Source organism: Equus caballus, chromosome 1, assembly GCF_041296265.1.
Source record: "Equus caballus isolate H_3958 breed thoroughbred chromosome 1, TB-T2T, whole genome shotgun sequence".
NCBI lineage: Eukaryota > Metazoa > Chordata > Mammalia > Perissodactyla > Equidae > Equus > Equus caballus.
This window is the reverse complement of record NC_091684.1, coordinates 172646125-172718213: the sequence shown is the minus strand read 5'-3', so window position 1 is coordinate 172718213 and position 72089 is coordinate 172646125.

Sequence of the window (72089 nt, the reverse complement as noted above, 5' to 3'; positions counted from 1 at the left end):
AGCCATGTGGGAGTGAGCTTAAAGGGCACCCTGAAGTTAACCAACTCAGGGAAAAAACGTATATTAACTTAACTCTAAAATCTTTAAGAAAAGTTTTTGGGAAGACCTAGGAGAAATCAAGAATAATAATTTGCTTTTCCCATCTCTCTTCTTTGTTCTCTCTTTCTGTGATAAACACACGCCTTCAGTAACTGGTTGCTCACATTAACAACATCTTTTGTAAGATCTTTCCCCCTTTCTAAGAGCAGATGGCTCTTCCTTGGTGATAAAAGCTCTGTGATTCCTAAGTTCCCAGGTCTGTACTCGAATACCTGGCCCAGGAAGCCATAATAATGAGAGAAATATAATATTTAAAATGTAATTTTCACTGCTGTTCAATTTTCCTCAACTCCAAATGACTATATGGTAAACAAAGCTCAAGAGCTTGAATCCATCGTATCAAACATGTGATCTAATAATTGAAATTCCGAAGGGAAGTCTTTCTCTCCATGCTGCCAGGCAACCAGAAACTTTTTCCTGTTTTTGGGTGATTTTACAACTATTCAGAATAGTCTAGAATCTTGCTGGAAAGTCATTGAACTCTAGATTTTTATTTTCTTTTCATAAGTATCAGAGCAATCTGAAAATGAGCCAAGGCTCATTTTTCCATCTTCTGACATTTGTCAACTGTCCTATGGCTCTTTTCTTTGCATTTCTAGAACTCTTCAAATTCATCGTTTGAAGCCAAGCCATAGAGTCTCAAAGGAAAATTCCAGGAGCTTTTTCCTTTTATTTTTTTTTGGCGGGGGGCGGGGGGCGGGGGGGAATTAGCCCTGAGCTAACATCCACTGCCAATCCTTCTCTTTTTGCTGAGGAAGTTTGGCCCTGAGCTAACATCTGTGCCCATCTTCCTCTATTTTATACATGGGAGGCCTCCCACAGTATGGCTTGATAAGCGGTGCTAGGTCCATGCCCAGGATCCAAACTGGTGAACCCTGGGCCGCCAAAGTGGAAAGTGCAAATTTAACCACTCCACCACCAGGCTGGCCCCTCAGGAGTCTTCTTAAGACCCTTTGCACCCACGTTTGGTGAGATTTTTCTTTAAGATTATAGTCCCAATGAATTTTTTTCTCTTTCCCTGCCATATTGTACTCCATCAAGTACCATTGAGTTTTAAATACTGTATCACCTTTGTTTCATGAGCTACATAATTCACAATATCTGACAGAATTAAGTCACACTATTTAGCTCTTCATATTCTGAGGTTAAATGGCATCACTATTAACTTTGGTGAATTGTTGAAGAAATGTTTCTCTCGTAAATGTACCCATTATAAAAGGATCTGTTTGTAGTCATATACAGTCATGTGTTGCATAATGACGTTTCAGTCAAGGAGGGACCACAGATACAATGGTGGTATCAGATTAGTACCATACAGCCTAGGGGTGGAGTAGGCCATATCATCTAGATTTGTGTAAGTATACTCTATAATGTTCACACAAGGACAAAATTGCCTAATGACACATTTATCAGGACATATCCTCATTGTCAAGGGATGCATAACTGTATTAAAAAGAAAATAAAATCCAATTATGCTCAAACAGCACAATTATCTCCCTCAGTATAGAATTAGAAGTGTGGCTCCATAGGAATATAGGTTAAAAAGCACTACTTTCATTCTTAGTTGAATGAGCAAGCCCTTTCTCCACTTTCCAACTCATTATTCATTCAATAAACAAAGCTTCAGGCACCGTACTACGTTTGGGGGATATAAATGTGATAGGACACAGTCCCTGCCTATCTTCCAGGTCCTCACAATCCTAAGAAGCTATTATCAAAAACAATTTGTAAAGGTAATGTGTGAGAAGAGATCTACACTAACATTCCAGGAAAACACAGGAGATGTAATAACTATGCTAAAAATTGGTCTTTTGAGAAAGACTATATTCAAGCCTTAGAGAGGCAGCATGAAAAGTTTCCCTTGTGGGGAAGCTGTCCACTTGCCTTTACACACAGATGTAGAGCTACACAAGAAGCAAGAGAAATGGAATAGCCCTTTGGAGGCTGGGCTACACAGGAAAGGGCTGGGGTCAACTGTCGATCCCTGGGATATTTCCCCCATTTCTCAGAACTTAAATGGAACCACCAACCACAGCACTGAGTCCCTCATGAACATGCAGTGCTAGAGCCTTGGCCATATGAACAATTCTCCTTTCACTCTGAGTCCTCCCCTGGAGCCACGAGTGCTGATGAGGGGTGGTGTAGAGAAACTGGGTTCAAGGTGCCAGCTCTGTGTAAGCCTCTTCTCAGTGTCACAAAACTCCTCAAAGACACTCAGGACTCATCAAAACAGATAGAATATTGAACAAAAAAATTAACAAAATCTTTTGTTGGAGGGTTGATAAATTCTAACTAAATGATTTGGTGTTGGAGTCAGATATACTTAGGTTAAAACCACATCATTACCACTTATCAGCTTGGTCACATCAAAGCATTTGTTTATTCCACTCACGTTTCCTATTCAGTAGAACAGGGCTTACATTACCTATTCCATGGGCATGTCTTGAGGATACATTGAGATTATGTATATAAGCCAGATTGTGTCTCAATCAACCTATTTAGATGATTCCCTCTTTAGGTGATGCATCTCTACTCCACCCATTCCTCCTCAACAGATACTTAGTAGAAAGCCCAGCCAGGTCCTTATCCAGAAAAATCCAAAAACACGTCACTATCATCAGTCACATTTGTCCTAAGGGAAAAACACTTAGACTGTGAGTGTCCTGCCCTGTGACAAAGGTTCTGTGAAGAAGTGGGACAAGTACATAAAATTCAATTAGTCACCTTTTCCACCTCTGATATAAAAGAATCCAATTAGGTCAAAACATTGGTATTTTTGATTTGATAAACTTGATAAACTCTATAGACAACTGGCAGTGATATTGACTCTTCAAAACACTTTATATAAATCAACTCATTTAATCCTCCCAACAACACTGGGAGGTAGCCAATATTATTCTGATTTTTTTCAGATGAGGAAATTGAGGCACAGAGAGGTTAATTAACCTTCCCAAGATCACATAGCTATTAAGTTGCAGAGCCAGGCACAAAATCCAGACAGTGCAGCTAAAGAATGCACAAACTTAACCACCTTAGAATACAGCCTCTCAGATGCTGTAAACCTTGCTGTGAGAGGTTGGAGTCCAGCATCAATATCAGCTGGGAGCTTGTTAAAAACGCAGACTTTCAGGCCTTACTGAATCATAATCTGTATCTTAACAAGATCCCCATGTGATCCACATCAAACTGTGAGAAACTGTGAAGAAAAAGTGGTATAGGAACAGCCCCAGATCACTGTGTTAATTGTGAGGAATACATATGAATTCAAGCTCAGTGGTGGATCCAGGAGAAGAAAATACATACTGAACTATTATAGCTCTCTGCAGTTTTATAGATATTTTAACACGTACTTCCCCTTCAAGCTGCTGTGCATACTCTTTCCTTGACCCACTTCCTCAACTCAACCACTGAGATATTTTTATCCCCTCACATCTGTATTATGGATGCTGGGGACATCTTGTGTTTTTATCTCCCCATCTTCTGCCTTGGGGAATTTGTTCTATCCCCTTCTACCCAAGGCTGATTTTGCATCTTTTCATTCCAAGGGAAACACCTTTGATTTTACTCAATTTCTTCAAATCAACAAGTAGCTTTATATAATCCTAAAATTTTTAAGATGACTTCAGTGCAAAGAGCTAGAGCTTAACGTTGAAATCTAGGGTTTAATGTCCTTGGTAATGTCCTTGGATGTTCACAGCTGCTAAAAATTAATGAACTCATCTGTCTTCCTGGTTAGCTCATCAAAGCAACTCCAAGTCTGTTTTGTATGAGTAGCTGTACATCTTTAGCAACCCCTGACTCTATTGCAAGTTAATATACAATCCATTTCTGAAATAGTCTACATTCTACTTCACTCATACAATAAGGCTCATTCCATTATTTATATAATTCTTTGTTTGTTTCATATTATTTTATAAATGGAATATACTTTGACCAACCCTGTGAGAAGCAGAGTAGGTGAAATTGTCCCCACATGATAGAGGTGGAACCCTTAGCCACTATGTCTAAGATTGTACAGTAGGTATAGACACATCAGAGTTAGCCTGCCCATTTGGGGGCACCACAGAGAGTCAGAAAAGGGAAATGGCGAGATAGGACAAAGAAAGAAATGTTCAAGTTGAAATGGAAGAAACTAGAACAGAAGTAACCATAAATTAAAGAGATCAGTACTGCATTTACTGGTAAGATTTATTAAGATTTAAGCTAACTGTTTATGTGTGTGTGTGTGCCTGTCTGTGTGTGTCCATTTGTGTAAGTGGGAAAAACTCACATTGCAGGCCCCATTCATGCAAGGGCAAGAAATAAGGTAAAATTACTACATTTAGGGGATAGAAAACAATACAAAGCCGCTATTACAACTCAGTGTATAGGCTCGAGTGACCAAGAGCGTCATAGTACATAATGTCAAAAAATGAGAGGATAGACTGAGCTACCAAATGGCTGATGCACAGCAAGAGAAGTCGATAACGGTCCATATTAAGGCACAGCTATACTATTGAATGCTATGTATTTGCATTTTGAGATCATTTTTTCTGAATATTAAAGTATTTGATTCACTGAGGTTGCTCTTCCAAAAACACCTGAAGGACAAGTTTGCTGCTGGGATGCTGGATGCCACAACCCCAGCAGCAGGATTGGTGACAGGCTACATGTGGGGAATGAACACAGAACACAGAGGTGGGTGATTGAGCCTCAGGCTGGAAGATTGAAATGTGGAGGAACCTCTGAACCTCCTTATTAGTAAGGGCAGCTCTTAGGTTCTCTCTTGCTTTTCACCCCAATTTAGACAAACAGGATATTGGCAGTCCTTTCCAGGATTCTGTTTGTACCTGTTAAGGCATAAGAAGAAACAGGAATAGGACATTTCATTTCCTTCCCAACTTGGCATGCAGAGATCAAGAAGTCTGCTTCCTGTTGATGGGCAAGTTCAATCTCACTACAGAATTTACATCTTTTTAACATCCTTGCAGGGAACTCTGGATAACCCCAGAGGAGCATGACCGTGCTACATCCATTAGCCTGTTGGGAAAACACTTTGACAACTTCTGTGCTCACATCCAAAGTGAAGCCACAAGATCTGAGCTGTGGACCCCACGGTCTTCTCCATTTGTCCTGGACAAGTAGCTGAATCTAAGATCCTCCAAAGTTCTGAACTATTGAGATCTTATACTTCAAGAAAAAGAATTTTGTGTGTGGTTGTGAAGACAATCAGAGACAAGCTCCACTCTTTGCCCAACAATCATTCACACAAATCAATTTAACTATAAATGGTGTCACTGAGGTCTGTGGGTGGAAACACAAACATGACCATCTTGGGGGATTCATAAATATTGAGAATTATGTCCAATGTACTGAAAACTATTTCTGTTAGGGGGATAGTCCAAGTAGAAGTCTTCTGTTTTTCAGGTTTATGGGGCCACAAGAATCTTTTTCAAAGATGGGAACTCTTCCTAAACTCACCAAATAGTCTTCCCATACTGGGTCTCCCTAATTCTTAGAAAATTGTCAAGAAACAACAACCTGACACTCACTGCTCTATGACCCTCTGACCCCACTCTTCTTTCCAGACAAAGCCACTTTCTCCCCTTGTTTCTTACCACAAACCCTCTTCGTACTCTACCACTTTCCTAAATCCTATACATTCCTTAATGAATTTAGATTTTTCAAAATGAGTCAGAAGGCTCTCTAGGCAAACATAGCTTTCTTCCCAGACATCATCATTTACATGTTGAAGCACAGAGGCACCACCTGCTTGAAAGAAGGAAGGAGAAACACTCAAGGAGAAATAATCCATAAATTAATATAGCAAAATAACAGCGAACTATGCTTATAAATATAAAAATATATAAGCACAGTCTTATATATGCTTTTCAATCATATCAAGGTTTTAAAATTGATTTAAAAGTTAAAACTTATGTTTTATGAAAAATTATTTTTTCTCCCACATCTTTGATTATCTATCATTTTTTTATTTTAAGTTGTGTTTATTTGTGTCTTCTCTTTTTTTGACTTATCTACTTTTTTCAGAATTCAATTTTTAAAAAGTTACTCATCAATTCTCTTTTTTTCTCAAGTTATGCCTACACATTTATTAATACCATTTCTGTGTTTTCCTTAGATTTGTTTGGTTTTTCTTCTAACTTCTTGAATTTCATTTTTCCTTAACCTGTTTTGTTCTTTCTTTATTGATAATGAAAGTGATGTTAAAGGATAGATTTTAATACCATCACCGTTATCATCATTACCCAGTCACTTGACCAAGGAAGCATGTCCCAGATGGACTTCCTTGTCAAAGAGAGAGTAATCATTCTGACCTCGGGAAAGAGTTTTGTGTGTATTTTCCTCAACTGCTTTCCAGGCTGCATCTTCTCTTTGTCATGGAGCTATTGAACGGGAGCAGCCTCACCTGTCACTCTGTGTGTCTCTCAGAGTACAGTCATCTCTCTGGTTCACCCTGGGCAGGCTCAGGTTGCTGGACTTTCTGTCTGCAATAATTGACATAGAAGCCACATCATTTGTCACAGATTCTTGTATCCTTGAGTCAGAAAATCCAGTCTTTGGACAGGAAACCATCGGTCTGGACTATGCTTTTATTAGTTGCTGAGCTGTGGCTGTATGTAGACCCTGGGTGATGGTAGTGAGAGGCTTGGATGTGTGTGCTCCTCCAGGACCAGAGAACAGCCATGTCACAGAGTTACTGCAGAGCCCCAGTCAATGCTCATGCCCAGCAGAGGAGCAAAGCTGGGGCCTGGCTTCACACTCAGCCATACTGGAATCTGCAGTCGGTACTAGGACTTATCCAGATGGAATCTGTGATCTCAGATGACACACACCATAAAAGCTGGCACTGATTATGGAAGAGCTAAGGAGAGAAAGACTCACTCCTTCAGGGAAATCTTCATTCAACTCATAGGTGCTTCAGGTGCTTCACGTAGTGAGGAAGGGACATTTGGAAGAAACTTAGGAAGTTCTGATGGCACCTGTAGGTCTCCAATGCCCAATTCAGACCTTCTACCCTTAGGACCTCTTGTGTTCTCTGTTGTGCCTACAGTCACAGAGGCTGAGCACAGAAGGCCATATCTGGGCATTCAGGCTCCATTAGCCTTTCCTGTTTAATCTCACCTGGTTCAGCTGTACATCTCAGTCTGATTTTTGCCTCTGCTGCTGAGTTTTTCTACAGAATTCTTTCTGGCTTAACCCCATGAATCAGCTTGTGATAATATGGGGGCACACACCAGTCCCTTTCTAATTCCTTTACTAAGGTCTGCCAAGAAAGAGCCTGTTGCTATTGAAGGTGACAGTGGGGGAGATAAAAGTCCCAAGGAGCTATTGTAGCCTAAGTTTGAAAGAACTGAAGCTCACACAATGCAGGAGATATAGGCAAGTAAACAGCCAGTGTCCCATTTCACTTATATAGAATCACACCCATTGAATAATGGAAATAAATTACCTTCATCTCCTCCCTTACCAGTTGGCTTCCACATAGTCTTGAGAAGAGAAAACTTTGCACGTAGTTGCTGCTGTAGCAGAAGAACGGATATTATGACCCCAGTTAATAATCATAGCTGTGCCAGGACAGAGAGAAAGGACTTTCCAGTTCATCAATACAATGAGGAGCAGCTGTAAAGAACATGATGTTTACATGACGTTTACCTTCATGTAAAGAATATGACGTTTATAATTTAACAACAGAGCTTCAAAATACTTGAAGATAAAACTGCTAAAACTTAAAGGAAAAATAGAAAATCTGAAATTATGCTTGGAGACCTTAACCCTTTGTTCTCAATACGAAATAGAATAAGTAGTTAGAAGTCAGCAAGAATACAGCAGACATGCACAACACTATCAACAAATTTGAACTTATTGATATTTAAAGAACACTCCACTAAACCACAGAAAGCAATGCTTAGAAGGAAATTTTTGAGTTAATTTTTATATTAGAAAAAGAAAATGTTTCTAATCAATCTCCTCCTTGGGTTTGTCTCAGATGATGATGTCCTACATAGAAAAGAAAAATCTCAGCAATCCAGGAAACCCTAGTCTGTATTGCATTCAGGAAAACCAGAGAATTTTCTGCTGCTACTGCACCAGGTACCTAGCTACAAAATGCTGTGCCTTTTACCACTTACATTACCCTCCTGTGTTCACAGGTTAAACTGAGATCACTTGTATTCACATCAGATGCCACAATTCTGGAGCAGGTCATGAGCCTTCCTGTTACAGTAATGATCTCAGAGAGGGTACAGGAAAACTTCATTCCTTTATCTTTTACAAAGTTACCTGTTATGAAAATGACCTGCCACAAAAATGAATGCTGTTATACACAAGATGAATTACAATGGAACATTACAGGGTACCTTACAATACATCTACATATTTTCACACAAGGTGAGACATCAGTAACTGTTACCTGGAGCTGTGCAACCTTTGAAGGGACAGGCACAAGAATGTCCCAGTCATGAAATGGGTCAAGCCTAGAGAGAAGTAAGGATGAGAGGGGAAACCATGACTCAGACTAGGTCACGGATTCGCTGGGACCAGCATCCCAGCAGCCCATAAGTACAGAATGGAGTGGATGTTAGGCGTACATTGCCCTACTCCGTTGCTATGTGCCTACTCTTCTCTTTACTTTATGCTGAATGAATCCCAGTATAACCATATAACAACATGCTGACAGCTCATTTAACTGTCAGAAGCATTATAGAACATGAGAGAACAGCAGGTTTTCTGTATTCTATTTGATATGTAAGAATGTGAAAATCAATTTATTTTCCTGTGGGCGAGTGTAGTGGGGTATACAGGAACTCTCTGTACTTTCTGCTCAATGTTTCTGTAAATGTAAAACTGCTCTAAAAAATAAAATCTGTTAGCTTTCAAAGTATTGATTTTCATTTAGAAGCTAAAAAGAAAAAACAAAAGTAAATTCAATGAGCTCCATCTCATGAAAAATATGTACTATAGGCAGCTCAAGTCATTTCCTACTTTCCTGCCCTGCCTACACTCTTCTACCTTTTTTTTCTTCCTGAGGAAGATTTGCCCTGAGCTAACATATGTGCCAATCTTCCTCTATTTTGTCTTTCCTCTATTTGGGTCGCCACCACAGCATGGTGCCCAAAGAGTGATGCAGGTCTGCAGCCAGGAATTGAACTTGGGCCCCTGAAGTGGAGGGCATCGAACTTAACCACTTGGCAATGGGGCCAGCCCCTCTTCAACCTTTTTTCTTCGTGCTTCTCTAGTTGTGTATTTGCTAAGCAGCACGCATTATGCAAGACTATTGGCATATATATGTAATTCAATTCTAACCAAACATGGAAAGCAGAAATTATCCCTGTTAATTAGAGCAATATAATAAGTTATCCAAAGGGTAAGTTTATGTATTGAATGGACATGTGTCCACGCAACTCTCAACTCTATCATCAATTGAATTAGAGTAAAAAAGGTAATAAACATTTTAACCTCAGTTTCATCATCTGTGTACTGGGATGATAATAATACTAATAATACTTTCAGAAGTTGTTCTATTGATCAAACAAAAAATATCTTCAAGAGCGTAACTCACATTCTAGCACAGTACAAACATAATAAATTTTTATAGGTAAAAAAGGAGGCCCAGAAAAGACAAATGATTTTGTTCATGATCACAGATCTAGTACATTATAGAGAGTGAACTGAGTCCTGAATATTTCTGTCTTTAAATTTAAGCCAAGTATGTTCAGTTTATGGTACCACTGGCACATCATCTTGCACACATATATCAGGAGCAAAGGACGGGCAGGGCGGAAGAAGGTGGAGAAGCGGGGAGAAAAACTTTGAAACAACAGAACACGTGTCGTCTGTACAGATGTCCAGTCCCACAGGCAGATATTCTCCCTGATCCTGTTGAATACTGGGCCACAGACTTGTTGCAAAGAACCTGGCACGACCTTCTCTAACCTTGATTGCTTTGTTGCCCTAGATCTGGTCCACATCTCTGGAAGGTAAACGTCATGTACACGTCATGTAAACGTCATGTTCTTTGTAAAGAACATGCAAACAGACAGCCAGTTATTTATCCAGCAAAAGCGGATTTATTCAGGATTAGCAAGGAATTGCAATTTGGATGAGCACCCACAGCGAGTCAGCTGCAAGTCCCTTAGCAGCAAGGGAGAAGACATTCTTTTATAGAGAGGAAGAGGAAGTTGGGAGGGCTATTGTAACAAAGGGTCCATTGGAGGAATTGAGAGTTCAATGTCTAGTGGCTTTTCCTTGTCTGAGTTGTGGCAGTATCTCATTGAATGAGCTTCTGGCTGGTCAAGAAGAGGAAGTCTTTCTTCTTCCTGTTGGGTTCTGCTATGAACGTGGGGCATGAGAGCTCCCCTTTGTGGCCTCCCAACTCCAATTTAATAAGATTTCTGTTTATTAATCTCACAGATGTAAGCAGTGAGAGAAAAACAAGAGTCAAAAATAGCTTTGAAGTTATGACCAGAGACACTGAAAGAATGGAGGTGCTATCAATTGAAAAGCAAAAGGTAGTTGGGGGAGCATGTTGGAGGTGAGATCTGAAGGTGAAACATCAGAAGTCAGTATTGGTTACATTAAATTAGAATCCTGAGCCTCTAGAATGCAGTATCTCCAAGTAGAAGGAGAATAAGCATACAAATTTCTCTGTTCTAGGACTTGTTTAACACGACCCAGTAGTAAAAGAAGGAAGACGTTGAAGTTCCTGTTTATCCTCAGGAGCCATGCGCTCCCCAGGGCTCTGTTCCCCCAGTCTGCTCACTTTCATCAAATGAGAGATGTTGATAAAACAAGGTCAGTCTGTGTCCTTAAATCTCTGAAAACTCCAGTGTCTCTTGAGGTTTGTGTTCAGCTCCCCCTGCAGTCTCAGTCACTGTGTCACTCACAGCACAGAAGTACACAGCTGAGTCACCCAAATGGGCCGATGGTTTCCTCAGGTGGAAGGAGGTTTCGCTCTTATTAAATTCAGCCTCAAAACCTTTGATGCCTTCAACCAGAGTGTCCCTTGTTATGTCCTTGAGGAGAAGCTGGAGGCCTTGGCTGGGGTACTGGACGTACCAGAAGAGGTAAGGAGTTCCACTATAGGAAAAATTGCACCTCAGCTCCAAAGAGTTTCCTTCAGAGACAGTGATGTGGTCGTCAGGCTGGGTCACTGACTGGGCTCTGGTTCCTCCTGAAACATCAATGTGAGTGAGTCATATCAGGACAGACAGACCTACCTATAAGGAGACACTGTCTCTATTCAAATTTCATTTGGAACAATGTTCCTTCTATGGAGGCAGGAGCATGGAATACAATGTTACTTACTCACTGTGAAGAGCATTCCAAGCAGCAGAATGGTCACTGAGGACATGGCCAGGCAGTGAGGAAGCTGAGAGCTATATCCTGGAAGATCTTCCCTGAGGAGCTGGAAGGAATGTGCCAGAGTATGCTGAGTCCCTGTAACTGGGAAAGTCTGAGATTCAAGAGATCTCTTTTTAGACAAGTTCTACAGGCTATTAATAAGAGATGCTTCCTTGGCGGTGACTGCTCCTGGTGTTGATCCTACTCAGAATGTGACCCTCAGTGATCTGTGAGGTAAAGATGCTCACAGGAGTTAGGAAGAAGAAATTTCCAGTTTATGCAACATCGCCCTCTGGAGGTCAAAAATAGAAACAAATTGAGTCAGGTTTTTTTTTTTTTTTTTTAGATTGGCACCTGGGCTAACAACTGTTGCTAATCTTTTTTTTTTCTTTCCTTTCTGCCTCATCTCCCCAAACCCCTCCTGTACACAGCTGTATAGCCTAGTTGCAGGTCCTTCTAGTTGTGGGATGTGGGACGCCGCCTCAATGTGGCCTGATGAGCGGTGCCATGTCTGCGCCCAGAATCCGAATCCTGGGCCACCCCAGAGGAGCACACAAACTTAACCACTCGGTCACGGAGCCAGCCCCAAGTCAGGGTTTTTGTGCCCAGTTTCCTTCCTGCTCCTATCTAGGCTTGAATTTTTTAGCATTATAATCTGATGAGATTGTTTTCAGGTGTCTACTTATTAAGAGTATCTTTTAATCTTATGAATTAAGATTATTTAATCCAAGAAGTAAATCATATTATCATCCTCATTTTATAAGTGAGGGAACTGAAGCATGAAAGAAGGATGTAAATTGTTCAAGGTCACAGTAAGTGACAACTGGAATTTGTCCCATTAGCATGATTCAAGAATCCACCTTATTAACCACTGATCACTTACCAGTATAGCCCTTTAGAGTGGATATAATCCTCACTCAATAGAAAGGAAAGCAAGTCTTTATGAAGTTAAACAATTTGTCCAAGGACATGCAAGGACTACATCTAATTCTATTGAACTCCAAGCCCTGCTCCTCGCCACTCTGTTGTTTATGATACAGTGCCACCCTTTAAGAGTAGATGTGATTTCACCAAGACAAACACTCAGAGCAAAACTCAGAGGAGAATAGAAATTATAGATAATCCCCAAGGAACCCAAAGATTGAATGGATGTACAGTGGGAAAAATATCAAAGAAACTTCAAAGAGTAGTCCAGAGTGGTAAGTGGCAAATCAGAAATGACTGGTGTTCTGAAAGAGAAGGGAAAAGGAATTTTAAGAAAGAAAAAATGTCCAAAAGAGCAAATGCTGAAGAAATATCTATCTAGTATTGTGATAACTAAAAGGTTTCCATTGATTTTTGACAGCACAAAGATCATGATTTGAGTCTCCTTGGCAGAAGCTAAACTGCAGTGGATGAGGCATGGAGGTGAGACGAGGAAAAAGAGAATCTGAATACAGAAATCTCTTTCCAGAGGTTGACCTCTGAGGGGAGGAACAAGAAATGGTGTCAACTAGACAAGGATGTTGAAATGGTAATAGTAGGGTTTTTAGAGATTGGGATATATTTACATGCTTTTGGACAGATCTGTAAGCAATGGACCAAAGTTCTGAGGAGACAGATAATATTTGAATAGTGACCAGAGGTAGAAGGGCCAGGTTTTGGCACAAGGAGGAACAGTTATTTCCGATTTTATTGGGATGAAGGACGAAAAGATTGGTTTCAATTTCAGTAATTTGTCAGGGTTTGAAGACAGAAAGTTGAAACATCTATTAGTTTGTAATGGAATCTTTTTTGGTCTTATGATTAGAAATTAAGTGCCTCCCAAGAGAGTGAATGGAGGAGGTTCTGGGTTGGGGAGTCTGAGGAGTGTGAGAACTTTTGAAATAGTCCCTATAGAAAATGACAATGGGAGATTTTATAGAGAAAAAGAATCCTTTCCTGGCAACGCTATGGGCCTAGTTAGGGTTGAAGAAGACAACAGGGTTAAATGACACCAGTCTGCACTCCTGTATGATTATCTTGAACTCTGCTTAACAGACAAAGTGTCCATTTTAAGAAGGCGGATATTGATCTGTCATTGAGAATTAATAAAATCACCAATAGGACACAGAACTGAGACAAGAACAATGAGACTAATGACTAAAGATTGATTGAAGTAGGACCACGGAGTTTAGGTGTTTAGCTAAGAAAACAAAAGATGCGAAGCCTCTGAGAAATACAATGACAGTAAAGGGATCAGGAACTAAATGATCATATATCATCAAAGAACAAGTGCTGTGGAAGGAACTGAGCGTAAGAATCTGAGGATGCAAGGTTTCAGACAGGATGTAAGATTTCAGAGGTGGAGCAGCATCTAACTAGAGAATTATCATCAGATCTGTCTAGAGTGTGGCCATGGCAGTTAATGGCTAAAGGGGATTCTAATCAACCGTCATTAAAGTTGATGAGTTCTGGCTTCTTTCTGAATTGTCCATGTGGACATTTAAGTCATGTGGTATTTCAGGCTACAATGGAATCTTCTGTGCTGTGTTGTCTTCAATATATAAGGAAGAAGGCGTGGAGTTTATAAAGATGGTAGTGAAAAATAGATGGGGAAAACTAAGGGTGAAAGATTTGAGCCTAAAAGTTACACAGACATTAGCTGGATCTTTTAGGAGGTGGTGAGGAGAATGCTGTTCTTATCTCTAAATCTGAGATGTTGTAGATGAGAGAGAATAAGGAGCAATGAGAAGGAAAGAAACTGTGTTCCCAACAGAGTCAGGTTTCAGTGAAGGCACGTGGAAGGAATTTTCACAGGGGCTGTAGAATGTTTGTTTGCAACAGAATGGAGACGTAGAGGCCAAAGGGGAAAGATTTCCATGGGAACTTAAGAGACAGGTCAGTTTAGAAAATAAAACAGAGTCAAATTTCTTGGTGAATCCATCCTCTCTGGAAGGAGTCAACCACAGGTAGGACTAAATGTACTTCCAAGGAGACCTAGTACAGAGGAACATGGCCAGCGTAAGATTAGCTGGCACTCAAGTCTCTCAGCAGGTGTCATAAATTAGTAGAGTCTGGCTGTCTAGACGGATTCAGCTCTCATCTACTATATTACCTTATATTACACTATATTACATCACGCTACAAAATCTGCATGTGCTTCTATTTATAGACAGGAACACAAGAGAAAAGTAGCTCTACCTCACATTCAAAGCCCACGTGACAGAGGGCACACTTGGAGCACAATCCCTGGGGCCCCGTGATCACTGCACTCGCTGCTTATACATGACTGCCTGGGTCTCTGCAATGGAGGCTGTCATGTGCTGGAAGACTTTGGGATGTTGATTCAGGTTGATTGTGAATCTTCTTTCTTGCTTCCCTATCTATTGGTAATTTAAGTATCTGACCCCTCTACTTTCTTTCTGAACATCGTCCTCTCTTACCTTTTCTTGCTTCCTTATCTCATAAGGAGTCTGAAGACAATCATTCCAAAACTCTTTTATAAATGCCACCAATCGTCACATTCCTCTCTCTTCCATTTCACCAGCCTACCAAATACAAAGACCAGAGGAACTCCTTTACCCACTATTACAGCAAACTGGAACCATGCACTAAATTCTGCGTAATGTTAATTGTGGCAAAGATGTTGGCTAACAAATCTTATTGACCACATAACGTACCACAGTGCTATGGGAACCCTTTAATGTTTAAGGCCATGGCAGGTACTGCTTGTCACCTACAAATAGTGGATTTATTTCTTCATCTTTACTAACAGAATCCTGATGTTTTTTAGGCAGTAATGCTCCTAGATAAAAATACACACCTTCCCCAGACTTTTGCAGCTTAGTGTCACCATGTACTCTGTTTGGCCAATAAGATGTATGCATCCTGAGAGATTTACCATCTTTTCCTATTCAATAGACTTCTCCACTTTTCCTAATGATCTAGAATGTCAACAGGTAGGATCCTTGGACCACATTTCAGAGGTTGAAAGTCCTACATTTGTATCCCAGATATCTGGAAAAGACCATTATCACATTTCTCATCTATGATCTTTTAATAGAGGGCCAGAGCTTACTTATGGTCTCAAGTCACACTTAACAAATGTGTTTGTGCTCAAATATTTCAGGCACAAAAAGGGAAAACTAGAATAAAAACATCTGAAATTTTAGTTTTAGTTCATATATCGCCTTATGATTAATATGAGGTCATTGTATCATTTTAGTTTTTATTGGAATTTCAAATACATATAGGAAATTGTAAAAATATTGTAAGTGTTCAGCTTGATAAATTTTCTGAAAATTGACACACCCTTAAAACCAGCATGCAGATCAAGAAACAGAACCTTACCAACACATCAGAGATCCGTTTATGACCTTGACGATACTGTCCCATGGGTAACACCATCCTGACTTCTAACAGTATAAATAGTTTTGTCTGCTTTGGTACTTTAAATAAATAGCATGTTTATTGGCCATTCTTTTGAGAAATGCCTGCTTAAGACTTTTGCCTTTTCTATCAGTTCGCTTGTATTCTTGTTGATTTCAAGATCTTTTGTAATCAAAATGAGCCCCTTGACAATAATATTTGTTGCAAATTCTTCTATTCACAGGCCATCCTTTTAACACTTGAAATAATTTTAATGGAAATTTTAGTATAGTCCATTTTGATGCTTAAACATTTTTGTAATCTGTTTAAGAAATATTTATCTAAAATGAAGTAGCCAGAAAGTTCTGTATTTTCTTCTAAAAGTCTTATATTTTATTTTTACTTTCATATCTGGATTCTATCTGAAAGTCTATTTACATATAATATAAAGGCGAAGATATATTTTTTCAATATGACAAATTATTGAATATCATTTATTGAAAAGATTATCCTATACTCATGGCAAATAGTGCAAATGCTTTTTTCAATTTTTACTGTAATACTGTTTCAGTATAAGTTTTATCACAAAATTTTATTTTATCACCTATCTCCACTGCTCATCTCATTCTTCTCTTTTATTTCAGTTTTTTCCCTATTTTTAGATTTTTGCTTTATGTTCTATAGTTACCACTCGCTTATTATATTGATGATATAGTTTTCTAAACTTTTGTTCTAATTACTAAAATAAATTTTTGGAAGTTTTCTCCCCCTCTTTGAGCCCAGGATATTTCCTTTTCCATGTGCCATATGTGTATACAGTTGTTATCTTGTTTCTTACAAAATTCTTATCTCTCATATACTACTGGTGACAAGTTACTTTGAAAACTAGTTAGTGTGTTAGGCATTTCATGCAATTCTGGTGGAACAAATCAGATATTCCCCTAACTTAGAGTAAATCTCTGAGATATGCTTAGCAGGTGGAGTTTGTGGAATATTAGATGCTCAGTGTGCACGGCTAACAGCCTCTTCCTGATTCAATCTATATTTTTTTATAGCAGGTAAAAGTCAAAAGACACAATGTGCCAACAGAGCCCAGAGTTCTTAACTCTTGTGATCATCTTGTGATATTATCTATCAATGTTAAATCTCTAGTGTTCTAACTAGTGGTGGAACTAATGATAGTTCTTTTAAAAACTACTCATTAATTTTGTAATTTATAAAGATAAATTTAACAACATATTTTAAAGCAGAAACCATTCAGTGTAAGGACAGATACATGATTTTTTGCTAGGTAGAGGATTATTGCTGAACAGGGTTGAAAAAGACAGGAATATAAGAAAAGTGTGTTTCAAATCTGTTTACCACTTTAGCATCGGCAGGCACTGACGATGCTGAATCATTATGTGTACCTTTGACACCTTCATTGGCTTGTAGTTACAACAATGGGTTGATTGTAAGCAGATTTATGTCTAAATGTCCTTCTGGTTTTTTTCTGTTTCCTTTTTTGTAAAGTTAGGAGAATTCTCTGTCCATTTCCAGGAGATTCTAGCTAAATGCCATCTTAAAATTTCAAAATATCTGATGTCAGCCATGTTAGGACAAACACAATACACTAATGATTTTAGCGGAAAAAGGAAAAGTTTATATCATTTGGCATGATCTATGAAGAATGTCCCAAATAAAGAGAATTTTGAATTGGAATGAATTGAAGTTTCATGGGGACAGCTTAACAAAATACTTGAGGGACCTATTTTACCAATAATGATTGGATAAAGGGATAAGGAAGGAAAAGAACGAGGGAGGGAGGAAAGAAGAAAAGAAAATAGGAAGAAAAGCATTAATGAGTACATGAATAACAATAGATTTTGGAACATAACCCTGTCTTCATTATGACATGCAAGTGATATTCTTGAGCTCTTTCTTATGTTTCTGTAGAAGATCTAATTCATGCCCCCAGTATTTTATGGTATCTCTAGCATTTTTCAGTAAAATTTTCAGTCATGAATATTTATTTATTCGGTAAATATTTATTGAGCACGTACTATTTGTCAGGAACTGTGCTAGTTACTTAGGATATGTCAGTGAACAAAATAGACAAAAAAATATGCTTCAGACCTTTGTTTTCAAATATAAGGATGAGAGGATAGCCTTAGAAGAAAAAGAAAGTGAGATCAAAGACTGTGAAGAAGAGGAAATGAGTGTGAAAACGTAACTGGAGGGATCTTGTAAAGATATGCTCATCTTTGGAAACTGCTCCTAGCACCTCCCACTGCACTTTCTAAGACTTGAGTACAAAGTATGGTAAGCATAGCAAATTACACTTCCATACACATCCTATGTACCAGAACAAATTTCTAGATCTTTGTGAAGATCCAAGAACATCTTGAATTCCACTCACATCAAGGATTGGAGCTGCTCTCTCCTGTTTTATCTGCCTTGTGCACTAATTTCTTCTTATCCTTTCTGCTTGGGAAAAGGTGTGGCTAATACAGAGCTAAAGATGCTTCAGAATCTATCTAAATGAAAAACACGTATTTTTGTTGCCTTTTGAATATTTAGGGGTTAGCTCTATCTCTTCATAGGATTAGAGAGCATTGCTTTTCTCAACTCCTAACTCAGGATTCCTACTTTATCATTTTGACATTTTGCTTTAAAATGTGTATCATCTTCTGGGATGGTACTGTGACACATTCCACTGACATTATATTTGATTCATTATTTGGGGGTTTCTTTTTTATCATTGCTTCAAGTAAGGCAAGATTGAACAACAAATGCTTAGATTTTTGAGCTTGACAATCTGAGGTTTATAAATAAATTAAAAAGTTGGTGCTAACACTTATCAAGACTGGAATATTGGCAAGTTTTAAACCTCTTTGAGACTTAGTCTCCTAATATGTAATGTCTCAGAATAATTCTTCACCAAACACTTACAATGATTAAAAGATATAATATAATTAGACTTTACTAAAAAGATACTGACCTTTGAAGCCACAAATAAATAAATTCTTGAAAGATTTGACAATGTAAAAATTAAAAACAGCCTCATTAAAAAATAAAATAAGGGGCTGGTGCCGTGGCCGAGTGGTTAAGTTCACGAGCTCTGCTGCAGGCGGCCCAGTGTTTCATTGGTTCGGGTCCTGGGCGCAGACATGGCACTGCTCGTCAGGCTGTGCTGGGGCAGCATCCCACATGCCACAACTAGAAGGACCCACAATGAAGAATATACAACTATGTACCGGGGGGCTTTGGGGAGAAAAAGGAAAAAATTAAAAATCTTAAAATAAAATAAAATAAAAGGTAGTATATTAGAATAAAATATTCAAACAAATATAAAAGCAAATAACTATCTAAGATATAGAAATAATTCCCACAAATAAATGGAAAAATAATCTAGTAGAAAAATGGTCAAAAGATATCAATAATCATATGACCAAGTTTGGATGATAGGTACCAATATACAGAGAAAAAGTGTCTTGAAAGCACTAGGAGTCAAGAAGATGCATATAGACAATGTATATTTGGATTGCTAAAATAAAAAATACTGGTAATTCCCAAATTGTGCCAGGATATAAAACAAGCCTTCCCATTTACTGATGGTTAGAGTATAATTGTTTAACACCATATGGAGGGTAAACTGTCATTTTCTCCAAAAATTTTGAATGCGCCTTTCCTTTGACATGGCAATTCCAATTTCAGAAATCTCATTAAAATAGACACTTCCAGGGGCCGGTGCCAGGATGTAGTGGTTAAGTTTGCACATTCACTTGAGCAGTCTGGGTTCATGAGTTCAGATCCTGGGGGGGGGGCTACATCACCCATCAGCCAAGCTGTGGTGGCAACCCACATACTAAATAGAGGACAATTGGCACAGATGTTAACTCATCTGTGGCTAATCTTCCTCAAGCAAAAAAAAAAAACAAAAAGGGAGGAAGACAGGCAGTGGATGTTAGCTCAGAGCAAGTCTTCCATAGCAAAAAAAGAAAAGACACTTCCACACATATACAAAAGTGAATCTACAAAAGTGTGTAAGACAACATCCCTTATGACAGCAAATAAATAGAAAGAAATTTGCATCAATAGAAAAGTAATTAATTATATGATGGAATGTTTCAAAGTACTAAATAGGAATCAGAAAGAACGAAGTGGACTTCTTTACTTTTTTTCTATGGTAGAAAGATCTGCAGGAAACTTTATTGAATGAAAATCAAAAGGCAAGTTAAAAAAAATAAAATAAATCCAATTTACATGGCAAATTGCATGTGTGTATATGTGTGTGTAAACGTGTATGTAGTTGCTTCAAATTGTATACAAAGACATATATACATATAATTGAAAGAAAACAGGCTGACATGATACAACTTAAGCTATCAGCACTGGCTTTCTCTGAGAGGACAGTGGGACCTGGGGTGGAATCAAGGAGACTCAGCTGTGGGCTTTCACTTTTGCTCTGTCTGAGCCTTTTATGATGAGATATATCTGTGTGTTGCTGAGGGAATATCAAAAAATGACGAAAACTCTTTAGAGTTTCAACACTTAGATGCAACACTTCTAAACAAATAAAAACAAGTTAATATTCACTTAATTTTTGTTTCTTTCCAAAAAAATAATTCCTCTTCACAAATATTCATGCTGTGGCTAGCAACCAAAAATAGTTCAGATTTTTCTCAGAGAAAAAGTAATTTGTTTCTGGTAAGTGTAACAACTATAAATAGTATGCATTTCAGACTTTGGACTTGTTCCTGGGTCCAAATGAAAGAAGCTTTGGGGACAAGTAGAATTCTTCTTATTTTCCTCACCTTTCATATTGAGACTAACACACTGGAACCAACATTTTATAGACATGAGGAGGAGCCATGAGAAGTTATTAATACCTCTCCCCTTTCTGCTATGTTATAAATCTGATTCTTAGTCTCCTCATAATTCTTCTCAGCCACATCAAGAAATGAAGGGTTTACTTCTTTCCTCTCTCCCTTCATCCTGTCTTTCTTCTTTTCCTTATCCATCTTCTATATTTTTCCTTCCCTTCACTTTCATCCTTTCTTACTGCTCTCTGACTCTCCTGCTAGATGGCTTTAGATTTGCTCTGATGGCTGCTGCCTCCCATCACCCCATCTCCAGAGAGATATTGCACAGGTGCAGCCCCATCTGTCCCAACGTGCCTCTCTCAGCATGCAGTAGTACACAGCAGTGTCTCTCAGAGTGACCTGGGGCAGGATCAAAGTGCTGGACCTTCTGTCTGTTGCGATGGTCAGAGAGGCGATGTTGTTGGTCACATTGTCTCGTAAGCTGTGAATTATATACTGTGGACTCTTGTTGGAATTTTGCCGATACCAATGTATATAATCATATCCACTGATGGTAGAATGGTTACAAGGTAAGTTTGCATCTTCTCCTTCAGCACAATCCATGGAGTTGGGCTGAATGGTCTTAGCATCAGTCACAGTCCCTAAGGGGTCAAGAAAATCAAATTAGCTCCAGACCACAAATCAATGGAATTCTATGCATCAAGGGCACAACACTCCCATTACTCTCTGCCCTTACCCCTACTCCAGTGTTTTTATTTACATCCTGCTAAAATACAAAAACATCATTGGTGTTCATTATGGAGATCAAAGATATGTACCAAGAATTACAGACTCCACAGGCTCTGTTCCATGGGTCCTTGGCTCAATAAACCCAGAGATTTCTTACAACCTGGATACTGCTAAGGGCTCTTTTGAGATCATGGCTATGTTTTAACCTGTCATCTAGAAATCTGTGCTCCTAGACAAATGCATAGATAAGTTCTTAGTTCCATCCCTAGCATACTGGATAAAGCACAGGGAGAGGTGTCAGGAGCAATCAAGCCTTCAAGCTCCTTTGGCCTCAAAGCCATCCCTTGGTACACACAGAACACTTACCCAAGGTAAGAAAAACAGTTACTCCAGTCACCAGCCTCATACTTCAAAGAGAAACTAGGATCATGGGCCCAGAGCTCAGTCTTTGTGTCTGATCCTAGGCTCAAAGATGTTCCAGAGAACAGAAGCAACAGACGCTAGTAGGGACTTGCAAGGAGTGCAGCTACCACTGTGTTGCCACCAGGACCTTGTCAGCCAATGAGAGAGCAGTTCCTTGTCTAGATCTGCCTCCTTTGCTTTAGTCATGTCCTAAGAAGAAGGTAAGAATATCAACCAGACATCCCCAACTCATGGGGTGCCCACTGGAACCGTTTCTGAGGTTTACAGTTTGGATAAGGAAAATCAGTCACAAGGAAGTGTCTATCCAGAACCTTTCTTCCATCATTTCTTCCTCAATGTAGCAGAGAAATTGGCTGGACTTGTGGAAAGCATTATTTAATCCAGAAAACAATACTGAGCTCTATGCTGGAAGGAGATGAAAATTCCCATCCACATTCCAAAAAATGCATGTGAGATTCAGAAGTAGGCAGTGACATGCTCATGGGGACAGGAAAGATTAATAACATTGAGACTAAAAGCTAAACCTCTTGGAGCTCAGGTTTCCTATAAAGGTCCCTGGAATCATGTATCTACTGACATCCACGGAGACATTTCTCTATGCATCTGTTCTCAAGAGAGTAACTGATGACATGCATGGTGCTCACCCTCATCCTCCTTGAATAAACCTCCTTTATACTCATCTCCTCTACACCCATGCTTATGGGTGCTGGATGCCAGGGATACTGAGGCAGAAAGAAAAGAGAGAAGGGAAAGAAAACAAGGGGAGGAGGTGGGGGTGGTAGGAAAGGTCAGAGGAGGGAAGAAAAAAAGAGTATAAGGAAGGGAGAAGGTAAGGGATCATCAGGGAGGGGAAACAGAGAGAAAGTCCTTAGGGAGGTACAGGAAACGGCTCAGGCTATTGGGCTAAGAGCTCTGAATCCTTGACCACATACACTCAGAGAGAGATTATAAAGTACAAGTCATCTAAAGACGACGAAATATGTCATTTTTCCCTTTTTCTGTGGAACGTCAATGGAAAGCATGAGCTTACCTTCCCTTCTGCCGGAAAGGAACTGTTTGCATGTGAAACTGCTCCCTCTCGTGGCTGAATCGATGAACTGCAAAACCAGGCCAAAGGTCAGCCAGCCGTCTCCTGAAAGATGCTCTCCTCAGGTCTGAAGGTGGACATCTTAGTTGTAACACCTCTGTACTCATCTTTGTTTTCCCCAAACACTCTAAAAATTCCAAGAAATGTTTTGATTACTATTTCAGTAACATCCCCATTATGATTCTCAGTTGTTGGCTGCTCTTTAATTTTCCTTTTCTCTCTAACCTCATATTTAAAGGTTGGTTCTAAAGTCCATATTATTCAATGTTTATAAGAGAGATTGGCACAGCCTAGACACTCAAGAATTACCTGCTTCCTGAATGAGTAAATGAGTCATTATTCATGAATTTAGTGGGAGAAGTTATGCTGAAGAACTCCTTATATTATTCTAAATACAATCTTCCAACTTATGGAAAACATTTTGAACAAAAGACTCCAACAGGATAAATATAGGGCGAGATTTGTGGACAAAATTCATTAATAGACAACAAATTTCCCAAACCTAGGGTGTGTAAAATCAGACTATGAAGATACAGGAGTAAATGTCATATTAATCATACTCCATTTATTTAACAAATATTCATCGAGAGCCTATTCTATGCCAGATCTCACACACACACACAGGCACACACACAGATAAGTCAATAACACACTGTGGCTGAAAATATAAAAACAAAAACTGAAATTATCTGAAGACAGAAGAAAAGTAACTAACAATAACTTTTTTGTTTGTTGATGTACTTTTATTTTTTTTATTTTTTTTTTAAAGATTTTATTTTTTCCTTTTTCTCCCCAAAGTCCCCCAGTACATAGTTGTCTATTCTTCATTGTGGGTCCTTCTGGTTGTGGCATGTGGGACGCTGCCTCAGCGTGGTCTGAAGAGCAGTGCCATGTCCGCACCCAGGATTCGAACCAACGAAACACTGGGCCGCCTGCAGCGGAGCGCGCGAACTTAACCACTTGGCCACGGGGCCAGCCCCTGATGTACTTTTATTTTTTAGAAGATGATAGAGGCCTCTAACAAGTGGTGTTTAAAATAATATAAAAACACAAAAAATACTCTATGACTCTGGAGAATTTAAAAATATGTTTGTCTAGTGTATTGCCTTTTTACAGAATCTTGAATTTTAGCAGATTGTATTATCTCCAGGACGCTATGAAGTGAAGTTATCTTCCTTTGCTTGATGAAAAACAGAATAATGTACTTAATTTACTTTCAAAAAAGAAAGAGGATTTGGTAAAAGGCTAACACCTTTGCCTGACAAACACTGTCAACAATCCAGAAATAGAAGGGAAATTCCTGAATCTGAGAAAGGGTATCCATGAAAATGTCCAAAGTCAGTATTATCCTCACTAAGGTCAGGAACAAGACAAAGAGACACTATCAGTGCTTCTGTTCACTCTCATACAGCCTGGCATCAAGTCACGAAAAGGAAATAAAACATAAAAGTTTGGAAGGGGACAAGTAAAATCATTTTTATTCTTCGATGATACATTTGTATACATAGAAAATATAGAGGAATCTATAAACAAACTACAAGAACTGGAACACATAGGTGGATTAGAGCTGCTGAAGAAACAAATCAATGTTATTTCTAGACTCCACCTAAAAGCGTCGGAAAATAAAATTAAAATACTGTTTATCAAATATCTGGGTATTAATTTAACGAGGGTTTACAAATCCTCTAGAATAAAAACTACAACACATTGATAGAAGGAATTAGAGAGGACCTACGTCAATGAAGAGGATAGCATACGAATCTGCGGATCCCGTATGTTATAATGTCAATTGTCCCACGTTAACCCTTAAATTCAAGATAATCCAAACCAAATCACTAGCAATCTTTTGTGGTAGAAGTTGAGAAGCTAATTCTATAACTTATGTGGAAGTACAAAGATCTAGAGTAAGCCCTGAAAAAGAAGGAGAAAGTTTGACTTACATTTCCAGATTTTAAAACCTAAATGGAGTCCCAGTAATTAAGACAGAAAGGTCTATAAGTATGAGGACAAAAAAAAGTCAACAAACAAGATCAAATCCAAAGATAAACCCACACACATACACTGCTAACTGATTTTCTCCAAAGTTTCCTAAATAATTCAGTTGGTGAAAAGATGGTTTTCTTGGATAAGTGGGGGAGCAATCATCTATTCTTGTTTTTAAAAATACCTTGACCCCTCCCTCATACCATACAAAAAATTGATTCTAGATGGGAAAGAGCTCTAGATGTGATAGGTGAATCTGTAATGTTTCTGAAAGAAGGCAAGAGAATTTCTTTATGACCTTGAGAGTGGGCAGAGATGTCTCTAAAAGCACATACGAAACACTACCTATGAAAGAAATGATAATACATGGCACTACTTAAAAATTAAACACATATTCCCCAAATACACCATTGAGAGAGTGAAAAAGCAAGTCATAGATGAGGCTAAAATATTTATGCTGAACATATCTGGCAAAGAGCTTCAATGCAGAATACATAAACTTGCCTATAAATTTAAAAATAGTAGAAGTAAAATAATTTACAACCCAAAGAAACATGGACACATGATGTGAAGTGACACTTCTCAAAATACATTATCCAGGGGCAGCCTGGTGGTGCAGTGGTTATGTTCTCGCACTCCGCTTCGGCAGCCAAGGGTTCGCAGGTTCAGATCCCAGGCACAGACCTACACACCACTCATCAAGCCATGCTGGGGTGGCATCATACATAAAAAATAGAGGAAGATCGGCACAGATGTTAGCTCAGCAACAATCCTCCTCAAGCAAAAAGAGGAAGATTGGCAACGGATCTTAGCTCAGGGCCAATCTCCCTCACCAAAAAAGTAAAGAAAGAAAGAAATTACCCAAATGGCCAAAAAGCTTAGGAAAATGTGATCAACATCATTACTCATCAACAAAATATAAACTAAATTCATAATGTGATACGACTACATAAACAGTAAAATTTTTAAAAGAATAAGAACTTCTGCTTCTGGAAGGATGGAGTTGTCACTAATTTTAATTAAGCCATTCTGATGTGTGTGTGTAGTGATCTCAATGTGGTTTTAATTTACATTTCTCTAATGGCTAATAATGTTGAATATATTTTCATGTGCTCATTTGCCATCTGTACATCTTTTTTAGCGAAATAGTTCTTTGCCTGTATTCCAATCGGATTGTTTGCTTTATTTACTGTTGAGCTTTGAGAGTTCTTTATATATTCTAGATACTGGTCCTTTGTGGGATTTATGATTTGCAAATCGTTTTTCTCAGTCTACAGCTTGTCTTTTCATACTCTAGGAGGGTCTTTTGCACGGCAAAAGACCTTAATTTTTAAGTCCAACTTATCATTTTTTTAGACTTTTATGGACTGTGTTTTGGTGTTGAGTCTAAGAACTCTTGGCCTAGACTTACACACCAAAAATTTTTTCCCATACTTTTTTCTAAAAGCTTTATGGTTTAGCATGTTACATTTAAGTCTATGATCCATTTTAAGCTAACTTTTGTATAAAGTGTGAGGCTTCAATCAACGTTCATTTCTCTTGCCTCCAGTTGTCCACTTACTCCAAAACCAGAAGTTGAAGATTTCTTTCCTCCATTGAATTTCTCTGGCACATTTTTGTTGTGTTTTTTTTTTTTCTTTGCTGAGGAAGACTGGCCCTGAGGTAACATCCATGCCAATCTTCCTCTACTTTATATGTGGGACACCTGCTACAGCGTGGCTTGTTAAGCGGTGTGTAGGTCTGCACCAGGATACAAATTGGTGAACCCTGGGCTCCCAAAGTGGAGTATGTGGACTTAACACCTATGCCACAGGGCCAGCCCTTCTTTGGCACTTTTACTAAAAAAATATGAATTGGATATGTTTGTGTAGATGTGCTTATGGGTTCTCTATTCTTTTCCATTGATCTATGTGTCTATCCCTGTACCAATAGCACATAATCTTGATTACTGTCATGATAGCTTAAAATCGGGTAGACAGATTGTTCTCATTTTCTTGTTCTTTTTTCAGGATTGTTTGAGCTATGTTAGTATCTCTGCCTTTTCACATAAATTTTAGAACAATCTCGCTTATAGCTACAAAAATTCTGCATGGACTTTAATAAGAACTATGTAAAATGTGTAGTCACTTTAGGGAGAACTGACATATTTACTCTCTTGAGTCTTCCAATTTACAAACACAGATGTCTCTTCATTGTCTTCTTTGATTTCTTTTCATCAGCACCTTGTAGTTTTCAGCAAAAAGTTCAGAATAGGTTTTATTAGATTTACACCTAATGATCTGAGACCATTTTTGAGTCATTGTAAATGGTATTGCATTTTTATTTTTTTTTTATTTTGATTTATTTATTTATTTATTTTCAAGGAAGATTAGCCCTGAGCTAACTACTTCCAGTCCTCCTCTTTTTTGCTGAGGAAGCCTGGCCCTGAGCTAACATCGTGCCCATCTTCCTCTACTTTATATGTGGAACGCCTACCACAGCATGGTGTGCCAAGCATTGCCATGTCTGCACCCAGGATCTGAACTGGCGAACCCCGGGCCGCTGAGAAGTGGAACATGTGAACTTAACCGCTGCGCCACCAGGCCGGCCCCTGGTATTGCGTTTTTAAATTAGGTGTTCACATGTTTATTGCTAGTATATGCATTTGATTTCTGTATGTTTATCTTATATCCTGTGACCTTGCTGAACCCATTTAATAGTTTTAGGAGTATTTTTGGTATATTCTTTGGGATTTTCTAGTCATGTTATCGACAAACAGTGGAAGTTTTACTTCTTTTCTGATGTGCATGATTGTGTTTACTTTTACTAGCTTTATTGCGCTGGCTAGAACATCTAGCACTATGTTGAATGGGAAGTTTGTTGTCTACATTGAAGGGAAATGACGAGTGAATATACTTGCCTTGTTTCTGACCTTAGGGAAAAAAATATATTCTTTTACCAGTCAACATCCTATTGCTTGTTGAGGAAGTTCCCCAGTATTCCTATGTTTCTCGGAGTTTCATGGATGAGTGCTGAATTTTGGCAAATGTCTTTTTTTCTGCATCGATTAATAAAATCATGTGATATTCATTTTTTAGCTTCTCAATATGATGGATTCCATCAACCGATTTTCAAATATTGAAGCAGCCCTGCTTCCTTGAAAGAAAAATCTATTTGCATTTGGGGTATTATTCTTTTTTTTAATTGATGAATTGTACTTGCTAACATTTTGTTAAGAAATTTCTGTCTGTATTCATGAGGGAAATTTCTCTGCATTTTTGTTTTTCATATGATCTTTGTCTTGTTTTGTTATCAGGGTAACACTAGCGTCATAAAGTGAGTTAGGAATTATCTCCTTCTTTCTGTTTGCTGGAAGAAATTGTGTAGGATTCATGCTAATTCTTCTTCAAATGTTTGGTAGAATTTGCCAATGCAACGGCCTGGATATTTTTTTAATTGAAAATTTAACTTTTTCAAGGATATTGTGACTTCAGCTTTCTCTGACTCCTGTTCTGAGAAGAGAGAGGAGGAGCTGCTCCTGGAGCCCACAGCGAGGTTTGGGGACAGGCAGCAGGTGCTTCGAGAGCTCTGTGCCCCTGCGCAGAAATAGGTCCCCACATCTGCAGTCTGGGCGGCTGTGATGTGCAGGGAGCTGTGCTTTCTAGTCTCTCCAAACCGAGCTGTCAGCCTTTCCTGCTTCTGCACGTCTCCACCTGTAACTACCATCATCAAGAGAACAGGACTTCCCCCAGGCCTCTGCTTATACCACTGCAACCTGTTTAAAGTGCTTGAGGAATTGCAGTAGGTGGTGAAGTTCTCTCCTTCCTGTAGGAGCAGGGATGGAGGAATTTGCTGTATCTGTTGTCCATTCACTTCTGTTCAGAAAAACAAGGGGAAGCATCAGAGAAAGTCTGATTAGATCTCTATTCTCTGCACTACAATGGTCTCTCTCATTCTTCTTATCTATTTTTCTGTTCTTTCCCTGTCTCCCTCCCCAGCTTGCTCTATCTTCCTTCTTTTAGTTTTTTCTTTTTTTCCAAATTCTTTGCCTTCGATCAGAAAATCTCTTTCCTGCAGATGCCTGCAGATATATTCCACTATGTTGAATTCTCTGGAAGCAATAAGGGAAATCTCAAACTCACGTGATACTTGCATCCATATGATCAGCGCTGGTACCATGAGTAGCTTCTCCCTCTTCATCCTCCTCAGAAAGAGTTGCTGAATCTGGCTGCTCCTAAATGGGTTTCCCTTGTACAAGCTTCTTCAGGACACAAAGAAATGTTATCTGCCACTACCTTTTGGAAAGAAAAGGGAAGGAGTGACTGCAGTTTGAGACAGCCAATCTGATTTATCACAATTCTGCTCATCCACCTTCAGAGTCGGGCGGGAGGGTGGTCTGTGTTTGCAGATGCTGCCCCCCTGTGGCTGAACTCAAAAATTGCTGACTTTAAAACCAATTCCTTATGCAATTGCTCTCTAATTCTAGTGGTATAAGTATTTGTCAAGGCTTGAAAAGAAAGAGTTTATTGATGCTGACATTGTTTAAGGAGGAATAATTTGACTTTTGAAAATGGATTCTGTGATTTAAAACTGGGACATCAGAAGGAAATAAAAGTTGGAATTGTCATTTCTAGTTTCATCCAGAATTATGTGGTATATGTCTGTGCAGGTGCTAATGGAACATATGAGGTCACAGACATTTTATAAATGTATAAAAGACTCATAATTTGTTGTTAGACAACCCATGATCTCAAAATGGAAGATAAAAATAATCTATTTCTCTGTTGTCATACAGATTACCCTAGTTGTAAATTATCCAGTTTAGTGCTCATATCTACTGTCCCACTATGTTACTTTTCCACATATGAGGGATTTTTAAAAATCAATATAATCTGAAAAAAAGAATTCTTATCTATCAGATGCGACTTTCTCTGAGATGGCTTCTTTAAAACAAAACTCTTGGATACAATGGCTCGATGAATTTCAGTCTGAGTTTCACAACACTTGTCACCCTGTGTTATAACGACCTGTTAATTGTCTGAGCTGACCTCCTGTATCCTGAGGGTATGTGTATATCATCTTCAAGAACTGTGCTGCCCTATATGGTAGCCACTAGCCACATGAGGCTACTTAAATTTAAATTAATTAGAATTAAATAAAATTTAACATTTAGTTTCTAAGTCATACTGGCCACATTTCAAGTGCTTGTTAGCTAATTGTGGCTAGTGGCTATTGGACAATGCAGACATAGAACATTCCCAATGTCTCAGAAAGTCCTGATGGACAGTACTTCTCTGGGTCCGTGAAAACAAGGAGTTTTGGCTGTTTTGTTCACTGATGTTTCACAAGTAAAGACCCTGATATGTGGTAGGAACTCAATAAATATTTGTCTATTGTTCATCACCATGTTCCCAGAAACTACCGTAATATCTGCTAAAGAGTGGATACTCAAACATTTGTCGAATGATTAATATGTATGTTTGCATATATGATATGTGAGAGTTTGAATTCAAAATATTTCAAAAACCAATCTAAATGTACCCTTCCATGAATGTAAACAGTCAAGGGAAGGTTGTAGCTATTTGGAAATGTTACTTTGGGGAGACTGCATTACTTTCCTAGGTCTATCATAACAAATTACCACAAATTTGATGGCTCAAAACAACAAAAATTTATTCTCTTACAGTGCCGGACACCAGGAGTCTGAAGTCAAGGTGTCGGCAGGGTCATGAATGCTCCAGAGGAGAATCCTTCCTGGCCTCCTTTAGCTTCTGGAGCCTCCAGATATCCTTTGGATTGTGGCTGGATCACTCCAACTTCTATCTCCTTCAAGATGACCTCACAAGGTCTTCAATCTGTATGTCTCTTAGAAGGACACTTGTCATTGGATGTAGGAGCCACCTGGATAATCCAGGACGATCTTACCTTGGTATCCTTAACTTAATTACATGTGAAAGGCCTTTGTCCAAACAAGTTCAAATTCACAATTTCCATGGATTAGGATGTGGACATATATTTCGGGGTCTATCATTCAACCCATCACAGGAGCTCTAATGTCCCTGAAGTGTTGGCATGTAAATATATTAATGGTAGAAAGCTTAACACAATTTAGAGTCAAAAGTGACTCTGAATCCAAATTAATGCAAATTATGAAAACAGAAAGAGAAGCAGTTTTAGGATGTGCTAGAAAATGAAAGTCCAATGAGTTAGATATTTTTTTAAAACTCATTCCACTGGGATCCTTGTCCCTTCTCAAGAACGTTGGATTTGGATGCCAAAATTAAAACAAAGATATCAGTCCTATGGCAGTGAAGACTCCTTCCTTATCCCAAAAGAGCAGGGGTCTGGAAGGAGCCCATTTGGATGCTTTAAAAGTTTTATCATCTTCACACAGAACAGGAGCACTGCTGCAGTTTGCATGAGGGGATGGAAAGCCAGACAGAGAAGCCTCACCCAGGAGAAATTTGCTCTTTGCCAACTCACATCATGCCTCTGTTGTAGCCTCTCTCTGGGTCTCATGGTTTGAAGCAGAAATTTCCTAAATGAAGAGAAGAGGAGCTGGCCATAAATTGATTTAAGAAGTAAAGGGAATCTCTGCACTCCTAGTAGGAAATGCTCCCCCTGAATGTAAATATAAGATAGTTCTAAGTAGCAAATATCTTATCAAAACAATCATAAGAGAGGACAAGATCCAAGAATATTTATAATAAAATGTTACAAGTGTTATCCTTTGAGATTTCAGATAAGAAATGAATAACGCTGCCTCAAGTGGGCCATGAAGGATGATGGGTAGACACGTGTGCATTTTACAATGGGAAAAGTATATTCTGGAAAAAGAGGGCAGCATCTACAGAGGCACAGACGTAGGAAAGAGCTTAATATGTGCATAAATAGAATTTTTAAATGGCTATTGTACATCTGGAGTATGTGATGGGATAGGGTGGATGACGAAAATAGAAGATGACTTAGGAGAAAACTGTAAATGGCCTTATATGTTTTAATACAGAATTTGATCTTTACAACTTCTAATGATTCCTCATTACCCAAAGACAAGCAGAAAGCGATCTCAGCAGATTTATGTTTCACAATACCTCTAGTGGCTGTGTAGGAGTTAGATTCAAGGAGTTGAAACTGGAGGCAGGAAAACAATTAAGAGGCCAGAGTAATCATCCCACTGAGAGGGGTTGAATGCTTAAATTAGGAGAGTAGTAAGTTGTATAGAAATTAGGAAATGGATATGAGTGCTATCTGAGAGGTAAAGCTGACATGACGGTGAAAATTACTGGATGTGTGTTGTGCTTCATTAGCACTTTGGTACCTACCTGTCATAAGGAAAGTGTTTTTTCTACTAGCTCTTGGGGTAGCTAGTGGCCAAAGCTGTCTCCAATGTTCCATTCTTCCTGATTCCATGACCCTGTGTAGTCCCCTTCCACAATGAACCTGGGCTGGCTCCACGACTCACTTTCATAAACAGAATGCAGCAGAAGTCACATTACGGAAATTCTGGGACCAAACATGAAGATGGTCTGGTAGCTTCTGTTTTTGTGATGTTGGAAGCTCTCAGCCACCAGGTAAGATGTACGGCTTCCCTTCTAGACAGACCACTCACAGAGGCCATGTGGGAAGGGACAGGCTCTGAGAATACATCGAGTGAGAGATAAGCCCAGCCATCTCAGTGTTCCAGCTGAGCCCAGCCTCCCAGGCATTCCCACTAAAGCTCCAGACGTTTAAGTGAGCAATTTGGGGTGTTCCAGCCCAGTTGAGCCCCTAGACATCACCTGGGGCAGGGGGATCATGAAACAGTAAAACGGTAGCTGTTTAAAGCTACTGAGGTTTGGGGTGGTTTGTTATGCAGCACACCACAATGGCGCTGAAGTCCTTTGAAGAAGAGTCTTGTTGAAGACCTATGATTAATTGATAAGAATAAAAATGTGTTTTTCTTCTATCTATTTTCTGATTGACCCTAGTAGCTTGACCTGAAACATCTGCCAATTTCACCAAACTTCTTTTCAGATATGGTCCTAAGAGTCCTCCATGTGACTCTCTCTCATTCCATGTGACTGAACTCTAAAAAGACGAGAGGGACTATTTATAAGGGCATGCCTGTATCTCTATAAATAACCAAAATTTAACAGACTATTTTCAATTTCAGATCAATTTTAGCACCCAAAGAAGCTGAGAATTTGGGTCCTTATTTCCTTGGTTGCACACAACTTTTATAAAGATACGCATATTTTTTGTAAGGATGGTGCACTCCAGATAGACATTTTTCCCTTGTTTATAACAGTAGATTTTCCAAATTATGTGCTACTGTAACCAGGAATTGATTACATGTGTGGGAAGAACATTATCTGAAGGTGGTAAGGGTTCCAAAGAAAGTGGAGTCATGAGCCAGTTTCAAGTAGCATTATACATGGAAGTGATGCATAAATATGATCACTTTCCATACGTTCTATGACATGAAAAAGGCTACGAACAGTGTGTTGCAACAATGGACAAATGAACCAAACTTTGTCCTTGATTTTTTCTGTGCCTTTGTGTCCACCAAGTCACAGTTAGCTAAAGGCGCAGGATCATTACTGAAAATATTAGAAATTCTTCCATTGATCTTTATGTCAATAATGATGGAGACCTGGTTTGGGAATTTGACCAGGAGTTGGAAATGTGATTGCTCTTTTTCTGTGTGTATTTTTTCCCTTTTTCTCTTCTTTCTTTGTCCCCAGGCACGTTATAACTGCATTTTGTGGGAGGAGTTAACAACGCATAGTAGGGGTGGCTGAGAATTGGGGGAAAGAGAAGGCCTTGAGATGTATCCTTTATGGCTGATTGAAGCCTATTGTGAGGCCCAAATCTTTGGCTTAGGCAGCCCAACTCCCTTGTCGGGCCCCATGAACTCCCTGACCTCACTCCCACTCCTCCTGGAAGACAGCTGCTCCTCTGCCTGTCACTCATTTGAACCCTCCACTCTTGCTGCTGCCTCCACACCCGTGCCCCTACAGCTCCCTTTTCCTCTGCTCTTTGTTTATCTGAGTATGACATCTTCACTAAGACCCCTCTCCAGTGACCCTTCCCTCTCCTGAACTCCTGAATTAACTTTCTGGGTATTTACTCCACCCAGGGGTGAAAATAGGTCAGTCATGATAAATAAATGAAAAGCAACAGTATATTTTGGAACACATAAGGAAGCCGTTTGGTTTAAAACTGATTCAACCTGAACTTGTTTGTCCAAAAGGGCCTGACGTGGACTGTTGAGCACACATTGTATGTCTGCTTTAAATGTTTACCATGCTCCAAAGACAAGGATGATACCCCTAAAGATAGGGATATGGCTTCCCCCCATATAGGCATTTCTTTAAGGATGAGCATCTCTTCCTGGAAACTAAGGATTTATTACCAACCTGCTGTGCTCACCTTGCGGCCACTGACCTGCTGTGCCAGTTATGCATCTCATAACAGCAGTAAAAGAGATATTCCTGTCATGTGTGATGTATGCTCTTTGTTCCAAGATGGCATATAATCACTCTGTACATCCCACTTCTTTTGTGCCCTTCCTTCCCTGGGAAAGAAGGCCCTGGGCTAGTCCTCACATATGGCTCTTAATAAACTCACCTCAATTTTTATTTATAGATTGATTATGGATTATTTGTGTTGACCGTCATATGAAACTGCCATTCTGGTAGTTCAAAATATCCAGTATCAATCATAATTTGCATTTGCTCTTTGAGAAAGTGAACTTCATTTTATGCATTTATCTTTTGCACTTGGTCAGTTTTCAATAAATAATCGTTGCTGTTTAAATGCAGAGCTGATGCATGTGGGTCTCTTGAGCCTGACACCAAGGTTTCACCTTGAATTTGCCATGGGTGATGTGATCTGGGCCTGTCCCTGGACTGATGGTGGCAGCGTCTTTAGCAGGAAAGCATTTGCCTGCAGGGCTGTGATGACAAGGAACATGGAGCAGGGAGGCTCCGAGGGGTTGGGATGTGGATACTGGGGGATGCCAGAGGCACCTCAATCCTACGCTAGGGTAAGCCCTCCTTGCAGGGCTCTCAGTCTTCCCAGGCCAGGCCAGCCCCCAAAAGAAACCTCAAAAGAAAAATGTCGTTTTCCAGGAGGGCTGAGAGCAGAGGGTCCTGTCCTGGGTCCTGCTGAGCTGCTGTAGAAGGTCTCCATGTTTCCGTCTTTAGGTTCCTGTTTACGCTTCCTAGACTTTAGGCTTTGGGTTTGGAGAAATAAGGCCTCAGTGTGAAAATGAATAGGGAGGCAGGTGGGGCCTGTCAGAAGGTGGTGCATCCAGAGCGTTAGGATGAGTCAACCCCCGGGGTATCTTCTCTCTTCGCAGAAATTTTGAACTTGCTTTTTCCATTTAGAAGGGAAGCCCTTTGGCTCCATTTGAAAATAATGCTAAGAATTCATCTCTTTGGGAGAAGGGTTAAGACAGGCTTCTCTGCTCCTCTTTGGCTCCCATGTTGAGGGAAGAGGGTTTGGAGCGAGGGAGGGGAGAAATGGCAGGCTGAAGGGACACAGAATGTCACCCCAGGCATGGTGGCTGTCACTGAGAGATGGGTTACACCTTTGGGGAGAAGACAAGGCTGGTACAGAACACAAGGAGATAGGTTGGCTCAAGAGGAGGGAGAGTGAGAGCAGAGGAAGTGAACACTCATACTGAGAGAAAAAGGAAAAGAATGGGGGATGGGGCGAGAGCACAGAAGAAGGCCAAGCTTCCCCCTCTCCCTCCTCTGCCCCTCCAGACACTGGATGTTCTCCAGGCTTCCCTGTCACATGTGGGCCTAATTCAAGTAGAGGGAAATCTTGAATTCCTCTGGTTAAAAACATTTTCTGTTTTGGATAATGAAATCTTTGTCATTAGAAACTTCAAAAGAGGAAAAAAGGCCCTTAAAGCAGTGCCTATGGATATTGTGATGATGGAAATGGATTCATCATCCCATTTTCCCCCATCAGAATGGGAGACAAGCTTGACTCATAACTGGGCCATTAGCAGCTGGTCCCTGCATGCAGGGTGACAACTGTGCCTCCCACGGAGTCCCTGGGGGAAGTTCCAGGGAGGACTAATGAGGGAGTCTGGAGCCAGTGATAAACAACTTGTTGACGTGCTCTGGCCTTAGGTTTTCCTGAGGATTTGTCTGAGCTGTCAAAACATTTCAGGGCTGTGCAGAGACTGTGTCTACAGAGAAAAAGCCTTAATAGCTCTGCGAAAGGAGCTATTTTGTTATGTTGTTTGTTTGTTTACTGACTATAGAATGTCTATTTACAGATGGCATTATATAACAGTTTAGAAATATTTCTGATCATTAGAGATATCTCTTCATCATTATGTCTGTTAATTATTTTTGCTCTTTATGTTAAATATGCATAAGATTCTCATACTGTTTGAAAGTATTGTTCACAGACACAATTCCTCCGTCACCATATTCCTTTTCTATGACAATATTGTTTGCTTTCTATGACAATTTTGTGTTGTGTTGTTCTATTCCACCAGCACCAGTGCAGAGTGAACTGTAGGTTCTCCTTGCTCAGTCCTGTGCTATACACATCAATTCTACACACATTCAAATAACGTGACAGATCCAACCATTCCCAGTCTGGTGGTCAAATAAATTCACTACTACCTTGTGAATAATTCTTGAAAAAAAATCTTTCCATGTGCATGTCTTTTAAATGATTGCAGTCGGAGGGATTTGTATGCAATCCAATATTGTTTTCAAAATATATTTTTTATAAACATATGATGATTACAGTAATGAAATCTCGAAAAATACAGATGTACAAAAAGACAGAAAGAGAGAACAATAGCAACGAAATCGAGGAAGCTAGAGAGGAGCTGGGTAAGTAATCATTAATGTAGATGTCGGGAGAAAGCTGAAACTCAAGCTATGAGATGAAGAGGCGCAGAAGCAAGTTAACTCATGTTGACAAAGCACAGAAAGGCTCCAAAATTAGAAAAGCTCCAGAACAGAGGCCTCAGGAGTACCAGTGGGGTAGTCAACTGGTATATTGTTTGGAAATCAGCAAAATGTGCACAACACTCGACACACCACCTATACCTGGGAATTACAAATGAAGAAACTTAAATAATAGGGTTCAGTTACTTATTCAATATGACGGTCACAGCACAAACTGGAGGATAGACCAAGTTTAGTAGTGGACTTCTCCTATCAATGCTCCTTTCAGATATCACAAGTGATTTTTTAAAATTCAAATAGTCACATATTTATTCTCTTTATGAGAAGAAAGGAAATACAGATGTTCATGTAGGGGGAAGTTTGAACTAAACCAAAACCAAAATCCCTAATGAGCTAAAAGGGCAGAATTGCCAGTTCCGGTATTTAACACAGATTTCTATCCCAGGTATATGAGAAGAGGGCATATCCACATGTTCCGCTGCAGCATGTGAAGAAATGTGATAGAATGACTAGCTCTGGGGCTGGCCCGGTGGCTGAGTGGTTAAGTTCTCGTGCTCCTCTTCGGTGGCCCAGGGTTTTGTCGGTTCAGATCCTGGGCTCAGAGCTGGAGAACTCATCAGGTCATGCTGAGGTGGCTTCCCACATAACACAACTAGAAGGACCTACAACTATGTACTGGGGGACTTTGGGGAGAAGAAGGAGAAAAAGAATGACCAGCTCCTAGGATGTAGCAACAAGGAGGGGTAAATATTACCCTTGTTTAAGCAGATTATTTTAGATAAGCTTGAGTAACCACTTAAATCATTTGGAATCATGCCTAAAGAGGAAGCAAGGGATGTGATTCAATGATATGTCTCATATATTGGTGGGAGTCAAACACAATATATTGTGTTTAGTAGCAGTCTTTAGATGAGAGAGTTACAATCACTGGAATGCTGGTGTATCTATGTTTGCACTTTCCCCTCATTATTGAAAACTCTAGAATTCACCGAATTTGCCTTTTCCACTCTACACGTGACTCTTAGTCGACACAGGTCCCAGAGCAGCAGCAGGCACAGGTTTGAGTATGGGATGTAGGTGACCAAAAGCACTGTGAGGCACCGAGGTATGTGGCTGAGTCTTTGGGCTGGGATTCTTTGATGTACAAGTAGCTATAACCCTCCTTATAGCTACTCCTTAGTATTAAGAGTGACTTGTTCATTCTTCCTCCTTTGAATTCCCATTTAAAGTAATTACAAACAGGATCTTAGGGGTTTTTGCAGGTTCCCATCTGTACCAGTGCAAGGCATAAAAAGAACTGGAAAGGAAATTGCAGATGTAATTGGTGCCCCCTCCTTCCTGAACAGGCAGCAATGGAAGACTCTGCTCTATGTTCAACATGCTGTTCACTCCTGTTCAGAAAGACAGGGTCAGACACAGAAATTGGTCTCTCCAGAGCTTTCATTTCTTCACACACTCCCAAAGAAAGCCTGGAGGTCCCTGACTGCATCCTCCTCCTCCCCATCGCCACCCCAGACTGTTCAGAATGTCTTCAGCAACCCCTGGACTCAAGGCCAAGATGAAGCCACAGGATTAGCAATGAGACTGGTAAAGCATTCTTCTCCACTAATCCTGCCCAAGTATCCTTAGCAGAGGAACATTCTGCAGCCTAGATCTGTGGAATATTCTGCTTCAGAAAACAGGATTCTGCAACTGGCTGCCCAGCCAATTTGAGACAAGATCACATAAATGTCTTAGAAACACGTCAACCAATTTGGCCCTTGAATCAGTTTCCTGTGGTTCAAAAGTAGGGATCAAACACTGCTTTCTTGAGAGCAGCTTCACAAACATTGAGGAAATTCCCCATGCGTTCACAACACAAAGATAATTGACAACTTTCAGAAGTGGACTAGCTAATCATGGACTGCTGTTATTCAACTTCAGAGAGAGTCGCAGGTGGGATGACAAATTGTGGTAGAAAAAGCACTTCAGTTAGGAATCTTTTATATGAATTTTTAGAAAATTTTTAAAAGGTTTAAAATCCTCCAAAATATATGCGCATACATACTATGTGTTAAATTATCTGTTGCTTTATGTATATTATTCTAATACAAAAGTCATGCAATAGAGATATTATTATTCCCATATTACAAACGAGAAAACTAAAGCTCAGAGAAATTAAGTAGTTAACTCAAGACCAAACATCTGGTAATTGGCATAGTAAGAACAAGAACACATGTCTCTCTGGCTCTAGAGTCTGTGATGTTAGGAATCTGCCATGTCACTAGATTTGTGGTGCTCCATAAATGTTCTAAATCTTAGAGAAGATATGTTTTAAAAATAGTGGGAGTTTACTTTGTAGTTATTCTTCCTAATTGCCAAAAAAAAGGGAATGCTCCAATGTCCATCAGCTGGTGAATGGATCAATACAATGTGGTATATCCATCAACAGATTACTAGTCAGCAATAAAAAGGAGTTAAATACTAATATATGCTACAACAGAGATGGATCTCAAAAACACAACATTAACAAAAAGAAGCCAGACGCAGGAGAAAACATTGAATGATTCTATTTATACGAAATTTTCAGAGAAAGAACCTACAATGATATAAAGTAGATCAGTGGTTGCCTGGGACCAGGCATAGGCATAGGGATTAACTGCAACTGCATATGAAGGGTCTTTTGGTGATGATGAAAATGTTTAAAACTGGATTGTGGTAATGGTTCATAACTTGGCTAATTTACTAAAAATCATTGAGCTATAAATTCAAATGGATGCATTTTATGGAAATTATACCTCGATAAGTTTGTTTAGAAGTAAATAAGAATTGTGGTCTATGTTGCCTGAGTCAACAGTCCAGGTATAATGTTAGTTTGAGTCAACAGACACATGTTTGTTTGAACAGCGATTTTGTGTCCAGAATTTCCCTAAGAGCTCTGAAAGTTATAAAAGCAACATTCTCTGTTCTCTGTGAGCTCAGAATATAGTTGGAGAAATAAGATAGGTCCAGGGAAAATTTAATAGTAAAAGATAGCAATAATTTAGATTGTTCAGAATATAAATCTACTTCTGGGAAACTGGTAGTAAATTGAATTCAAAACCTTCTTTTCCAGTGAACAGCTAAATCATGATCTGAAAAGTGGAACAGGATTGGAAAGAATCTCCTTATACCAAAATATAGAGAATGTGCTCTGACTTGTTTCACGTTGACAGTCCAGAGTGACTGATGCCTGCTCTTGCATAGATATGGCTGTCTGGCTTTGAGTAACTCCCTGGGCCTCACTGGATCCTGTAGGAAAAATCAGAAAACAGAGTTGACGTAGTGAAAAGAATACTGTAATTAGACTAGTTTGGGACCGAAAGACAAACAAATTTGAAATCATAATATGCTTGTTTTTCTCCAGTCCTTTTTACTCCTCAAGTCCATGTGAAGTACCACATGCCTGTGTGCAATCCTTTCATCTTTCACATCCTTACTCATGTTTGGACCCATCCCTACCAGAGCAGATGAAAGCCATGAATACACCTAGCAGGCTGGAGAGCAGCATGTGCCATGTGTCCCCTGCACAAATGTGTTTAGTTCTGCCTCAAGCTGAGAGGTCTGTGTCTCTGAGTGCCTGGCAGCGCATATACATAGTTCCTGGGTTTTGATGCCCCTCTCCCAAACAGGAATAGGGTTTCTTACGTTCACAGACCACATGGTCTATGCATAGATGAGAAATAAGTCTGGCTCACCCCAAACCTTTGCTGTGTCTACTTGTGTTTCCCTAGCAATTAAGTCAGGAAGTATCTGAAAGTGGCATAGAAAAACAACTAGTATGAGAGGTTTGAGCTGAGGGGAACTGAAGATCAAACTAGTTCACACACATTGACAATTATTCAGTGGAGTAATTTCAGGGATCTATTGAAAACAGATTTGTTATAGGCTATGGACTCACCCCTTATCTATTTACTGGTCATTCATTTAACCTATTCTTACTTTTCTCCATCAGAATCTAATGAATGTTTTTGGAAACTCAGAGAACTTTGGCTTTTTTGGTGAAAGGCAATCCTATCCAAAATTATTAATGCATGTATTTCTTCTTTTTTACTGAGCTCTAGGGCTCAATTTAAGTTTTACAATAAATAAAGCTACTTCAACATCAAATGATAAGAAGTCATCCTTCTGACTTTCAGAACCTAGTCAGTTGTTTATGTTTTTACAAAATTATAACAAGAATAAAATACTATTCTTTTGAAATCTGACAGTGAGTTTTATTTATTAGACTCTGGAGAGGATCAGGATATTCAGTCCTGTTGCCTCCACACGCAGAATTGTACTTATTAGATCATGTGTCCTAGAATTGTCCTGATGTTGCGTTTTTTATCCCATTGGTCCAAAGTGTTCAGCCTCACTCATTAAATTCTGTGATTGGGTATTCTTTTTCTTTATAAAATAAGGTCAAGACAAGCGTGACAGATCTGTCTGTGACACAGTGCTGTAATCCACTCCTGCAGAATGTGATAGCTGCGGGCTGCAAACACTCAGTATATGTCAACTCCACAGAAGTTGGTGACTGAAGTTTTGTATCCTGTCACATGACCATGTGGAATGCAGCTGTTAATCTCCCATTTGGTTTCATTGTTTTAATGGATGAATTAATGTAAAAGGACCAGAAGTCAAATAGACAACTAGAAAAGAAAGCACAGACAGTCTCTAAAACAGTGTCAGTTCTTTGATTCTAAGATCAAAATAACTTGTCAAAGAGTGCAGCAGGGAAGAGAGTTCATGATTAGTTGAGAATCTGCTCCTCTGTCCCATTTCCCCTCTGAGTGCTGACAGGCAGCCGATGCCCTGGTTTGCAATTGTTTGTAATTAAACAGAGGAGACCACGAATGCCCACAGCAGCCTGAGGGGCAGCAAGATGGCAGGGTTTCCCTCCTGTTGAAATGGCCCTGCCTTGTGTTCGTGACTGTAGGGGTGCAAGGCCCCTCAGCTGCATTAGTAGCTGCCTCTGAAATGCGTTTTCTGGCTGGGTCAAGTTTGAATGTGTATGACACCCAGGTTGGGAGGTTTGGCCTATCCTAAATGTGATTTTGCCTTTTCTTGTGATTTGATGATAAATGATTATGTCTGGTAAAGGATAAGGCCAAAGCTTAATATTGAAGGAAATATTGCAAGGAGATTTATTACTTAAAATTTCCAAGTTTAGTAACTTAATCTGTGATAAAATCTGAGGGGCTTATCTGAGACAAACTTATTATGAATCATGGCCTGATTGCAAATATTCATTCATGTTTTGATTGTTTTGCCTCCAAACCAATTCTAAGGTGAAATATGCTCACCAATCCTTGCCTTCCCTTCAAGAGACAAGATGTCATCATCTCCCTTCCTTCCTGCTTACATACCATCCACGGCTACTGGGTAACTTCCTGACAGCAAATATCGCTCAGCCAAATGATAACAAAATAGGCTTCTGTGTTCCGTAATCTCTCCAGTTGTGTATTAAAATACCAAATGGTAACGGCAGGAAAATCACATTCATTTGCGATGTAGCTCTGTGGTTAACTTAGAAGTTCTAGGAAGGGAGAATCCACAGGTTCTCAAAAGTTTGTACCTTTTGACCACCTTCATCCATTTATTTTATTTTATTTATTTAATTTTTTGAGGAAGATTAGCCCTGAGCTAACATCCACTGTCAATCCTCCTCTTTTTGCTGAGGAAGATTGGCCCTGAGCTAACATCCATGTCCATCTTCCTCTACTTTGTATGGGGGACACCTGCCACAGCACGGCTTGACAAGCTGTGCATAGGTCTGCACCCAGGATCCGAACCCACAAACCCCACCCCGCCGAAACGGAATGTGCGAACTTAACCACTGAGCCACCAGGCCTGCGCCTGTCCATTTTATTTACTTGGATTGTTTGTTTTCTTCTTGTTGATTTAGAGGGTTCTTTATATTCTGAACACCATTCCTTTGATAGAAATGTATTTTGCAAATATTTCCTGCCAATCTGTGGTTTGCCTTTTTCATTCTCTCAACAGAGTCTTTCACAGAGCAAACATTTTTAATTTTGATGAAATCTAAGTTATTTATTTTTTTTTATAGATTGTGCTTTTGGTCTCATGTCAAAAATCTCTTTGCCTAACCCTAGGTCATGAAGATTTTCTCTTATATTTCTTTCTAAAAGGTTTATAGTTTTACATTTATACTTAGATATATGATCCACTTTGAGACTCTCCTCAAATTTTGGTATATGTTCTGAAATTTATGTCAAGGTTCAATCATTTCCCTGTGACTATCCAAACGTCTCAACATCATTTGTTGCTAAGACTGTCTTTCCTCCATTGAATCACCTTTGCGTCTTTGTCAAAAAATCAATTGTCTCCACTTGTGTGGGTCTAGTCTATACTGTTACTCAGTGGCATAAAATTGTTAATAATAATCTTTTACTATCCTTTAATGTTGTAGAATCTGTAGTGTGGTTTTCTTTTCTATTTCTTATGTTTACAATTTATATTTTCTCTCTTTTTTCCCTATATACTTCTAGTTAGAATTATATCAATTTTACTAATTGTTTTAAGAAAATTAATTTTGTAATTTGTTGATTATCTCAATTGTTTGCTTTCTATTTCATCAATGCGACTTTTTAATTCTTTATTCTTTTAGCTTACATTGAATTTAATTTGTTCTTCAGTTCTATCTTATTTTATTGAATGCCTAGATTATTGTTTTTCAACTTTTCTTCTTCATTAATATAGGAATTTAAAATAATAAATTTCCTTCTATGTACTATTTTAGTTGCATCCCATACATATCTATATGCATGTTTTTTCATTACATTTTCCTTAAAAATATTTTCTAATAGACATTGTAATTACTTCCTTTACCTATGGGTTATTTTAAATTTTACTGTTTAAATTACAAATGTTTGGGAGTTTTTAGCGACATCTTTTTCCAATTGATTTTCTATATCAATTCCATTTTGGCCAGAGAATAAATAATGTCAGTTCTTGTAAGTGTGTTAAGACTTTTTGACTGAACAGATTGTGTGCGTGTGTGTATGTGTGAATATTGCATCTACACGGCAGGGTTTGGCTGGAGCCTCAGCTGCAGGTTTGGGTACGGGCTGCAGGTGCCTGCAGAGCACTGTGCACTTGCTGCACAGAAGTAGGTGGCGGAGTCTCCAGGCTGGGAAGCCGTGATCGTCAATGAGAGCTCTTTGGTACTTTTATTTAAGAAAATTGTGAATCTTCCTTCTTTATTTGTAGCCTTATCTGAACGTATGGCTATCAGCAATGCAGGGCCTTCACCGGGGTATTTCCGGTACCATGGGAAATAGTTAAACGCACTGTCCTCATAAGTACAGTTCAGAATTGAATTCTCTCCTTCCTGGACGATCAGAGATCGAGGGCTCTGTTTCACCTGCTGCTGGGCAGTTTTTTCCTTCTGTTGACCACTCACCCCTGCTTAAAAAGAAAACAAAAAGTTATTAGGTGCCCAAATTTAGTTTTCCTTCTTAACGTTTCTACCTACGTTAATTTGTCCTTACACCAATTTTCTCATTCCCCCAAATTAACAACATATCCTGGGGTTTCTGCTCCACAACTCACAGCCTAGTTGAAGCCAGAGAATTAACATTGATGCTCCCAGGATCTTGTCCATTCCTCCTCGTACCAAAGCTCAGTGACAACTCAGGTGTCCTCTGCTCTTCTCAGCCAGCTGGAACTCTGACTAACTTCACACCTGCTTTAATTCTTTCAACAGGCCCCTCCCTTTCCCAAGTCCTTTCACTTAAAGCTGTTTCTGTCAAAGGAAGCACCTCCCATTTTGCCCGACTTAGAATTGCTGAAAATACTTTCACTGGGAATCAGAAATCCCTCCTTACACGTGGATAAGGATCAGTTTAGAATTTCTCTTCCTCAATCCCCCTCTCTCTGTCCCTCACTCCTAGAATGTTAAAAATCACACACTACAATGTCTTGATATGTCAGTAGAGATTACATTATTTTACAATGGGGAAGAGAGGGACCACCATGAAGCCACAAGATTAGCATGTATAGGGACATTTTTTTTATTGCAAATACTAATTAAAGTTTATTGAGGACACACAAAGGGCATAATGTCCCCTTACAAGCTGGGATCATGGATCAGAACAAAAAGCATATATCCTTACTTTGCCCTTAGAGAACGTAAACTTTATTACAATCTTTCAGATGTGTTTATACTTTACATGACCCTAAGAAATAATAGAAAATAGTTAAATGGATTTCAATTTATTTATATTTCTTCTAAAATATTAATCAGATAAACTAAATATTCCTAAGAATACACATGGAGAAAAGAAATTGGGAACTACTGGAATTACCTGCTCTGGAGGAGCTTTGATCTCCAAATGGGTAAGAGAGGATAGAACAATTCTGCAGACTTCGGAAATTTTGGGATCACGATCATCCAATAATGCAGCATTTTTGGTAGCTCTCATTACAAGTTTGGACAAAAATTTAATATTTTCTTCAAACTTTATCCTCAGGGGTGAAATACAAAAATAGGAAGAATCAATTCAACTTTTGATATTAACACAGCAGGACATAGAGACAGAAATTGAAGATAAATTCCAAAGTCAGCCCTAAAAATAGGAATGATTTGCATTATAAGTAATAGAAATGAAAAGAAATGAAAAGTATAATTTTTTTTCTAGAACATAGAAAGAATTTTGTTGTATCTGTATTTGACGTCATCTCCAAACCAGTCAAAGAAAAGCACCATCCCAGTCCAATAGAAGACAATGGTAAGAGTCCCCATTCCGCAATCTACAATCTAATCACACTCTAATTCAATATTGTAAGGGCATTTTTTTTATTGTTTCTTGAATTTTTGATGTTTTCTTTTCTTTCTTGTATATTCATTCATTAGTGCATACCTTCAATATATATTTACTGAGTGCTTACTCAGCACTTACTGAATGGGCAATACTTGGATCCTAATCTTCAGTCAACCAAGACTCATTACTCAAGTATAGGTAGATAAATCCTACCAAAGAGTACTGTTTATCTATACGATGTGACAAAGAGTAACGAACTCTGCTTCTGGGCCCAGTCAGAGAAGGGTTCCACTGGAGAAGATGCTTGAACTGGGACTTACACCATCAGTAGATTTCCCAGTAAAAAGAACAGTATAAGGGGGAATTCTAGCACAGATTAACTCAGTGTGGTTGGAGGCCGAGCTGTGTATGGGTGAAACCATTATAAATTTATATTAGAGAAGCTAGTGTGGCCCTAACCTTGAAGGACAACATGTATTATTCAAAGAAGTGTTGACTTCCAAAGTCATATTTTTCAAACTATTAGACTGGAATAAACACAGATACAATTTAGGATGGAGAGATACATAGATACATATATACATACATAGACTATTAATAGATATAAGTTGAAGCAAAGTAGAAGATAGTAACTTACCAGAGGTTTTAAAGTAATTTCTGGCTACTTGATGAACATGTGTATGTGGGATGTACATTAATCCCTGAAGTAGCATTGCCCCTTTGTGGCCACATAGAGAAGTTACTCTGAAGAATTTTCTACCACTTCTTAGATGTTCATGTTCAGCAACCCCTGCATCAATCAGAGCACTGAAATAAGTGGCTGAGTTTTCTTCTTGAGCTGATGATTTCTTCAGAAGAAAGGAGATTTTGCCCTTGTTGAGATCCCCTATGAAACCTTTGCTGCTCCTTAGTGAGGTGTGTCTCAGGTGGATCTGAAGGCCTTGGTTGCCATGCTGGAAAGAATAAGAGAGAACAGGGCTCCTGAAGTATTCATGGTAGCACCTCACCTGCTCTAAGGTCCCTTCCAAGGCAGAAATTGGCCCTCAGGCTGAGTCACCGCATGAGGCTGTTCTTCCTCCCACAATATCCTCATCAGACCAGGGAGAGCCCTTCACACTAAAGAGAACATGTCCTTCAACGGACTTTAAATTAGACACTTGCTCCACATCTTTGTCAACACTTGATATAGCCATCGTTTTATTTTTAGCCCACATAACAGATGTCTAGTGATCTCACTGCTGTATTAACTTGTGTTTCCGTGTTGACTAATGATGTAGAACAGAGATTGGCAAACTTTTCCCATAAAGGGTTGAATAGCGAATATTTTTGGTTTTACAGGCCATTCAATCTCTGTTCCAACTATTCAACTCTGCCATAGTAGCATGAAAGAAGCCATTGATAATAAAAGAGCATTTCTGAGTTTCATCGTAAATAAAATTTTTTTTACAAAAATTGGTGGCTGGCAGGATTTGGTTTGTGGGCTATATTTTGTTGATCTCTAACGTAGAACATCTTTTTATGTCCTTATGGGTCATTCATATATCTTTTATGAAGACTCTGGTCAAATATTTTGCCCATTTTTAAGCTAGTAACTTGTCGTTTATTGAGATGTTTTTTATGGCAAGTTCTTGATGCAATGAAGAACCTTGTTACTGTGTGGACACAATCACACTAAAAGTAATCCATAACTGCTTTGCAAAAGCTGACTTTGGAACCAGTAACGTAGCAGATGTCCAGAGCAGTAAACATCACAACTCTGACTGGAATGAGCTGCAAAGAGAAATTCACTTTTCCATAATCATAAATCTTGGTGATTTTACAAGTTCTGATATCATGTCAACTACTTCTGCTGATCTTGAGATTCAAACAAGAACAGACATCCTTGGTGTTTATTTTGTTGTGACTGGAGGTGAAAGATAATAAAAAAAAATTGGTTGCTCAAGTCCAAATATTCCACAAGAAAATATACACTGACAGCTGTCAAGGGATGAGACCACTTCCGAATATATGAAATAAAAAGACAAAGTTGAATTTATTGTTTACAACATTAAGGGAGAGTTGTGCAAGTCAGACATCATCTCTCTGAGCACAAAACATGGCTGATTTATATTGGGTTTTGGGAAAGCATGGAATTCAGAGATCAGCAAACTTTCAGAGATGTAATGTGTTGACATCATCTGTGGAAGCATGATCACTGTTGTGAAGCTGTTGTTGATTGGTTAGCACTTAGGGGTATGTTTATCTGAGTGAGTCCATCCCTGATTGGCTGCCTTGCAGAAGCCTGACACTGATTGGTTGGCTTGCAAAAGTGTGTTCACTGAGATGATATGTTGATCAATTGAACTGGTATAAAACTGGATCCCTCAGCTACTTGTTACCATGGTTGTGGAACAGTCATCTTTTGCAAAGTCTCTGGGAACAATTTTATTTTCAGTTCTCTCCACAGTTCTCTTCTTCACACACATATCCTTTTGTTCCTGTTCAGCCAAAGTTGCAGAAGAGACTCTCAAAGACTGTCCAGATCTTCCCACAATTGTTGATTTTACTTGACTAAAAATTTTGGCTTGTGGAGATCTGGTTTTTGGTTTGCATGAATTTGTATAGTTTTTATCTTTAGATTACTTGTTGAATCTATTGTCTAGACAGTGACTGCAAAGAAACAGTTAAGACCCTAACTGAACCATGAAATAAACAAGTAAACTGAAACAATTCTAAAAACGGACTGTAAGTTACTGTGCATCCATGACCCAAGATTTCCAGGAACTAATTAAGAAAACAAGTCCAAATGATTTTCCAAGTGTATTTTAGATAACTAGATTGCTTCTATCCATCTATCTATATATCATTTATCTTTCTATCTACTTTTGATTAAACTGTTTATACTCATCTGTGATATTAATGTAGGGTCAACATGAATTATTAGCAATGTCAAAAAATTTCTCCTGACCGGCCTCCAAAAACATGTAAGTCTTTCACTAGTTTGTTGTGCCTTCAGGACTTTGGTTATATTATTTACTAAGTCAGGTAATGTAAGGAAAGAATTTTCAATGACCATGTCAAATTATCTAATGATTATGAATGACGTCACTACCCAGAGAAGTCTTTCTTGAGAAAGCTTTTATCCCTTTAGACTCCTTGTAAGGAGATATGGCCCATATAGACTTTCGGCAGCCATGTCCTTGGAATGGCCTGACAGACCTATGGAGCAATTAGCCTTAGTTCTGTTTTGGCAATGAAGAGACTGACTCCCCTATTGGAAAGAAAGCCCAGGAGCTGTAGGGACACTATCTCTGGGTATCACTTTGACAAACAATCATGGCGGTATGTTATATTTTTTCTAATATGGGGACCTGGAGTTGGCCACCCCAAGATATGTCTCTTTGGAATCAGTATTATTTGAGGCTGATTGCTTTTGATAAACTGGGACGGGGAAGGAGGCTCTGAGGAATGGAACTTGCCCTTCTTTAGGACACGTTTACATTTGTAAGGTAAATCTCTATCTGTAAAAGGTGCCTCCCTCTCTGTACCAGGAAGAAGAAAGGAGATGACCTTCTCTCTAAAAACTCTTAATCAATACCAAAAGCAAGGACTTAAAATCTGCATTTTATTGTGCTTGTCTGGTAACCTCCTGTAACTGACTTCCCTCCCCCTCCCAATGCTGCTATTTTTTAAGGATTAAGCATCTTTCCTTAGGCTGGGAAGTGATTGCTGACCTCACCTGTGACCACCCAGCTCTAGACAATCGACTTGCCTCCGGCTACGCCCTCTGATGTGAAACACCCTGTTTGGGGGTATATAACCACTATGTGCACCCCACTTCTTCGGTGCCCTTTCTTCCTTCGGGAAGAAAGGCCCGGGGCCATGGTTCCTCATAAAGCTTTGTTTAATTTTCTCTTGCTATTCTGTCTCATGTGAATTTAATTTGTTCTCCGGCCAGATGAACCCCCATTTGGGAAGAGGAAATGTCCTCCTCCCCTACACTAATGTCAGGAATATTTTTCACTTATATATTGCCTACAAAGAGTATCATATTGGTAGTGTTAGTGTAGCATACCATTGTATCATTTTCCAAACTGGCTGTAATAACATTATCCTTGGAGGATTGAGTGAATTAAGTTGATTATTATCTGTAGTAAAGACTATACCTAGGTAACTTGTTATTAATAATAAGAACGTAATAAGCTAAAGTCAGAGTTTATAACCTTAAACTAGTAAAGGAAAGATGTGACTAAACAAGAGTCTACAAGGGGAAATGATGCACGGAGTCTCATGTTCCAACAGCATTGGGAAGGAGCTGTCCACTTTGTGTGGTCATCTGCTTGTGCTGAGGTTCTTGAGTTAGTGGTCAACTTTTGAGAACAATTTGTTTATGGAGATTCTCTAGAGAACCTCAGCTGAGGAAGCCTAAAGTGTCTAACTTTCTAATAGTGTTAAAGTCCGTTACATTTTTCCAGAGGATTTGAAATAAAGACAGAAAGATTTTTGAGAAAGGGGAAAAGCATTGCATAATTCAAATCTATAAGTAATTGATCCCATTAAATATGTCCCTATATCACTGGATTTAAGTTAGAATGTGTAACAATAAGCAATACAAAATCTAATGTGGTTTTTTTGGGGGCTTTTTTTTTTTTTTTTTTTTTGCTATTGTGAGTTCTGTGGCTCTTCAACAGTGAATGTTTCAACTGTAGGGACCTGAAATTGGCCACCCCAAGATGTGTCTCTTTGGCATCAGGATTATTTGAGGCTGATTGCTTTTGATAAACTGGGACAGGGAAGGAGGAATGGAACTTGCCCTTTGTTAGGACATATTTACACTTGTAAGGTAAATCTCTATCTGTAAAACGTGCCTCCCTCTCTGTACCAGGAAGAAGAAAGGAGATGACCTTCTTTCCAGAAACTCTTAATCAATACCAAAGGCAAGGACTTAAAATCTGCATTTTATTGTGCTTGTCTGGTAACCTCCTGTAACTGACTTCCCTCCCCCTCCCAACGTTGACATTTCTTTAAGGATTAAGCCTCTTTCCTTAGGCTAGGAACTGATTGCTGCACTCACCTGTGACCACCCAGCTCCAGACAATAGACTTGCCTCCTGCTACGCCCACCGAGATAGCAGACCCACTACCTGCTGTGTCCATCAAGCCCCGTGCTGACTGGGCAATCTTGTGACTATTGTGGGAGGGACATTTCAATCATATGTGACACCCTGTTTGGGAGTAAATAACCACTCTGTGCACCCCACTTCTTTGGTGCCCTTTCTTCCTTTAGGAAGAAAGGCCCCAGGCCATGGTTCCTCATAAAGCTTTGTTTAATTTTCTTTTGCTATTCTGTCTCATGTGCATTTAATTTGTTCTCCGGCCAGATGAACCCACATTTGGGAAGAGGAAATGTCTGCCTCCCCTACAGTTTTGGCACAGTCGGCAGGATAAAATTTCACTGGCTGGACACTGCTTGCTCCTGGACTGCTGCAGCCGAGAGATCCTGGACCCCTGACGAGAGCCAGCAAGAGGTAAGAGTTCTTACCACGTCAGTCTCCCAGATCTCTGCCTGTAGGCTCCAATGTAAGCAAGAGTGGTGAGGTTTTTTTGCTCTTCTAAATTTAGATTAGCAAGAGAAAATGTTGGTGAGGCTAGCTTCTCTGATTCAGCAACTCTAGGATTTGAGTACTCACTGGTTGTAGATCCTTTTCCTCCCAGAGATAGACTTTTCCTTGTCTCTGTTTTTGTTTGTCATAAGACACAGGCATCTCTATAAACCTGTTGTCTGGGATTTTTGTCTTGTTCTATGTCTTGAGAGCTTGGCTTTGTGACCTTTCTGGTCTCCGCCATCGGAGGATGCATGTACCGGCATGCATCGTGGCGGCCAGTAGAGTAGACCGGGGTTCCAGGACACACTCTTTGTCCAGCTGTGTAAGTTCTCAGGGGAGTTTGTCATAAGAGGTCCCAATTGCTTTCATAAGTGGCTTTTGTTGTCTCAACCTTTGTTGCTTGCTGTGCAATGAAAGCCTTTACTTTCTTAGGCTATTTTTGGGAGTGAATTTTCTGGATCTCTTTTGGGGACTCCTCTTTGTCCTTGGTTAAGCTTAGGTTGAGTCGCTGTTAAGATCCTACTCATCAATTTGGCCAGACGATGGATCATTTAAATTCAGAAAACTTCTAAATTGGGGAAAAAAAGTTGTGAGAGCTCTCATCATAATTTTTTTTGGTATCTATGAAGAAAAAAGCCAAATTAAACAGGAAACACAGAAAATGATGACTAGGTTTAAACCCTGACTCAGGTTATAATTGAATTGGTGAAATATAAAGGTCTAAGTGTGGATAAGATTATAAAGGTTGGAATGCTTGAGCTGATTTTCTTTGTGAAGAGGCTATGTCAACTTTGCCAGAGTATGTTTTAAAATGTCTGGCTGGGAATACTTCCTTATGCGATAAACTAAGACCTGTTAAGTCCTGGTCATGGGTCCTGTCGCCATGCTGCAGCTCTTCGCTGCCCATGGGCCCTGTCCCCAAGCTATTTGAATAGAGGAGCGCTACTTCCAGGCCTTGAGTGCAGGAAGTCTTTCTTTTGACTCCTTGGCTTGCTGAGCCACTTGCTTCACCAGCTTCTGAGCTAAAGTTCTAGTCTTCTTTGTGCCTTTCTCTTTTTTGAGGATGGATCTAAATTCACTGCTCCATCGGGAACCTTCTTGGACAGCTGTATGAATCCATGTTTTCTGCCCATGGTTACTCTATGGGGCAAATTGTGGCATTCAGCCAGAAGAGAATCAGTACCTTAAGCCTGAGGGTGATAGAGAATGAATTAATCCATTCCTTCCTAATTCTATCTCTAATAGACAAATTTTACATGGGCCCGGGTCGGCCACTTAAGTCATTAGGATGATCGCCAATCTCCAAGACTCCCGTGGAAGGTTTCTTTTCCTAAGGCTGGATTGGGATTCCTCCCATGGCTCCTGAACACTCTGAACTGCGGGAAAGTCCCAATCGGGACTCCAGTTCAAGGAAAGTACCAAACTCTAACCTTTGGTTGAGTATGGGAACCCCTTCTTGGGAGAACGGCTCCAGGACTCAATTGGGTAGAATGTCCCCCAGACCGGCAGAAAAATTCTTCACTGTCTTTCTCTGTTCTTTTATCTTTGGGACAATTCACCTGGCACTTATGACTGCCAGGTATAATAGGGAAGGTATACAAGAAATGCAATGCAGAGGGACGCCCCCATCGCCCCTTGCTGTAGGAACCCCACAGGCAGAACAAGTAGGATGCTGCCCTAGGTTCAGGAGATTTTCAAGGTAATGGACCCTTTTCTTTCCTCTCTTTTAAAGTGACAGTGACCATTTTGGGCTCCTTTTGAGCTTTGCAATTGAGAACCAAAGAAATCTTTAAAGTGTCAAAGGCTCCACCTCTGGGAGCCCCCTCTCTGGTTTCCGGGCCTGATCACCCTGGTAACCACGCGGAGTGCCCTCTCTTGGCGATTGACTCGTTAAGCATTTTAGGTGGCCTACTGAGTTGGTTATGAGGATAGGAGACCTGTGATTTATTTTGTGAACTGTCCTGATGGTGTTGTGTGCCCCGGTACGGGAACTGCCGTGTGACCTCCGTCTTGATAACCCTTGGGGAAAGAGGCCATGAGGGTGAGGTCTGATCTCTTTTTCTTTCTGTTTGTCACCTCCTCTCATCACCAAGTCGAGGTTAAGTTCAGGTTGGACCTAACCAGAACCTGGACCTTCTGTACTTAACTTTCAGCCCCAGACACAGGGAGCCCCAGCCCCCAGCCAGCTCCAGGCCTTTGCCTCCAGCTTCCCTGCCTGGCTCGCCTTGTGCTGGCTCAGGGACTAAGTGCCTGGGCTAAGTTGGACTTGACTAGATCTTATAACTATGTTGATGCCTGCAGTCAGGCACCTCTGCACCTTTTCTCTGGCATTGTCAGTTGGACATCAGTTTTACTGCCCTGAGGAATGCCTCAACCCAGAGACTCACCCCCTGGGTGCATTTTAACCAGTTGGAAATGCTTTCAATTGGATGGTTTATGCCCCAGAAACTTCAACTTGGAGAAAACTTGAGGAGTTTCTCTGTGCCTTTGTGATGTAGTTGGACAGGTAGGTCAATCTAGAATGTCATTAAGTTAAACCCAGTAACTTCCAACTGTCCTTGGAAAATCCTTGCAAGACTGGAAATACAGCTCTAGAGGCAGTTCAGATTCCACCTAGTTCCTTTATCTCAAAAAGGATTACCCTCTCCCCTCTCCAGGAACTACTCTCTAGCCCATCACTAATTCCTAAGACTGAAAAAAGAAAAAAAAGAGGGAAAAGGTCATAAGCGCGCCCTTGCAGAGAAAAAAATCTAGCATCTTGAGTGTCTTCTCCACAAATATTAGTAAAAAGACTCAGAACAAAATTTGTATTCATAACTAGGGAGCTTTGTATTGTACCTGATTCATCTCAGTGATTTTTAAAACAACAGGTGTGAAGGCTCTGTGTCTGTGTGTCTATACGTGTGTGATATTTTTACCCCCGGGTGATATGGCCAAAACTAAGAGCTCTGTTTAATTGGCTTAAAGTAAGCACTTACATAAATTCTAAATGCAATAGAAATTAACCCAATGTCTTTTAAGTTAAGATGATATGGATTAATCTTTGGTTAACGAAAGTTTAAGTTTGTTGGTTTGATTAAAATATTTGAATATGTCCTCCAGAGTTAGCACTGGATATGTAAACATGCAGCCTGGATTTACTAGTCAAATAAGTTCATGTTGTAAAATAAACCAACTATTAATAGCAGTACACATAATCCATAGAGGGAAGGAATTTTATAAAATACATTTGGACAGTGTCACTGATTTTGGTTGTCAAATATGCAAGAATACCCAAAAACAAAGACTTCTGTATTTAGGAGTAAGTGGAAACAAGACCCTGAAGGATTGACTTGGCTACTTACTCGTGGAACGGTTGTGCGTTGTTTAGCTCAACAGACATTTCCGGTCCACCAATTATTATGAAAGAGCTGCTTAATAATCCAGGCTTTATCTATTAGATTTTTAATCTTTGGGTAAAATTCCAAACTCCTCATCTATAAAATTAGGTGATTGGAGTCGGTGATTTTTAAACTGTAATTCTACATTTTTTGACTTGGTTGCTGCAATGACTAAACGGGAAATTGAATTATAATCTGTTCACTCCATGTCTAAACCATGATCTAGTGAGAGAGACTCTATTCTTCTTCAGTAGGTGTTGATGTCACCAGTTCTGGGTTTGAAGTTATAGTCAATTTCAAAAAAAAAAATGTAACTGTTCAAATGATCTGCATAAACTTTAATGTATACCCAGAACCCTTTTCTTGAGAGTGCCCAACTTTTGTTGACAACTGTACATATTCAGTCATTACTAAGACAAAAAAATCTTTTACCATGCTAAATAAAATTAACTAATTTAAATCTATAAAAATTACACAGATGATAAGTAGATAGATGGATGATAGATAGATAGATAGATAGAAGTACACCCTACCAAGTCAGTCAATATTTCATTGTTTATTTTCCATAGACTTAGCACCCTCCAATGCACTATATTTATTTATTTGTATTGATATTCTCTGTGTTCCCCACTACAGGTTATTAGAATATAAAATCATCAAAGGCAAGTATTTTGTCTTTTTGGTCAGCTAACACTAGAGACAGGAAAATTGTAGCCTCTTAATATGAATTTGTAAAATAGGGTTAAATAGAGTTAAGGGTGGAGGAATAAACTTCTAGAATTGTAGCCTTCTCTTAAATTGTATTAGAAGCTGCTTTTAATAGAAAAGCTTTTCAATTTGTAGGAAACAATCCACTCTTCATTTCAAGTTTTCCTTAAATGTGAAGGCTAATCACCACCTAACTTATTCTAATATCCTGTCCTAGTTTTCTTTCCCAATGTAAACTTATTCGTAGAAACCTTGTCCCTAGAGTAAGTCATAAACTATATAATTGTGCAAGTGAAGAGGCAAGGAGAGAGGTAGAGGATGAGTGAAGAAAGGCTGGCTCTCTTTGAGGCTTATGGCTACCTGAGGTCACTAACATATTTAAAATTAGAGATTTTCTACTATTTAAATTAGCCATCAGAAACTCAGTCCTGCCTGAAAATGAAAAACTTTGAGGACGAAGGAGCTGTGAGCTTCCACCTTCGCTAACAGAGGGCAGCTGGCTCACAGTCCCACTCAGTCCTAGGCTGACGGGTCAGAATGAGGAAGCTTAAACTGCCTGCTAAGTGGGACAAACTAATGGGGTGGTCCTCCAAAGCCCTTGAAGTAAGAAGTTCCATAACCAGGACAGAAGGGATGGTCAGTTGGCCCTGTGGAAAGCACTTATATCGGGTACAGAGAGCCTCACTCTATGCAGCCCGCGACCCACTTAATGTTAGGAGAGCTTCTCTAAGATTCTCAGGCTCTTCATGCACTTCCTCATTCAAGCACAGCTTCTCTTCATCCCTGCTTCATTCCAGCGAAAAAGCACTGTCAGCCAGAACCATCACAGATCCTCTCTGTATCTTTTCTTCTGCTATGCTCAGCTCCCCATGAATATCTGAGACCCCAACATCAAGTCATACGTCATGTTAGGAGAGTATGGATACAAAACTAATGTTCAGTTTTCTCTAAATCCTATTAATGAGAGTTGTAGTACAAAAGTAAATTTTAAATTATAAAATCTGTACAGATTTGGGAAATATGTGTACTCGTCTCTTCCTTCACAAACATCAGTATCACAGATGGCTCTTGTCTGAGGTCATTAGGATCACATGACCACTTCCGCTGATATTTCATCTGAAAGAGAATCAAACAATCCATAGGAGAAGGAGAAGGGAAGCTCAGAAAGTCCACCCTGGGCCAGGAGAGAAACTTGGAGATTTGAGTAAAAAATGTCCTTTATCGCTCAGGGAGCAGAGATGTTTAACTATGAAAAATGGATAGTTCTGGGGGAAGATTTGTATAGCAGTGGGTAGCAAAAGGCCAGGGTTGGTTGAATATGAAAAAAAAAAAAGACAAATGTGAATGTTCAGGAGTTTGACTTGAATAATAACAAAAGCAGTCAAACCTTCAGAACTGTTTCAAGGAATAAAGTTACAGTGGGTGTATTACACATTGTGGGCCTCTGCTCAAATTCTCTCAGAAACGTCATATGTGCTCATCCCCCAAATTCTGTTCGCTTTGCTGCTGGCAGCTTAGAGAATAACTGACTTTTGTGGGCATACTAAAGACCAGTGTCCTTGCCTCTAAGTTGGAAAAACTGTAGTAGGATTCATGCTTTAGAGCTCCCCACAAAATCAAGCTGACAGAATGTCAAGAACATCATCTGAAATCTGGCCCTCGTTTGGCCTTTTCCCCTCCCTATTCAGGTACACAAATGCCCATCTCAAGGTCTCTGGGGAATAGAACCTATGACAGTGGGTGTTTAAATAGTTTGTTCATTATTTTCATTGCAAAAAAGATAACGGTACTTCTCATAATTATGATATCTTCTAGAGACATGATATACCTGTAGTGTCAGACATTGTATAAATTGACACTAATGATGTTTTCTGTTAAAGACTCAGAAACTTAGAAGAGAAGAGCCTTAGTCTTGATTTATTTTGTATAAAACCTCTAAGCACAGCTAGTGTTTGATTTAAGAAAAATATGGCATTCTTGTTTTTCATTATTAATACTCTCAGAATACATGTTTGTTTTATGATTCTCATATATGATGTGTTTGATTGGTTATATTTTTGGCAGATTTCTGCTAAAGACAACATGACAGCTTTACTTTTTAACGGAGAAAGTCAGTGTATCTCAAATAAAAGCTGAACTTTTGATTATCTTCTGTCTAGGTTTATTCTATGTGCTAATAACATTAATAGGAGGCTGTGGATTCCAGAATGGCAGCATAAATAGATCTATGGATGCTCTCCCCAGCAAGACAATCACAACTGGTGGAAATCATTCTTAGAAAATTAAAGTCTCTAGATATTGTCCTAAGGGTATACAACAAATAAAAAAGGGTATACAGAGAAATGTTTATTCAGGAAAACCTAAGTCTACACAAGAACAGAAAGAGTTTGTGACATTGGTGCCATGACCCACTCCTTACCATCCAGCTCAGCATGATGGAAGCTCTGTTTTGGGTGGGTGCAGCCAAGAACACAGACGTCCCCCAGCTCCCAATAGGGCTACAATGTCTCCCTGGGAGGGGATGACTGCCATCTTTTCTCATATCCCCCAGCTTTGTTTTGCAGAAGCTCTATTGCAAGCAAGAGGAACTGAGATTAGGGCTACTTGTCACCTTCCAGCTCCTACTCATGGGGAAGAAACTCTACCCTAGGCATGGTAGACTGAGAATACAGGGCCTCTATTGCCCCCACCCCAGCTCAGTCATAGAGTGGTTGTTCTATGCTGGGAAAGGCAAGCCAAGAAGACCAGAGGCTATTGCCCCCACCCAGCACATTGCTTATAAAGCCGGGATGTCGCTTTGAGATGAGTAGGCCACTGCCCCTTTTCACAGCTCCAGAGCAGTGGCACAAATATTGTACTAAGGGAGAGAAGCAGCTGTAAGAACACAGAGCACTCCCCTAGGAAAGATTTTATTTGGAACAGAGCATTGGGAGGTTCAAGTTTAAAGGTACTGTTAAAAACAATGAGGATTTTTGTGGTAAGCAATTAAGAGAAGGCTGGTAGCTCAATTATAGCAAAAAGCTAAGTCACAGACAACTAGGTAGAAATTTAACAGAGAGAACAGGAAAAAAGAAAGCTAAGAAGAAACTTTTGGGGGTCTGAAAAAGCCTCAAAGATGAGCCTCAAAGACTACTTCTGCAAAGGGGTTTGTATTTAATTAGATCAGATCTTGGAGCAATTTATGCCCCCAGGACACTGTTGAAAACAATATAACAATCAGCCAGCACTTGGTGAAGGCTATTGGCTAGGTGTGATACAAACAGAGCAGATAGCTTAACACAAAGATCAGGGGAAAAAAACTGTCAAAGAGAGCTTACCAAAACCACTATCATCCCAGAGTGTCTGAGCACATATCCAACACTGTGTCCTTGGAATAACAACATCATAGGCTGCACACTGTGGGGAAAAATGGTCTTAACTGAAAGAGTCGCTAAATAAATAAACCAGCAAACAACAACAACAAGTCCTAGAGGGGGTAGAGAATATACGTGCAGAGTTGATACTATATATGTGGTAGCCTAAAGAATGGCCCCCAAAGATATCCAGTTCCTAATGTATGGGGTCTAAAAATGTGACTTTGTGTGACAAAAGGGACTTTGGTTATATGTTTAATTTAAGGATCTTTATATAAATTATCATAGATTATCTAGGTATGCCCTAAATAAAATCACGTGTTCTTATAAGATGGAAGTAGAAGATTATTTGACTCTAGAAGAGGAAGGCAATGCAGTGATGAAAGCAAGATTGGAGTGATTCAAGAAGGAATCATGAGCTAAGGAATCAATAGTGGCCTTCAGAAGCTAGAAAAGGCAGGAAATGGATTCTCCCCTACAGCTTCTGAAGGAATCAATCCTTCGAAGACCTTGATCACAGCCAGCGAAACTGATTTCAGACTTCTTGCTTCCAGAATCATACGAGAACAAATTTGTTTTAGAACAAGGTGTCAGCAGAGTTGTTTCCTTTCGTGGGCTGTAAAAGACAATCTCTTCCTTTTCTCTTGCCCAGCTTCTGATAATTTAGTGGCAATCTTTTGTGTTCCTTGGTCTGTAGAAGCATCACTCCAACCTCTGCTTTCATCTTCATGTGGCGTTCTCCCTGTATGTCTGTCTCTGTGTCCAAAATTTCTCTTAGTATAAGCACATCAGTCATATTGGATTAAGGCCCATCCTAATGACCTTGTAGGGGAGGAAGACATTTCCTCTATCCAAAGTGGGTTCATCTGGGCAGAGAACGAATTAAATTCCCATGAGACAGAATAGCAAGAGAAAATTAAACAAAGCATTATGAGGACCATGGCCCGAGGTCTTTCTTCCCGAAGGAAGAAAGGGCACCAAAGGAGTGGGGTGCACAGAATGGTTATATACCCCCAAACAGGGTGTCATATATGATTGAAATGTCCCTCCCACAATAGTCACAAGATTGTCCTGTCAGCACAGTGCTTGATGGACACAGCAGATAGCGGGTCTGCTATCTCAGTGGGCATAGCAGGAGGCAAGTTTATTGTCTGGAGCTGGGTGGTCAGAGGTGAGTGTAGCAATCAGTTCTCAGCCTAAGGAAAGATGCTTAATCCCTAAAGAAATGTCAACGTTGGGAGGGGGAGGGAAGTCAGTTACAGGAGGTTACCAGACAAGCACAATAAACAAATGCAGATTTAAGTCCTTGCCTTCCCCATTGATTAAGAGTTTCTAGAGACAAAGTCATCTCCTTTCTTCTTCCTGGTGCAGAGAGGGAGATATCTTTACAGATGGAGAGTTCCTGTACACTGTAAATGTCTCCTAACAAAGGGCAAGCAAGTTCCACCCCTCAGAGCCTCCTTCCCTGTCCCAGTTTATCAAAAGCAATCAGCCTCAAATAATCCTCATGCCAAAGAGACATATCTGGGTGGGCCAAATCCAGGTCCCCACAACCTCATCTTAACTAACTGCATTTGAAATGACCTCACTTCCAAATACGCTCACATTCTGAGGTACCAGGGGTTAGAACTTCACCATATAAATTTGGGGAAGGGACACAATTCTACACATAATAGCAGCCATAGAAAACTATAAACAATGAATTATCTAAAATGTCCAGTTTTTAGCAAAAAAATTATGAGACATGGAAAGAAACAAGATAGTATGAACCTTATACAGAAAAAAAAAAAAGGGCAACAGAAACTGCTTTTAAAAGGATTGTAATATTGGACTTAGCAGACAAAAATTTCAAAGTAACTAGTTTAAATGTGTTAAAAAAAACTAAAGGAAATCATGCTTAAAGAAGTAAAAGAAAGTATGATGGCAGCATTTCATAAAATAGAGAATATTTGTAAAGAGGTAGAAATTGTTCTTTAAAAGGAACAAAATGGAAATTCTGGAGTTGAAAAGTACAATAGTCAAAATTAAAAATTCACTAATTGGGCTGAATAGTAGATTTGAGCTCCCAGAAGAAGGAATCAGTGAACCTGAAAGTAGTTATACAGAGATAACGCAATCTGAGAAACAGAAAAATGAGTGAAGAAAAGTGAACACAGGCTCAGAGCAATATAGGATACTATTAAGAACACCAACATACGCCTAATGGGAGTATCAGAACCGGAGAAGGGAGAGACAGTAGCAGAAAACATAGTTGAAGAAATACAGAATGAGAGATACTTTCATCCCACAAAAGCAATACACTCATTTAAGAAGCTCAATAAATTCAAGTAGGATAAACTCAAAGAAATCCATACCCAAACACATCATAGTAAAAATGTTGAAAGATGAACAGAAAATCTTGAAAGCAAAAACGGAAAAACAAATCCTTACAAACAAGGCAACTGTAACAAAATTAACAGCTGATTCCTCAACAAAAACACTGGAGACCGAAGGTAGTGGGAAGATATACTCAGAGTAAAATGTAGAAAGAAAAAATACCATCAATGAAAATCCTATAATCAGCAAAAATATCTTTGAAAAATTAAGGTAATACAAGACATTCCAAGATAAATACAAACTAAGAGAATTTATTGGTCCCAGATCTACCCTATAAGAAATAATAAAGGAAGTTCTGGATGAAAGCAAATGACCTCAGACAGCAATTTCCATACACACACACAAAAGTACATTAGAGGTAATTGTTTAGTTAGTTATAAAAGACATTCTAACTGTATATTTATTCTACTTTTATCTCTTAACTGATTTAAAGAAGAATTATATGAAATGATTTCTATATTACTGTGTTATTGGGACTACTTATATAAAAATGTAGTATATTTAACCATAAAAGCACAAAGGAAGAAGGTAGTTGCAAAAATGTACTGGAGCAAAGAAGTGACACCGAAAGGTAACTCGAACCCACAGGAATTAATGAAAAGAAGCAGAATGGTAAATAAGACGTTTAACACAACAAATCCAATAAGTCCATACTTGTTTTCTTTTTTTCTTTCAGCTTCTTAGAAGGCATGAAGTTATAAAGATATAAAGTAATAATTATAACAATGTATTGGTAATAATTATAACAACGATATAATATAAATAAAAATTATAGCACAAAAAAGAGGGAAGAGGAAATAGAACTATAGAGTAGTAACGTCTTTATCTCACATCTATTAATTTAGCATAATTTTACAGTGGATTTTAATAACATAAGATGCACGTCATAGGTCCTAATCACTAAGAAAATAACTCTAAAATATAGTGAAAAATAATTAAAGGAGTTAAAATATTATGCTAGAAAATATTCACTTAATGGTAAAGAAGGCAGTGAAGAAGAAACAGAGAAGGAAAAAAGACATGGGACATACAGAAAACATAATTAAAATGACATACATAAATACAATTATATCAATAATAATATTAAATGTGAATGGATTAAACAATCTAACAAAAAGCAGAGATCATCAAACTGGTCAAAAAATTATATACAGCTACATGCTGTCTATAAGACACACATTTTGGATTCAAAGATAAAAATAAGTTAAAAGTAAACAGATGGAAAAAATATATTATGCACACTGCAAATATAAGAAATTTGGAGTTGCTATATTATTATTAGACAAGATAAACTTTAAACCAAAAATATGTCACTAGAAATAAAAAGGGATATTTTATAATGATAAAAAGATCAATCCATCAGGAAGATATAACAGTTATAAACATATATGTACCTAACAACAGACTCCAAAATACTTAAAGCAAAATGGGCAGAACTGAAAGGAGAAATAGCTAATTCAACAATAATAACTGGAGACTTCAATATCTCACTTTCAATAATTGAACAATGAGGCAGAATATCAGTGAGGAAATAGAAAACTTGAGCAACACTATAAACCAGATAAACCCATGACAAATAAAAATGGCAAGCAATAGTATATATTGGAGTATATGAGGAAGCCATTTGGTACAAACCTAATTCGGCCTGACTTTGTTTTTTCCAAAAGGGCTTGACTGTGGCGGTTGAGCATGCATTGTATATACATTTCCTATTGCAAGAACAAAGGCCCTTGAGATAAAGGTGCAACTTCCCTCTCCCTCCCAATGTTGGCATTTCCTTAAAGATTAAGCTTCTTTCCATAGGCTAGGAACTGATTGCGGGGTTCACCTGTGACCACCCAGCTCACCTGTGACCACTCAGCTGGAGACAATAGACTGCCACCCCACTGTGTTCACTGAGACAGAAGACCTACCTGCTATTTCCATCAATGGCTGTGCCTACAGAGCAGTCTCGCGACTATTGTAAAAGGGACATTTCAATCCTATGTGAAACATCCTCTCTGGGGGTATACAACACTCGGTGCACCCCACTTCTTTGGTGCCCTTTCTTCCTTCGAGAAGAAAGACCCGGGGCCATGGTCCTCAGATTTCAGCTCAGAATAAACTCACCCAAATTTTCATTTATAGATTGGTTATGGATTATTTTCGTCAACACCCGACACACATTCACCCAACAGCAACAGAATATACATTCTTCTCAAGCATGTAGGGAATATTCACCAGGATAGATCATATCCTAGGACATAAAACAAGTCTCAAGAACATGAATGGGACTTAGTTGAATGAAAGATCGAAAAATTGCACTGCAGCGTGGAACTGGCTCCCTCCTGGAGACTCAAGGTTGGGGGATTGTGCTCCACCTGTGCCGCTCTCACACCTGATGAGAAACAGAGAAACAATCACAGATGATGGTCACTCCTCAAAAGGACAGGTGTCTCGTCTGTGCTCATTACAACCTGGGGAGGATCATAGCAAGAACAGCTACATTTTTAAATCCAAAAAACAGGCCCATGTTCTGATAAAAGGATCTTGACTAACCTGTGAATTAACTATATGAGTCATTCTAGTTATACAAAGTAATGAGAACCTAAATGTTATGTATTACTTTTATGCTTAATGAATTCCTATTATTGGAGGATATGAAATATATGGATTGGGACTCTCCTGGAAAACCTAAGACTTGTGGTAAATATTATAGGAAATTTACCTAAAAAGATTGTAAATTGTGAGAAAAAAATAGGATCAATTTAGACATTATTTTTACATATCATCCTTGCTGCAGTGTAATGTTTTGCTTTTCTAATTATTGCCTGTAGAAACTTCCTTTGGTTCATGCTTGCAGTTCAGTTCATCTTTTTTTCTTTCTAATTCCTCTGTCTTCCTCTTTTCCTCCCCCTTTTCCCAAACATAACATTTCTACTTCTATATTTGCCTTTTTTTCCTTAAATGCTCTCTCTTTCTTCTTTTTGGTTTTCTAGTGACAAGAAAGGGACAGAAAGAATATTAAAATATAGGTGGTATTCAATGGATTAGAAATAATTTTGAATCCGTGAAATGGAAGTTCACATTTTCCCGATATATAAAAATCTTAGGTAATAAAAATGAAAAAAATCAGAAAAACCTGATGTCTATACTTTGGAAGTCTCCATCTTCCTTTTTGCTTTATGTGACTCTGATCCAGGAGACTTTTCTGACGGATGTTGATAGAGATAATGACTTAGATAAAGATAATGATATCAGTAAATATAGATATATGCATTACAGCTATAAGCTTCTAGTACTTGATTAGGGAACAAAGCAAAGCTATTAACTGAAAGGAATATTCAGCAAGAAGCATATTTTTTTATGTGCTGATAATGACTAGTTTTTCCCCCATGCAATTATTCTCCCCTCTTTACTATTACTAGCTCCCATTTGCACATTCAGAGGATTTCTCAAATCTTTCAACTACTATTCACAAGGAGGTCCCTCAGGGTAATCTCTGGGTTTAAGAAAGCCTGTTGTGCCTCTTAATGAGCTAAAAGCTTAAGAAAGGAGCACGTCTCACTCAGCAGATATGCATAGCTCAGCCCAGCTGGCTTTTCTAGGGCTGTACCTGTGGACTGACTTGAAGACTCAGAAGTGTCCCCAAGGATGGAGACTACCATAAATAGCACCAGGAGTCCCCACAGTGCCTTTTTATGAAAAATATTATTTTATATAATGTAATTTAATGTAATGATATGAAAACAATCCATTTAATTCTTACCTAAGAACTTACAAATGATGAGCATTCTAATGTGATGCAGTTTAGCTAATGTATTTAAGAATTTTCTAGACCTGGACAATACAAACATGAATTAGACCCCATAACTTCCTTCAGAGAGCTTGTGACATAAAGGGGGAGACAAATATCTTTGTATATGTAATAAAGGCTTAAAGGACGCCATAGGAGAAGCATGCAATAAATACTACATGAACATCAAGACAGTGACAAGTACCTCAAGCCCCTATTACAGGAGACAGCTCAATGGAAGATGTGATACTGCATGCCTTCTATGGAGGTGACAAGAGAGGATAGTAACAAAAGCAGAGATGGGTGATCTTTGAAAGGTGACCCTTTGTTTTAAATACAAGGAACAGAGAAGAGGAGCAAGTATGTGGACGGGGTCGTGAATCACAAACACACACACACATATGTATTAAAGAACAGAGTGTCTGTGTCACTTGGGGTCTGGCACAATCTGTAACCTTTAACAACTACTAACACCATTCAGGCTCATATCTTAACAGTTGCACTTGAAACTGCATTCGAATATCAGAAAAATTTGTGGATTGTGCTGCTGCTGACATAAAGGGAGACTCTCATTTGGAATTTGGAGAGATTTTAGAGAAGAGAAAAAAAGTTTAATTAACCAGCCCAATCTTTCCTCTCAAGTGGCATGGATGCAATATATTTTTACATAACAAAATATTGCTTCCCAGGACTGTTGAGGACCCATTATCCCACATCTGTTACGTACTCATCTGTGGTTCTGAAGGGTGCTCATGAATCAGCACAGTATGCACAACAGTTGCCCATGATGGCTGGAACACTTTGCAGTATTAAACAAAATTACTTTTATTTATTTATTTATTTATTTATTTTGAGGAAGATTAACCCTGAGCTAACATCTGCCTCCAATCCTCCTCTTTTTTCCCCGAAGAAGACTGACCGTGAGCTAACATACATGCCCCTCTTCCTCTAGTTTATATGCGGGATGCCTGCCACAGCAAGGCTTGATAAGCGGTGGGTAGGCCCGCACCAGGGATCCAAACCAGCGAACCCCAGGCTACTGAAGTGGAACGTGTGAACTTAACCACTTCGCCACCAAGCTGGGCCCCAAAATCACTTATAAATTGTATATATTTATTCTAGATAGATCCTGCATATAGAGTGATATTGATTATTTAATTTAGCAACTAGATGGACATTGAAACTAAAATAGTGAACAGTTTTATTTTTATAAAATATTTCTATAATTATTTTCAAATAAATTTTAAATAAAATTTCAGTTTTGAATGCATCTTATTAAAACTATTGATTGTTAATTATTATTTATATTTTGCTTTTTAGCTTTAGTAGACTATTTTAAAAAGAAAAATAACTGTTTTTGAAAATATATGAAAATAATTTTAGTTTGTGCTCTTGTCTCAGACTCTACAAATAATAGTAATCCTCCGTAGGTGGATTTGATGGTAACGGGATAGAAACTGAGGACTTCTGTATTTTTACCGAAGTAGATAGTGAAGTGACCTGCAGACACTGATGATCAGATGAAGTGTTCAAGAGTACTGCAAATATTTATTAATGGCACTGTGAGATAAAATAAGTAAAGATAATTAAGGAATCACTAATTATTATTGGGTACTCAGCAGGTATTAGAGAAATTGAATTAGAAGGGAGAACAGATAGACGTAACCTTGGTGGGTCTGATAAGGAAAGAGTGGGTCACCCATAGAACAACCAACCCTAAGATTCCACATGGAACTTTGGCACGACATTGTGTTTAATGCAGAATGCCTGGTACTGGGGGTCACTGGATAAAGAGGGTCTTCTTTCCCTCGTAACATATTACCTTTGGAAAGATCACCTTGTGCACAGCTTTAAATGACAGTTTTAATTAGGTCCATTGATCTCAAATATTTTAGTCAAAGAGCTGAAGTCCTTTGAGGAAAGCAGCCTCTCAGGATAGTAAAATAAACTAGAGATAATGCAGTTAGAAATAAGCAATTGTCCTGGGTTTTCTGATGGCTTGACAGATGAGATTAACACTATAAAGCAATGCTCTGATTTGTGTGATACCAACTCACATGGCCAACCTCAAGCCATCTTAGCCCGTCACTATTTCAAAGAACGTGGGAGTAAAGTAACTTCCTCCAGCTTGATGAAAATCCTATAGCCTCATTTTCTTTAGAATCCTGACTCTAGAGGATAAAAATGCTGCAATTCAGAAAATAGGAATTTACTTTGCAAAATGGAAAAAAAAAAGAAAAAAATCTAAGATTTCCGTAGGAAAAAAACACTTCCCAGGATTCTGTATTCTCTGTACTGTTAGCCGTCACGGAACATGCCAACTTCCTAAATATAACTTAGGCTGAGACCTTGAGTCTTTTGAGCTACAGCGTCTCAGGAGGTTTGTGTTCAGCTCCCCCTGCAGTTGCAGGTACTGTGTCACTCACAGCACAGAAGTACTTGGCCGAGTCGCTCCAATGGCCTGAAGATTTCCTCAGGTGGAAGGAGGTGTCACTCCTGTTTAATTCAGCCTCAAAACCTTTGATGACTGAAACACGGCTGTTTCCAGATGTGTACTTCAGAAGAAGCTGGAGTCCTTGGTTGGGATATTGCATGTACCAGAAGAGATACGGTGGAAGAGAAGATGAATACCTGCACCTCAGCTCCAGAGAGGCTCCCTCAGAGACAGTGATGTGGACGTCAGGCTGGGTCACTGACTGGGCTCCGGTCCCTCCTGAAACATCAATGCTGTTTCAGTGAACTCAGCTAAAACAAAAAGTCTCCATTCAGAGTCAAACCGGAACAATGTTCCATTCGTGGACAAGGGAGTAAATGGAATGGTACTCACTCAGGAACAGGAGCACCCCAAGCATCAAGGTGAACACCAAGGTCATGGCCAGGCAGTGAATAGGCAGGGAGCTCCTTTCTGGGAGACTCTCCACAAACAAATAAAAATGCGGTGACTAGGGAACTTGACCCAGGTTGCTCTGAGGTTGAGGATGAATGACAGGGGCTTAGATCTCTTCTTAGAGACGTTGTAGGGACTTTTAGGGGAGAGATGCTCTGGTGACAAAACTGCCTGCCTCTGGTGTGAGATTCTTAACATGTCCTTGTCTAAGAAATGTGGTCAGAACAGCTCTTTAAGCTGTAGGAAAAGAAGGGTTTTTGCAGGTTTATTCTGATCTTTTAGAATTTCCTATTTAGACAACAGCGCCACCGAGGGGCCAAATAGAGAGCAAAGGAGGAGCTCTTAATGTTTGTGAATCTTCACCTCTTTCCTGCCCTGCTGAGCTTGAATTTCAAAGCATTACGGTTATGTACAGAGGAAGATTTATGTTTTGTAGGTCCTGAAACTTAGAAACTGGGGACTTTTTAAAAGAACACAAAATTATGAATAAAAAAATTAGATAAAAATCTTTTTTTTAGAATAAGACATAAAATCTTGACAAATTACAAATTTTAAAAATCAAATACAAACATCATAAAACCTAGAAAATTGCATAACATTTTATTACTTATTCCCCTGAGACATTTCTATAATACTTTTTGTTTATGTGTTATTTTGGCTCCAAACTTTTTAATTGTCTCTTCTATGACAGTAAATTCATAGTATTTCCTATATAGAAAAAGGAAGGATAATTCAGTCTGCACTCCTAACATGGACTATCAAACATTATTTTTTAATTTTTATTTCTTTTTCTTTTGTGAGGAAAATTGCCCCTGAGCTAACATCTGTGGCAATCTTCCTCTATTTTGTATGTGGGATGCCACCACAGCATGGCTTGATGGGCAATGTGTAGGTCCACTCCTGGGGTGTGAATCTGTGAACCCGGGCCGTCGAAGTAGAGCGTGCAAACTTAACCACTACATCATCAGGACAGCCCCTTGTGTGTTTTTTCGCTTTTATTTTAATTCACAGTGCACTAGGAAAATGACATAAATTTGGGGGATTATAGTTGAATTTTAGAAAACATCTGTTAAGCTACTATATGCTGTAAGATTTCATTACATTTCAAGTTTGCTTACCCTGTAACAAATCCTAAATATTATGAACCGATGATATTCATTAACCAGTTTATTAAGTCGGTTTTAGTTCCCTATCGCTGTGTAACAAATTACCACGAACTTTGTGACTTAGAACACCCATTTATTACCTTAGAGTTTCTGTAGACCAGAAGTTTGGGCACAAGTAAGCATCAAATTATGTTTATTTGTCTCTAAAACCATTGTACTATTATTTTTTGTTTCAGATCCATGTTTAAATGCAGAATTATGTAATGCATTAAAACTACACTTAGTATAAAAGGATTGAAAACATAAACAGTATGTTCTCTGACCACAATGGAATAAAATTATAAACAAATAACAGAAGGATAACAAGGAAATCTCCAAATACTTGGAAATGTCTCAAGGGAAATCAAATATACATTGAACTGAATGGAAATGAAATTACAACATATCAAAATTTGTGAGATATAGCCAAAGCCAAAGGGAAATTTATAGAGCTAAATCTAAGTATTAGAAAGGAACAAAAGTCCCTATTCAATCATTTAAGCTCACACCTGAAGAACCTAGAAAAAGACAAGAAAAATTAATCCAAGGCAAGCATTACAAGTAAATAATAAAGATAAAATAAGAAATCAATGAAATTAAAAATAGAATAATAGAGACCATCAGTAAAACATAGCTGGATCTTTAAAAAGATCAGTAAAACTGACAAACTTCTAGCAAAGCAGACAAACAGGAAAATGGGAAAGATGTAGGCAGGCTAACTACAAGTGGGACATCCTATGTGATTTGGTTAGGGGTGGATATTTGCCTTTTTGCATTTGGTCTTGAGTTGGATGAACTTTTTAAACATTATGCTAAGTAGAAGAAGCCATACATATAAGGTCACTTACTGTGTGACTCCATTTTTATGAAATATACAGAATAGGTCAATCCAAGAGACAGAAAGCAGATTGGTGGTTGGGAGGGGCTGGGGGGGAGAGGAAAATGGTAATTGTTTAATGGGTATGTGGTTTCCTTTTGGGGTGATAACAAGGTTTAAAGTTTAGCAGTGGTAGCTGCACAACATTGTAAGTGAACCAGACGCCACTTAATTGTGCACTTTAAAAGAGTGAACTGTATGGCTTGTGAATTAATCTCAATAAAGCTATTATTTATACTGAAGATAAAAATCTAAAGATCATAGAATTCATAATTTAACTTCAGATCATTATATCAGGTTTTGTATATTTAATTGCATCTATCTGGAGAGGGAGTCGATTTAGAAAATGCCTTAATGGAAAAAGGATCTTTAGCTTCAAGATAGAACACGTAGTTGGAGCCCCAGCCTCAGAGTTTGGGTGTTGGTGACAGGTGCGCGTTGAGCACTGTGCCTCATGGCACAGAGGTAGGTGGCAGAGTCGCCAGGCTGGGAAGCCGCAATGTAGAAAGCATTATGTCTTGAAGTTTTATCCAACAAGGCTTTAATCCTTCCACTTATTTGTTCTCTCTGATTTGACTGGATCAACAACAGAGAAGCGAGCCCTTTCCCAGGGTCCTGCCTAAACCACTGAAGGGAGTAAATTGCGCTATCCGTGTAGCTGCAGTTGAGAGCCAAGCTGTCTCCCTCTCGGACACTCAGAGCTTCAAGACTCTGCTCCCCCTGCTGTTTACTTCTCACCCTTGTTCAGGAGAACACAGAGAGAGGGACTGGTTAGTGGCTAATTATTCTATGGAATTAGTCTTAAGTTTAATTTTTTAATCTCTGCAGAATCTCCCAGCAAACCACACTAGTACAGCTCCAAATCCTTCTCTCTCTTTCCTGAGGAGAAATGTCCCAGAGTCTCCCTGATCTTTGCCCATTTCCAGGTCCCTCTAACTCACAGACTAGTTGTAACCAAAGGATGAGCAGGGTCAGGGGTTTGTCCATTCTTCTGTCCCTCAGTCTCACTGAGAAGTGTTCTTATGTCTGTGATATTGACAAGGGCTCACAAGAGAAAGGATCTGCTTTGCTGTCTCATATGTTCAAACATTTCTACAGGAAACACAGTCAGCCAGGCCAATCAGAGGCAAGTCACACACACACACACACACACACACACACACACACACTGATCTGCAAAGAGTGGGAGGTAGAAATGGAAACACTGCCATCTTAGGACCAAGCCCAGCATTGACAGAGAAATGCTTCTCTCTCCTCCGCCTCTTGAATGAAAACAATTTTTAAATATCAAATTGCAGAATATAGCTAAATCTGTGCACAGAGAGAAGTGTATAGCATAAGTGATTATATTAGAAAAGAAGAAATCTAAATTTTTGCTATTCAGTTACAGCTGCTTCCTCCAGATCCCTGGAACTGTGCCCTCCTCTTGCCACCTCAGCCCTCAAGGATTGGTTTCCATTAATTCACACTTTCTTGAAGTCTCTTTGTATCTTTTCTCATCTATTAGATTGCAAAAAGAGTTAAGAATCTTAATATTAATATTCAGTGTTCGCAGTGATGTCTAGAAACGGCACGCACATGTCCAACAGCTGAAGTATAAACTAATAAAGATTTACAGGTGTTATTTACATACATTGGACGACAGAAATTCCAATTGGCTGGGAATTTTTCCTTACAAAGTACCTTTATAAATACATGCATAAACTTTTAGTAGAAAAAAGTGGAAAATAGTATATTATGATATACTATTCAATTGTTAAAAAGAATAAGCAGACAGGGCCAGCCCGGTGGCGCAGCAGTTAAGTGCGCACATTCTGCTTCAGCGGCCTGGGTTAGCCGGTTGGGATCCCAGGCGCGGACATGGCACTGCTTGGCAAGCCAGGCTGTGATAGGCATCCCACATATAAAGTAGAGGAAGATGGGCACGGATGTGAGCTCAGGGCCTGCATTCCTCAGCAAAAAGAGGAGGATTGGCAGCAGATGTTGGCTCAGGGCTGATCTTCCTCAAAAAAAAAAAAAAAGAAAGAATAAGTAGACAAATTTTCTGACTTGCAAAGATTTCTCTGATATATTCAATCAAATCACAGTACTTTATATATAAATGTGATCACATTTATGCTTTAAACAGTTTATTTATTATGGATATGTATGTAAATAAAGTAAAATAGTTGTGCTCACAAAACCTTTAACAGTAATTGAGAACTCGTAAGGGATGAATCAAGGAGGTATTAATTTTTATTCCATATTACCTAAATTGTTTTAATATTTTAAACATATAAATATTAATTTATAACTGTTTTAACCATAAAAATAGAGAACTTAATGAAAAGTGAAGAAAGCTAAAGAAAAATTTGAAATAAGAAATATTAATATAATTGCCCTTTTCTAGCAAACTTTCAAGATTCAGTTATTACTCAAATGCATGTGCTACAGTTGAAAAAATTGTGAGATCCCAGCCATTTCTCACAGGAATAATGTTCAATTATGAACTTCACACTGGACCTTCCACAAGAAAGAGAA